Source organism: Coffea arabica, chromosome 2e (assembly GCF_036785885.1).
Source record: "Coffea arabica cultivar ET-39 chromosome 2e, Coffea Arabica ET-39 HiFi, whole genome shotgun sequence".
Classification (NCBI taxonomy): domain Eukaryota; kingdom Viridiplantae; phylum Streptophyta; class Magnoliopsida; order Gentianales; family Rubiaceae; genus Coffea; species Coffea arabica.
The window spans coordinates 28,672,113-28,744,201 of NC_092313.1; the positions used below are offsets into that span (position 1 = coordinate 28,672,113).

The window sequence follows — 72,089 nt, forward strand, 5'->3', positions numbered from 1 at the left end:
AGCAATTGAAACGATTGAAAATGGTCTTGCCTCAGGATTGGGAACAGAGCCTGAAGGAACAGGACTAGCTACATGAAATACGCCATCACAACCCCTGATGGCTGCAGAAATGGAGTTGTAATCCAGCAAATCAGCCTTAAAGAGTTTCAAATTCTCAGCTGCTTTGTCAAGTTTCTTCAGATGAACATATTTCTCATCCTCTACAAAACATACACAGCAATGCCCACATCATCAAATAGCGCAGCACACAATTCACAGCAGGTGCTTTTATATATTTCTTCAATTAAACATATTTCTCACCCTTCACAAAACATTTACAGCAATTCCCACTACATCAAATAGGAAACAGCCAATTGACAGCAGGTAAAAAATCAATTGTTGTATTAAAGGGAATGAAACAAATTATACAAGACCCAAAACCCAAAAAAAAAAAAAGAGCAGTAAATCAGGAAGGAAGGGGTATGAGGATGAAATACGTACCGGGGTTTCTGAGGGTGGCATGAACAGTATAGTGGCGGGAAAGGAGTAGCTTGACTAACCAAGATGCCAGGTATCCCCCTGCTCCTGTAACACACACTGTCCTGTCCTTCTCAGCCTCCCACGCTGCCATGTCTGATTGCTTACTAGTAGCAGTAGTGGGATTAGTATTTTAGCACCAAATTCACTATAGACTGATCAAGAAGGTGGGTGAAGTTCTATTCTTTTCTTTTTGTGAATATTAATTCTTTTTTGGTTGGACAAGGCAGAGATTTCGTCGATCCTTAAGGAGAGGGCGATTGGAGGAGGAAGAGGAGGAGGGGGAGGAGGTGGTGGTGGAATTTGAATGGATAAGTCCTGTATGTAGGAGCTAGCTGATTCCAGTAGTCTCTGTCAATACTAGTAGTGATCAGCAGCTAGCAGGCGTGGGGGCTTGTATATAGCAGCAGACCAAAGGTGCTGTTGTGATTTGCATGGCTCATAGATGACGTAGGGTTTCAAGGTTTCAGTGGGGTGTGGGGTGGTGGGGGGGGGGGGGGAACGGTAATAATGGTAAATGTATGTCAAATGAAATTTGAGTGTATTATTGAGAGATTTCTAGCAATCTGTTAACAAAATTTATTTTATCTAAAAAAGGAGTAAAAGAGCGTAATATTATTAAGTTATAATAAAATTTGATGCATATATCAATAAAATTAGATATTCTGTGCATTTGAATACAACAGTATACTATGATTGTACCATTGTCAGATGTTTAACAAATTTATTAATGGATATTAAAGTGTTAGATTTTATCTCATATTTTCCCAATTTATGACTCAGATTTTAAATTGATTAACTCATTAGAGAATAAAAAACTCATCCCGTTGCTAAACTGGACAAGTAACAAATACTCATGTCCATAATGGGGTTTTGCTTCTTATTGAAATTCTATAATGTGAACCAAACCCTAAATCCCTCCATCCTGAAATATAAACTAAACTACTCAATATTCAAAGCAAATTCCGCTCAGTAAAAGTTTGTTCGAATTTGATTTGCAAACTAATTTAATCAAGTTACAATAAAATTTTATGTTTAAAAAAATTTTAACTGCAGCTCGAGCATAGCTCGATAATCATAAAATTGGATTTTATAGATAAAAATTACTCGAATTCGACTCAATAAAAATTCTTTTGAACTTGCCTCAGTAAATAAACGAGTCAATCCTAAATACTATCTCAAAATTCTTTAAAATAAATAAACAAGATACTTGGTTTGATTAGACACATTCACAGCCCTATTTTTCATATGCTCGATAATAACATATTTCTGCACTGGACCAGATCAGGAATAGGTATCTAACTCGTTGAGTTTTGGGACATGTTTATCATTTTTTAAAATCTTTTTTTTATTTCTTGTTTTTTAGGAAAAAAACTAAAGGATGTGTTTGGATTAGAGACCAATGAACTTTTTTCCCCCCCGTGCCTAATTGCAGATTAAAAGGAAGAACTAGTTCTTAGATAACGTTTCTAAGTACAACTCTATTACTCAGAAAACTGGTCTACCTGACTGTGGGTTTTCCTTTAGTCATGCCATTTTGTCATTAGTGATGATTGCTTCTTCTAAACCTTAGCTCACTGCACACGCCAAGCGTATGAAAGCCAAACTTAAATTGAACTCGTCAAGTTGCAAAATAAGAAAATTTGGGTTACGTTTGGTATGAGTAGTAAGGGAAAATTTAATTCCTATATTTATGATTCTTGACTAATGTGATTGTAGAATTGTTGACTGAAAATAAAAGGAAACTGACAAAGAAATGTCATGTGATTGCATGTGCATGGTTAAAACAATACAAATTATAACCAATTTGATCCCTTGTTTTTAAGGTTTTGATCGTTTTGGTTCCTTAGTATCATGACAAGCCAATTTTGCCTCTTAACTTTAAAAATATGGTTAGGGAGGTCCTTTTGATAGAAATTTGAGTCGCTAATGAAGTGAAGAGACCCTTTAATGCCTTTCGTGTCACATCCGTCTCAACAGTATATTAAAGTTTCAAAAAATCTCAAATAAGTCATAAAACTCATAAAAATAAACCCAAAACTCTTTATCGTGAAGAAAATAAATTTTTGTAACTTTAAAATAAATCAAACACAAAACTTTAAACATAATTATGGATTTTGTGCCATTTCCGAGTTGAAATATCATGAAAAAGAGTACCTAAAGGTGAAAGAAAAAATGCATAAATTTATGTTTGACATAGTATAAAAAACTTTTATTTCATTATATTGAAGAGTTATGGGTGAGTTTATAGTTTTAGGCTTTTGTTTGAATGCTTGGTGTTTTCTGCAAGATGGTACGAAGTACCCTCTAAGGTCTCTTAACTCCGTTAACAACTCTAAATTAGCCTTGACCAAATTCTTAAAATTTAAGAAAAATTGGTTCGCCATAATACAAAGGGACTATATTGTTTGGAGATAAGATACCAAATTAATTAATTTTTATTCTTTGCGTAATTCAAGTGATTTCTCCGTTAGCTTCCCACAATTTTGCTGCATTAGTCTCTTTTGATGGAGATAGAGCACTAAATTTGTTGATATGACAGACCATATTGGCTGAGACTTCAAAGATAGATGACCAAAGCAACAACATTTCCTAAGTAGTTCATGAATCATTTTCATTGTATAGTTAGATATGATAGAGAAGATGTATCTTTTTTAAAAATGAAAGGAAATAATATTAAGTTATAGATGATTTCTTGAATAAAAGGGCAATAATATTATTGTACTCACTTTTTTCATTATTTTTAACTTAGACTAGTTTTCATGAGGGGTAAAATATACATATTTAATGTTAATGGGAGCAAAGTGTGATTATCCACTAAGTTTAGGGGACGCAAAGTGTTATTAACCCTTTTTATTCATAATATATAATTTTGTAGACTCTCTCTCTTCTTAGGATCCTCTCTATCTTCTCTCTTCTCGCCACTAGTGATCGTAAGGTTTCATGGCAGCCCTTCAGCCATCGGCTGAGGGGCAAGAATTTTCCCCTACAAAAAAAAAATCTTTTTCTCAGCTTTTCTCACAGCCGGCAACATCTCCAATCCAGATTCGGCAGGCTTCTGTTTACAAGGGTGAAGCGGCGGTTATATTTTCCAGAATAGAAGCGGACAAACTTGCAGCACCATTTAGATGGACTTTGGTTGGCAAATTCTCTCATGGACGACCTTCTCTGGAAGATATTCGAAAGTTTTTTGCCTCTTTAAATTTGAAAGACCAAGTCTCCATTGGATTACTGGACTATAGGCATGTCCTTATTAAATGTACAGCTGAAGCAGATTTCAATAGAATTTGGACAAGAGGAATTTGGCAGTTGGGTAAACATCCAATGCGTGTGTTTCGATGGACCAGGGAATTTCATGTGCATAGAGAATCATCTCTAGTACCGGTTTGGGTAAATCTTCCAGCTCTACCTATTCATTATTTTGACAAACATTCTTTGTTTTCCATACTGTCTCCAGTAGGAAGACCTTTGTTTCTAGATTCGGCAACGGCTGCTGGGATTCGTCCTAGTGTAGCCAGGGTGTGCGTAGAGATAGATGTTGCGAAGCTTGTTGTGCCAAGGGTGTGGGTTGCTGTCGAAGGGGAATCAGGTTTTTGGCAACGTATTGAGACAGAGAATCGTCCTCCGTATTGTTCTTTTTGTTCAAGATTAGGACATTCTCATGAGCACTGCAACAAGAATTTGAAAAAAGATGGGTCTCGGCTGCAACTGAACAACCAGCAAAACCCATACATAGATAGAAATCAGATGATTACTCATCAACCTGGGACTAATCAAACTGATTTGGAGAATAAAGAGGCAGCAAATATATCCAATGTTATTGCAAATGAAATGATAGTGAATGGAGTTGCTGCTACTGCGAATGAAACTGTGATAAACGAGTCTACTTCACAGGAAATTTCAACCACTGCTACGGTGAAAAATGGGATAAAAACTTTAGCAGCAAAGGCCATGGTTGCTGAACCTGCCGTGCTAGTCGTGCAAAAGGAAGTAAAAAATCTGCAACACTGCATTATTGATGATGATCCTGCTAATGAAGAAGGAGTAGTAACCCATTTAGAAATTTCAGATGTCAACGTAAACATGGAGACATGTAAGGTGATGAATACGGTTTTGCATGGGGAACATGTAGCAATGGAAAACCAGCTGGAGAAACATCATGGCAGTCAAAGTGAAGGGTCCCATGTCCTCAAAGAGAAGCCTTTGAGCACCGAACAACATCATCTGGATGAGAATGCTTTAACATTGGCACAACAGAATCTGAGCGACAAAGCTACAACATTTACACAAGCAAATCAGGCCCACAACAACGCAAGGAGTGACCATGAGCAATTGGCCGACAAAACCAATGTTGAACTGCAGCTGCTGGCCGACAATAATGTTTTGGAGAATCTCTATGTTGAATTGCGAGGGGTGGAGGATGAAGTTTCTACACAACAGTTGGTAGAAGCAAATCAAATGCCTACTAATGCTGGAAATCTGTCCCCCCGAATTGGTGTCCTACAAGAAAAATTGCTGGAATCATCAATGAATGGCCTAAACATTGATCAAATAGGTGAGGCTGGTGGTGACTTCCGACAACCGCACAGAAAGGGTATGCGGGCTCCAATCCCATCTGACAGACAGTTAAGGTCACAGACATCATCCAAAAATTCATTCCAGGTTCTTTCTTATGATTAATGGATTATTTTGGAATATTAGAGGGATAGCAAAAGCACCAAACCTAAGAAGATTGATTAAATTAGTTCGGATTTATCATGTTCATTTTGTTGTGATTTGTGAGCCAAAACTAGACGTATCTAAAATCGAACTCATTCGGTTACGTCTATCTTTTGATTATGTGTTTGTTAATTGCTCTAGCGATATTTGGGTTTTCTATAATAATCCTTTTGTTTGGTCGATCGTTGGTAGTTCGGATCAACATATTTCTCTAGATGTTCAAAATCCATTACTACCAAGTTCCATCATTATGTCTTTTGTTCATGCAAAGTGCACAGTGGATGAGCGTAAAGACTTATGGACATCATTATTACATGATAAGCCTACTTTACTTCCTTGGTGTATTGGAGGTGATTTCAACGTTATATTAGCAGCACATGAAAAGCGAGGGGGGCGTCCATTTGCTATAGCGGAAGGAATGGATTTTATGAATTTCATGGAGGAAGCTGAGGTCTTTGATGTCGGTTTTTCAGGATCTAAATTCACATGGTCTAATAATCGACGGAGTAGAGCTCAGATTTCAAAAAGGTTGGACAGATTTTTAGTCAATGGATCTTGTTTGGATTTTTCAAATGACATTTCGGTACTTCACTTGGCAAGACACCCCTCCGATCATGCACCATTGAAGGTTTCTTTTGCAACTCGGTCAGATAACAAACCTCGGCCGTTCCGATTTCTGAATGTTTGGACTTCCAAACCAGATCTCTTGGAAGTGATTCGCCATGTTTGGAAACAAGATGTGGGTGGGCCTCCGCTACGCGTATTGTGTTCTAAATTATTGGCAACAAGGAGAGCTATTCAATCATGGAACAAGCAACATTTTGGGAATATTTTTGACGTTGTCCGTTCTTCAGAAATGGCGGTTCAACGAGCTGAGGAGTTGCTAGACCACGATTATTCCGAAGAGTGTCAAATTGAGCTTAATAAGGCACAAGCAGAATTGCGGTATTCAATGTCAATTGAAGAACAGTATTGGAGACAGAAGGCCAGGGTCAAATGGCTTCGTCATGGAGATAGGAATACAAGATATTTTCATGCGGTAGTAAGGCAGAGAAGAGCTCAAGGAATGATACACCGCATCAAAAAGTCCAATGGTGCGTGGGTGGAAAAGGACGATGATATAGCAAGTGAGGCAACGGCATATTTCAATGATCTTTTCACGGGCTCTTTGGAATCATCTACTGATATGCTACATTTAATTCCGCACTTGGTTACGGAAGAGGATAATGGAAAACTGGAAGCATTACCTTCAATTGAGGAGGTATATGGAGTCATAAAGTTAATGGATGGAGAAAGTGCAGCTGGCCCAGACGGTTTTACAGGCAAATTTTTTACATTTGCTTGGGAAGTGATCGCTCAAGATGTTTACAATGCGGTACTGAGCTTCTTCTGTGGGGCGGAGCTACCACGATTCATCACTTCTACTTCAATTATACTAATTCCAAAGACGCCAAATCCTCAGGAATTCTCTCAATTCAGGCCTATCAGTCTATGCAATTTTTTCAATAAAGTGTTATCTCGGATTTTGACAGACAGGATGGCTTGTTTACTGCCAAAAATCATTTCCCCACATCAGACAGGTTTTGTGAAGGGCCGCAATATAACTGAAAATTTTCTACTAGCTCAAGAGATGGTATCAAGCATGGGGAAAAAGAATAGAGGTGGAAATGTTTTAATGAAACTAGACATGTCCAAGGCATATGACCGGATGTCATGGGGTCATATTATTAATATTCTAAGGAGGTTTGGATTCGGGGAAATATTTATTGACCTTATATGGCGGTTACTCTCTAATGTCTGGTTTTCTATCATTATAAATGGTTCCTCCTACGGTTTCTTCAAGTCTTCGAGAGGTCTTCGTCAGGGAGACCCATTATCTCCTGCATTATTCATTATAGGATTTGAGGTTTTATCTAGAGGACTGAATAACCTCACCATGCAATCGAGGTTCCTGGGTTTCAAAGTTCCATATCGGTGTCCGACTATTACTCACTTGGCATTTGCGGATGATGTTCTTATATTCACAAATGGATCCTCTTCTTCTCTTAAGGCAATCATGCAGGTGTTACAGGCATATCAAAGGTGTTCGGGGCAGCTCATAAATGTGCCAAAAAGCTGTTATTTGGTCCACCCATCGATGCCACCGGCGAGACGAAGGGTGATTGAACGTATCACTAGGTTTGCCTGGCAGTCATTTCCGATACGTTATTTGGGATTCCCTCTTTATTCTGGAAGATGCAAATCTTCATATTTTGGAGAAGTGTGTCAGTCTATTCTAGGGAGGATTTTGTCATGGAAATCAAGGCTGCTTTCCTTTGGAGGCAAAATAGTTCTAATCAAGCACGTGTTGGCTTCTATGCCAATGCATCTAATGTCAGCTGCTGTGATCCCGGCCAAGGTGTTCAAAATTATAGAAAGTTCGTGCTCGAACGTCCTGTGGAGATCATCAACCGACGACTCGAAATTCCACTGGATACGATGGTCTCACTTGTGTTACCCGGTTGAGGAAGGGGGAGTCGGGTTCCGGAGACTACGAGACGTATATCAAGCTTTTTCATGCAAGCTTTGGTGGAATTTCCGAACAGGATCATCCCTGTGGGCATCGTTCATGAAAGCAAAATATTGCGGAAGCCTTCATCCTTGTCAGATCGAACTCAGAACAACGGACTCGGCAATCTGGAGAAGGATGATCAACGTAAGTAGACAAGTGGAGCTCTCAATGTTATGGGATGGAGCTTGTCATTTTTGGTATGACAACTGGTTGGGAAGTGGTGCGTTATTTCTACATGCAAAAGTTATCCCAAATTTGTCATTCCAAAATTTTATCACCAATGGTCACTGGAATATAAATCTCTTACATTCGACGATGCCAAGCGAGAAACTTACTTCCATTTTGGCACACCCGGTACCAGAGGAAGGGAGGGAAGTTGAAGTCTTTTGGATGCCCACGATATCTGGTAAGTTCTCTCTCCAATCGGCTTTTGGGGACGTCAGGCAGACCCGACACAAGTCAATGGCTTTTACTTACATTTGGCATCTTCAGATTCCTTGGAAAGTCTCATTTTTCATGTTAAGATTGTTTCTGAGAAGACTACCATTACCAGATAGGTTAGGTAAGCTTGGCTTCCAACTTCCCTCAAAGTGTTTTTGCTGCTCCTCGGCATCTGTGGAGTCTATTGAGCACCTATTTGCCAACGGACATATTGCCTCGGTAGTTTGGAACTATTTTGGAGGCCTATGTGGATTCAGGTGTCCAGGATCTTTTTTGCGTCCTCGCATCGTAGGATGGTGGCTACGTTTACATGACTCTGAGACACGACGACTTATCGACCGCATTCTACCTAGTGTACTTTGCTGGCAGATTTGGAAAGCAAGAAATAAAGCAATGTTTGAGGGTGTCCAGATGCAATCGTCTGCTATTTGTAAGAACATTTTCTCAGAAATACAGTCTATGGTAGGGATTCATTTCAAACAAGAACTTCAATTGCAGTCCTTTCATCATTTGTATGATCGATCGCATGTATCTGTCGGTAGAATTGCATATAAATTGGTTCGCTGGGAAATAAAGGAGACAGGGAGATTGATACTCAACACGGATGGATGCTCTAAAGGTAATCCAGGAGTGGGTGGAGGTGGTGGAGTTCTCCGAGATTCATTTGGCGTACCAGTGATTGCTTTCTCGGCTTATCTTGGACAAACTACATCTCTCCGTGCAGAGACTTGGGCCCTCCTTATTGGTCTTCAAACATGTAAAAATAGGGGCTTCGAAAATATAAGGGTTCAATCAGATTCATTGCTTTTAGTTGAGATCATTCAGCAGCGTATTCAATGTCCATGGGAGATTCGAAGGGAAATCAGACAGATTTTGAAGCTCTTGGAAGATCCTGCTCATTTATCACACTGTTATCGAGAGGCTAACACAGTTGCTGACGCTTTATCCAATGTCGGAACATCTCATCCCCACCAACAAGTCAAGATTTATGACAGCTTCACTATGCTCCCAAGGGTAGCTCGTGGGGCAATTTTTCTAGACAAGTTGGGTTTGCCCTCAGTTCGGAAAATTAGACGTCTGTAAGGAAAAATATTGTGTATATCTCTTTCATTAATAAAATAAAAAAGTTCAAATAAAAAAAAAAAAAAACTTAACTTACGCTTTAACCGTTAGGATTTTCTTACATTCATTCGACAACTCAGTAACCATCCTATTGTATAATAACTATCCTACACCTCATCAAAGCCTGATAAGATGAAGAAAATTTCATTTCTGGCATCTTAATGCCTTACATCCAGTATTGAGGGAAAAAAATTAGTCGCATTACAGTCTGAGAATTTGAATCCAGTAATTTCATGGTCTGACGTAGTCACCCAAGTAGGTTCTCCTTAAAACAGGGTCTTGAGGCAAAATACACATCAAATAGGTCATCTGTCGATCTTTGATTATGTCTACACGTTCAAAAGATAGGCTTAATCATATTAGTGGAAATAACTCATAGTTCATCATATATTAATTTCCTATTCAATTTAGTTTGAATACATGATCAATGTTATCATATGCCAAAAAAGATTGAGGATACTTTTGACCTAGTTCTTTGCACTAACTTGAAATCTACCAATTGTTCTTTCTTTGATGCACTTGCAAAATCTCCTGCAAAAGTAAAATAACTCAGTTGGTGAATTTTGGCTAACTGAGAGGCCCTATCTTCTTTTTACTTCTTTAGCACAAGCGAAGAATGAATTTATGCATAATAACCGTGTGATTCTAATGAGATATGATTTTTTTGGTTTTGCATGCTGGTTAAACAATTGTTCAAGCTCTTATCTCGGTTTTTGATACTTCACCAGTATGTTGCTGCTTCATTAGAAGAATTTTCTATTTTATGACTGGCAAGTGATTTTGGTATCTTAGCAGTTCATCGATTTTGGTGCTTTGTTTACAATTTAATTGGCTTCAATGGTCCATACATATAGGAACTTGGAATTTACCCTTTTATTTCCTTTTGCATGAGCAAAGATTAGTAATTTTTAATCATAATTTTCGATTCCTCTATTCTGGCCATAGTGAAGAAATCTACCTTTTTGTACTTGTGTATTTGCACACCAAACATCATTGGGCTGTCTACTTTTGACATTATTCTTGAATTACTCAGTTTAGAATGTGTATTAGTTGCTGGAAGCAAATGCATCATCGTTGGCAATTACTAAACAGAAAATATGCATGCCATTACTATTTTCACTGAAATTAGCATCTAACTTATAGTGATCTAATTAAAGGTTAACTACATTGGTTTTGACTAGAACTAAGAGATCATTAGCCCTTTTATTTTTGGATTTGCATTAATCCAGTATCATCAAACTTCTTCAAATGGGCTCTTTAGCTACTAACCCCTTCAAAAATAATTTAGGCTTACGGTTCTGTTGATGTCGCAATTGCAGGAGGTTCAGAAGATAACGAAAGGCTCATCTAAGATTTCTTAAGGTGTTTGGCTTATATCGCTAGATTTACCTAATCTATTTTCATCCTTCTCCGATGTCATTATTGTTAAAGTTCAATTCATAAGTTGGTTGTGTTAGAAAATTGGCTTAATTTCTTTTTAGATAGGTTTTTGTTTTGTGCGAAAGTAACTAGTTTTCTAATTGGTTTTAGTTACTCGAAATAGTAGCCAAGAAATTTCTTATTTTGTTTAGAATTAGAAGTTATTTCTTATTTTGTACAAGTCTAGGAATTAAAATTAATTTCCTGTTGTTATTTGGATTTTTTGACCAAATAATGTTTTTATAAATATGTGGGTTGGCATGCTATAAAAGAAACACATAAGGGCACACAAGGACGACATGTAACCTTATACATAGGTGGTGAGAGAGAGTTCTTGGGAGATGAGAGATGGTATACAAAGGTTGGACTTGAGTTCGAGTTGTATTCTTGTATAAGGTTTTTCTCTCATAACAAAGAACAAGTTTCTCTCCGTGGACGTAGGTTCAATGGAGTCAAACTACGTTAAATATTGTGTGTTGTTTATCTTTCATACTTGTGGCTTGTTTCTCATTAAATTATTATGTACTTGATATCTTAATAGTTATTTATTCTGCATTTAGTTCCTAACAAATAGTATCAGAACTTGGTTGCGAGATTGGGCTGCTCACAAGCACTTGGATCCCAACAAACTGAACAGTTGGATCAAGAGTTTGGTTGTTCAAGGTTGGATCCTAGTTAACTATTGATATCAAGTAGGTTGGTGACTGTTACCAATTGAACAATTTAATGGGTGGTATCCTTATTTCAAGAGTTTGGCAAAAAGCATTGATGGTGAATGATGAAAAGTCGAAAAGCATAGAGATACTTGACGGTGAATCTAGGCAGGTGATTCAAGAGTCAAGGAAAAGGTGGAATCCAATGTCGATTTTGGACGTGAATTGGTGGAGATTTTCTCACAACTTCAATGGTTGATACTTCATCCCGATGGTTTTTAGATTTCACTTATGTTTTTTGAGTGGTACAGAACGTGTCCCAAAAAAACAAAGAGATTTAATTTCTATGCGCCTGAAGACTCTGACAGTTACGAGTCTTTTGTTACAGGTGGATTTTTGGAAACCACACGTGGCGAGATAGTCCTGAGAAAGGGAAGAAGTACGATGATTTTACCACTTGGTTGCCTCAATGATTAAGGTTAGAGTTCACAGAAGGAGATTTTGGGTTGCAAGTGGTGGTGAGAAAAAATCCTGTAAAGGGAAATGGTGAATTGAGGCATCTTCTCACAAATCAACTAGAGGTTGTACTGGGTGTAAATACACATATTCATTTGGCGATTAAATTAATTTGGTATCAGAATTGTATTGATTCGAGTGTGTAGTTCGGTACCATATTATTTGGTAGTTGAAGGTAAATAATTGTTAAAAGAAATTTTCGCCGAGATGGAGATTTGTTAGGAAATTGACTTAATTTCTTTTCAGACAGGTTTTTGTTTTGTGTGGAAGTAACTAGTTTCCTAATTGGTTTTAGTTACTTGAAATAGTAGCCAAGGAATTTCCTATTTTGTTTAGGATTAGAAATTATTTCCTATTCTGTACAAGTCTAGAAATTAGAATTGGTTTCCTATTATTATTTAATTTTTTGGCCAAATAATATTCTCTATAAATAGATGGGTTGGCATACTACAAAGAGACACACAAAAGCACACAAGAGACGACATGTAGCCTTATACATGGGTGGTGAGAGAAGATTTTTAGGAGATGAGAGATGGTATACAAAGGTTGAACTGGGGTTCAAGTTATGTTCTTATATAGGATTTTTCTCTTATAATAAAGAACGAGTTTCTCTCTGTGGATGTAGATTCAATGGTGGAGCCGAACCACATTAAAAAATAGTGTGTCATTTATCTTTCATGCATGTGGCTTGTTTCTCATTAAATTGTAGTGGACTTGATATCTCAATAGTTGTTTATTCCACGCTTGGATCCTAACAAACTGCTAAACCAAGATTGATGTAATTGCGTCCTGTACTTGAGATAATAGAAATAATGAAAACAAGAGAGTTTGCAATTCAATTGATTAAGGGAAGAACAGAGAAAATCCCTGAAAATGGGAATTAAAGGAAACAAAGGAAACCCTAAAACTAGTTTCCAAGAACAATTCTGTCGAAGACAGAAAACAAAGAAAATAGTATCAAAGGCTATATCGTTATTTAGAAAACAAGAAGCACTTGAAGGTGAATGTTGCAGAAAGTAGAAGATCCCACTACAATTTACTAGTTCAAGGAGCTATAATTAAGAAAGAAAGAAGAAACTCAGAGAATTAGAGATTGTTATTGATTGATGAATGAGTAGGAAGAATGTAGATGAAGATGATAATCAATTACAAGTAATGGAAATCGGAAATCCAAGAACTGCCTTCAACTTACCACTCTCCTCTCTTTTATTCGGCTACTACACTTGTCCAAGTCAGCTAATTCATTACAACCAACCGACATACAAGAATTATAAGGATTATTCATTAAGTCCCTATCATACTTGCTTTATTACAAAAAAAATAACCCTATCAATAAAACTAAGGTAACAAATACTTCCCCCTCAGAGAATCCTTGTCCTCAAGGATTAAATTCAGGAAATTGTTGTTTAAGGTCAAACCAGAATTCCCAGATAGCATCTTCAAGAAAAGAATTGCTTCACTGCACCAAAACTTTTGTAGCAAGAGAGTTACCACATTTCACCAATTTCTGATCAAGTATGGCTATAGGCTCCATTAATAATTATCCCTGTGTATTGATTGCAAAAGGAATGTGTGAGGTAACTAGTGAGTGCCCACTTTCTTCTTTAGAAGAGATACATAAAAAATAGAGTGTATTTTTGCCATATTAGGCAGCTAAAGCTGATATGCAACAGGGTGTACTCTTTTGATCGCTTGGAAAGGTCCAAAAAACTTAGAAGCTAACTTCTGACAAGAGTGTACCTTCAAAGAGTGTTGCCTCTATAGTTGTAGTTTCACATATACCCAATCTCTTGCCTAGTACTGTCTGTTAGACCTGTGTTGGTCAGCTTGTTGCTTCATCCTATTTTGTGCCTTGTGAAGGTTGTACTTTAAGTGATGCAAAACTATCTCCCTTGCTGCCAAGATTCTATCCACCACTTCCACTACTAAATTCCCAAGTAGACAAGGCATATGCAGAGATGGTGCATGACCATACACCACCTCAAATTGGATAACCTTAGTGGCAGCATGAAATTTGGTATTGTACCAATATTCAGCCAAGGGTAACTAGATAGACCACTGCTTTGGAAAATCTCCACACATTCACCTCAAATATTACTCCAAACACTTGTTTACCACCTCAGTTTGACCATCTGACTGAGGGTGGTAGGTAGAAGAGGTATTAATCTGCACTTTCAGTAACTTAAAAAGTGCTAATGAGGACCACATCCTTGTCACTAACAATGCTCTGAGACAACCCGTGAAGTCTATAGATCTGATCCAGGAATATGTGGAAATATAAATGCTGAATAAGCATGTGACAATGCCAAGAAGTGTGCATACTTACCTAACTTGTCAACCACCACCAAGATGGCTTGTTTACCATGTGCATTAGGTAAACCTTCCATAAAGTCCATGGAAATTCACTCCAAACCTTTTGAGGCACACGTAAAAGTCGTAATAAACCCAAATAAGCAGTATTGTCATATTTGTTGCACTGATAGACATCACATGCAGCCACATAGTTGACTATGTCTTGATACATTCTTCTCTAATAAACCACTGACTTCAACTTCTTTTAGGTAGCATAAACTCCTGAATGTCTCCAACAGCACTAGAATGCCACAAGTGAATTATATTATTCTTGAATTGACCGTCATTTTCTACCACTAGTCTCCCCATCCTTCTTAACTGCCAGTTGCTCCATGTGTAATAAGGTGCGACCTTAGAAAGATCAAATTGTAATTGAGTGATGAAGGTCTATAGCCTTATATCTCTTTGCCATCCCTTTTTAATCACTATCAAAAATCACTGTTAACAATGATGATGCAAGAGCTTCTCTTGGTTCTGCTAGTTTTCTAAAGAGAGTATCTCTCATCATATTATATGCTTCTTTCCTGTATTGAAGCTCATAATCAAATCTTACTAGCTTAGCCATCCATTTCTGCTGCATAAGAGTGTTCAATCTTTGTTCCATCATATATTCAATGCTCTAATGGTCATTTTTAATGATAACGTACCTTCCAAGTAGATAAGGTCTCCACTTCTATACAGCAGCAACTATGGCCAATATTTGCACTTTTCCAATATATTATTATATGCTATTCTCCCACACACCTAAATCTTACATTGTCCCCAATGTAAAATAAAGAATAAAAGAAAAGTAATGGGGATAACGAAACTTCCTTGATAACTGAGGGGGCCGTGGATAGCTACAGGTGAGGAGCAAATGATTGTGGAGCTCGACGTATGTTGATGGTTGGCGGCAGTGGAGTTCGGATGGAGAAGGATGGAAGAAAGAAAGAAAGAAGAAAGAAAAAGAAGAGAGAAAGAAAGAAAGAAAAAGAAAAGGAAAAAGAAAGGAAAAGGAAGAGAAAAGAAAAGGAAAATGCGAATGGGAATTGCTCCAATCCCAGCTGGTTTTTTGTACTACTACTTTGCTTCTTGTACGAAGCTTGAAGATGCAGCACGCGCGGGAATTTTTTTTTTTTTTTACATCTGATTTTGATTTTTTTTCTTTTTCCTTTTCTGTATTTCCTTTTCTTTTCTTTCTAATTTTTTTTGCAAAAACAATCAAATAAAAATCAAATGAGATGGAATGATTTTTTTTTTTTTAAAAAGGTAAAAATATAAATAGAGATAAATAAATAAAAATAAACAATAATAGATATTAACAAATCATAAAATGATTTATGAAATTTTTTTGGTGTCTACATATATACACATACTAATAATTTTTATATTTTTATATTTTTCCTATTTAATCTTACCTATAATTCTTCCTTATTTTATTTACTTTCTCCAATTAATTTTATATTTTAAAAAATATAACATCTAAAAATATATATTAACGAAGAGGGCATCTGTTAGACATGTCCTATTTTATGTAGCATATATGTACTACATGGAAAAAACTTTTTTAATAGGTATCTTATTTTTTGACATGAAAAATGCCTTTTGACTACATTCTGACTAGCGCCAAAAGCTATCTACTTTTGACATGTTGCCCATGTGGGGTCCTTGATGATTGGTGTCACAATTTTAACACATGGTCGTACTAGGTACAATGTGGTCAATATTGGATTAGGAGCACTAATTCAAAAAAATTGGTGTAATTGTACGGTTGTTATTTTTTTTATATAAAATTTGGCACATATTTATATAAATGTTTATATATTTTTATACATTTTCAAAAAATATTTTATATACTTTTTTAAAAATATATATATTTTTGTATATATATTTTAAAAATTTTGGTATTTATGAGCAAAATTCTTACATACAATAAAATAATAGCATGATATGAGATGAATAATAATTGAATAGTACTGCAGTTGCCCCATTTACCGGTGACGCTACTCGTAACTTGATGTTCAAAAAGTACCACCATAACTTTTGCTGAACTAAATTTGAAAAAGCATTTCATCAAATTTGAATGGTATCGAATATAAAATAATGTTCAAAGTTGATTTGACAAGTTGGTGAACCAAATCGAACGAGCTTTTACCAGACTGAACTTAATTCGAATATCAGTAGTTTGATTCATCTTTCAACCTTTATACCGACCAAAAAAAAAAAATCAATTACCAGTCAAGTATAATGTCTTATTTTTTTACCAAGTTTTTAAGGGTGTGCACACCATTGTTCTCCCTTTTCCTTTGACATGTAAGGCCAGTTTTCCTGCTTCATGTGTTGCCTAATTTAAGTTTCGTTTTATGTTGACTCCTAATTTAGCGTCTTCTTGAAAGCTCCGACTATTGCTCGGAAAAAAATATTGCTGTTGAAAACAGAGTTTTTTGCCAAAATAACACTCTTTCTAAAAAATATTCCCAATGTGATTCACTTTCAAATTTTATTCCCAAATCGATGTTATTGTTGCCACCTAATTACTCTGATTGCCATGTAGGATAACAAGAAAGGAAAGCTTTAATCTAGTTTATAGTTTCCAATAAAAACTAAAAATTTAAACTGTTTTATTATAGAGGCACAAGAAAATTGCATAACTTTGATAATTTCCTTATAATTATTTAAAATAAATTTTACCATTATTGACCTTGCTATTATTGCTCTCTACAATTTTTTTAAATGTATCAAACTTATTGCATATATTTTTTCAAAAATAAATTTGCAAAATACAAAAATTGCAATGAACATTATAAGCAATAATAAGAAAAAGTTAAAAAACTTCAAGGTTATCATATTTGTTCATGTTATGCTTTCTACTCCTTGAAAAGTACTTTTACAAAAAGTAATCAAACTATTGCAATTAAGATAATGCTAAAGTTTATCAAAAGTAACACAAGCCATTAATTGATGTTGAATAAATATGCAAAAATACTTCAAGTATACGAGATTATTTGATTATGTGATAGAGAGGCACTACAAATGAACATGCTTACATTGAGCATGAATTTATGTTGTTACGTAGTTTTCCTCTTAGATATTTTATCAAGCACACGGTGTGAGAAATCATTTGTTAAAACAATTAGTATTCAAAATTTTTTGAAGGCCATAAGAATGTTCCAAAAACTGCACAACAGAAAAGACGAGAATAATCTTCATTTACCTTGAAATTATTAATTCGAGGAGAATATTTTCATAATATCAGGAATGATAATGAAGTTTTAGATGTTGTTAATATAAATATTGACTTTTAACAATTACATTTGACAAGGAAAAATAACGAAAGGACAAAAAATAATAAAGGAAAAAAAAGTGGGTAGGTTCAGAGAGAGAATCAGGGAAGATATTAATTGGAAAAGAGAGATAGTACGTGTCTCTATCTCTATCCTACCACATATGCAACCTATGTGGAAAAAAAAGAATTATAAAGGTAATAAATTTTAAAATTAGGTTACTTTGGGTATATGTTTCAAAAGAAGAGTTATTTTGGCAATAAACTCGCTGAAAACATCATCACATATTTGGAAAGATTTACTTGTTGCTCTGGATTTTAGGTTTGATCTTTATTTCATAAAGCATTTTGTTAGATTTCAATGGCTTAAAAAAATGATGACTTTTGTTAGAATATTGAGCTCTCAGACATTCAGTGCAGGCCTAATATTTTTTTTTTAGTACTGAATTTGTTTTGGATACGTTAGTATTTCTTGAATTTTAGAAAATGCTTCTCTTTAATAAATGTAAGTTCATTTTAATCTTGATTCGCAAGCTTTTCTTGTAAATGGTTTGCCATTTCTTATTAGTTGTTACAGTAAATTTAGCAAGCATATATGCTTTTTGTCAAAATTCAATCATTTCAAAATCTAGAAGGGAACTTCTAAAATATCTGCATCCTCCTTTTCTTTTTTCTTTTTCCCCCTCTTGGCTTTGTATTCAGAATCAGATTGTGTTCAATTAGTTGGAATTTGCCTTTGGAGTTAAAAGGGATTTCCATTTTTTCCTAGGTATTCCACAGCTTGCATACCAAAAGCACAGAGGCGGAAGAAAACCTATGATTAAATCATACAACAGGATTGTAAGAAAATGCCCACTCTGAAAAAATGAAAAGTTGAATTTCCTATTTTCAAATTTACATGCAAAAAATGAAAAATGACATGCAAGAAATAGTCTACTATTTCGCAATTTTTGCTGTTATGAGAAATATATTACAAATAAATCCACATAAATGGTGGGAATAATAACTCAAATATGGTGGGACAAATAAACATATAGGGTGACCCCTGCCAGCTGAGATAACTAGCTGGTTTATTTAATTTAATAGTTTGAATACAATAGTAAATCAATGCCATAGCTCAGATACTGACTAAATTTTTCTCCCTGAAGAATTCAACAGCATCTTTTAGGCTGACCTCCAAAGGAGTGAATCGAACTCCCAACCTTTTTGCCTTCTCATTGGAGGCTCTGTAGTTTGGGCTGATAAGGTTGGTATTGTTTGACATTCTGCTGTATGCGGGACAATACACAATTATGGCAAACATAAATAAAGCTTAGGTAATGAAAATGCAAGTGTAAATTCAAATGCTTGAAAATCTACTGGACAATTGCCTCATATCTACTGTAAATTGTGCCTTTTTACGAAGTTTCAAAAGACCTTTTAAAAGATAGCTTTAGTTGTGATATGAATGAAATTTATTTTTTTAAAAAAAAAAAACCTAAAACGGAATTTCTATTTTGGAGGCAAAGCCAATTTGGTGCTATATCCTAGTCCAAAGAAGACCATCTTCTAGAAATCAACCTGAGAAAGAGCTCATTTTATGGAACATGAGACCAAAAGAAAAAAAAAAGAAGGCAGAAAATTTAGGATTTAATGTCCTTTAAAAGAGAGTATAAAAATATGTGATACATTTTGGACGTATACAAGGCCATCAGCAAAAGCCTGTAAAGACCTAAACAAGGAAAACAAGACTTACTTATCAGGAAATTGGTGAGTTGCGTAATGCTCATGCAAAATCTTGATGATCTGAGAGGCATTTGCACATCTTTCAACCAGACAATATCTTCCACTTGCAGAAGGGGTTTCAAGGGCAAGAACATGTGCATAGGCAACATCTCTAACATCAACCCAGCTACATGTTGCCTTAGGAAATGGTTCAACCCCTGCATTTGGCACCTAAGATCTTTAAACACATTTTTTTTGCAGGCTCTTCAGCGAACATAAGTGAAACTCTGCATACAATTAAATACAATGTTGTTTGCCATGAAAAGAGTCAAATTTAGAGGCCATGGCCTGCCTTCCAGAAGAAATGTGTGGTATGTACTACTTTGTTCTGTTTTAGTATCAGCAAAGCCACAGAGGGGAGGGAGATGTGAGGAATGAACTACTTGAGACAATTCAGATAATTGGTGAATAATAAGAAAGATTAATCCCAACAATCTTCTAGTTAATCTGTCGAGTTATTACCTGGAATTTCTCAGATTTAGAGTTAGGTTTCAAAGGATAGTTTATTTATTTATGTGAGGAATAAACAAGCTTTAGCAAGTCTGAACAACATAAACAGTGACTACTCCTAACAAATTTTTCCTCACAATTACCACCAAAAAATTTCTTTTCCTTCCTGTTAATCACATAGAACGTCAATGTTGTTGAAAGGAAGATGCACACAACGTGAATTTCAGATGAAAGATTGTACTGCAAACCTTTAAAACATCATAAGCTGGTCAGAGTTTATAGCTTGATATATCAGTTCACATTCTGATCTATGTCTGTCAATCATGTGATTAGCCAGCAGTGCCTTGAAATGTTATTAGTCATAAGTTTTTTGTTCTACTGTAACAAAGAAAGTTGTGGTGCATAATAAAGCTATAACTAACATAGATGGAAGAGTCAGTTAGACAATGATTACTAAGGTGATTCAATAAATTTTGAAACAAACCCTTTAATAGGTTGAGGAACAAAACGGCGCTCGAATTAATAGATGGCTGCAAGAGAGGACCAATGACCAATCCTGGATGAATTGTGATTGTGTGTCAATGCCATGCTCCTTTGCAAATTTCAATGCAGCATTCTCGGCCATGGTTTTTGAAAGTTCATACCAAGACTATCAACACCAAAAAATCAGTAAATGTTGGTAAGATGGTAGCAGAAAGTAATTAGATTTGTAAACTTTAAGAAGTAACATTATAAATTTATACAAATTTGACAAAACCAGTAGCTAACAACAGTTGGAACTATTATTGCTGTGGCTACAGACCACAGAGTGAAAGTATCCACATTTCCTAGGACAAGCTATGCTCTAAGTGAATAAGTAGATTTCTCAAGGATCCTAGCAATGGTGTAAACTTTTTATATTCAAGGAATGATGCAAAGCACCAGAGTGTCGACATATCCTGATCATCTGATCTCTTAATCCACAAGTTAACAGCAAAACTACAAGGGACCTTGACACTTGAACACATAGAGCCATATTCATGATATTATAGCAGAAGTTCCCTTTCAACCGACCAACCAAATATTGCTCATCTAGGTGTGTATTCTCAGACAATAATATAGAGTTTGATAATGCAAGAGATGCATAATTGAGTAGGAAAACTTTCATATTGCTCTTTCCTCGACTATTCCACACTACATTATTAATTTTTCGTTAAAGTTAAGTTGTTACTTAGATAGAAGGAAAGAAATGGACTGACCATTCTGGTTACAAAAATATCCTTCTTTTTGCCTATTAAAGTACCACCAAGTCATGAAGATCCTAACTTAATTATCTCCACAGCTGGGCTAACTCCTCATATGTGTTCCAATAACAAGTTAAAACTAAAGAATTCCAGCATTCCGTATTAGATTTTGCTGGAAGAAGACGGACAATATATGTACCTTTTGGTCCTCACAGTATGATGGATCGGAAAACCAACTTTCATCAACTACCACATCCTCCTTTAATTCTCTGTTTTTTGAAACTACAACCATAGAGGATGTTATAACTACTCTTTTGACAGAAGAAGAATTTGCACATGACCGCAGCACATTCAGTGTTCCGCTTACTGCAGGTTCCAGTAGTTCTGCTTATGAAATCAAACCAAGTTAAAAAGGAAGTCATTACCAGTCATAAGTAAGACTATGCTTTTAACCTGCAAAAAACTTATCATTCGGGTATTATGTTTGAGAATTTCACCACAAATGCTGTAAACCTACAGCTTTAGTTACTTAGCTAAAGGATGCATATAGTTGTCTTATCTCCTCTTGCTGCTAAAATAAGGTCTCAGGTCCTTTATTGTTGTTTTTTCCCGAATTTTTTGAGCTTTCACTGGGTGACAGGAACTTGAGACCAATAGAGGAACAACTGAAATAAGTCTCAGATGTGGTCACCAATTAAACCGTTTGCTACCAAATATCAGCCAATGAAATTCTGTTCTGGCTTGAACAGGACAGACAGAGAAAATAGAAAAGGAGTAGCTCCCATAAATCCTGCGAACAGATTTTAGCGTGAACACATAATGCATGTTGCAATTTCTTTTAGTGTCTGTGAGTCAACCTTGTTCATTGAAATGACTAAAATCAAAGTTCTACGAAGTTACTTAAATAAAAATCCATAAACACAATTAGAGAAACAGACAAGGATAGGTGTACTACGTAAAATTTTAAGGCACAATCATTAATAGAAGTTAATCAACTTACAAATGAAGATACATTTATTTTGCAGATGCTCGAACATATATTGTAGTTTCTATAGGCTTCTTATTCATGGTGATATCGGCACCCAAAAACTATGGCTCTATACTGACTGAATAATTAGTTGGTCAAAGCAGCGATTCATTTGCTCCAGGACAAGCTTGTAGCTTGCTCTATAACCTTACCCTGACTGACCCACCCCAATGTTTCGAAAACTGGATCGGATCGATCGGTTCGATCGATTCAATCGCGAACCGATCATGTCTCCGATCCGGTTCAATTACAAAGCTAAAGAATTAATTGAACTAGTCAAAACCGATCAAGAACTTAAAAAAATCGAAGGTTCAATCGATTTTTATTAAGTATTTATTTTCTAAAATAAATATTTTAGTTTTATTCAAAAATTTTAATACTAAAATGAATAAAAAATTATTAAAACTTTGAACCGGAGTTGAATCGGTTGAATCGATTGAACCGTGAACCGAAAGATTTTTCGGTTCACTCTCCGGTCCGGGTTTAAAAACATTGACTTACCCAGGAAAATAGTTAGTCGACCCAATCTACGGCCCAATTGTGGACCATTTGCTATGTTTATGGCTCTTAATGTTTTTATTCCATAACGTTGCACCCTTTGAATTGTTTCTCTGAAGTACCAACAGAGAAACATCATTTCCTAAGGCAAATGTTTTAAACATCATTTGATCATTTTATAGAAACATCATGTAAACTGATTAAAGAGAGACAAAAGCACATAACACACGACAGTCTTTTTGTGAATGACCTGCAGGAACAGAATAGTTTTGTATGTACCAAATGTAAAGAAATATTCTTCAGGTGTTAGACCTGCTTGCTTCATTAATCTCTTCCATTTGGTTAATATAAGAATAAGTAGAGCTGTAGAATTGGAAACATTTGATTCTAACTCTTTTTTATTTTACAGTTGTAACATTGTCATAAATCATATATAGAGGAATAGACTATAACCCAAAAAAGCCAGTAAAAATGCAACAGAGGAAGATACTAAAAGAAGTCGTACAATTATAAATCAGAAAATATGCTACGATTTTCAAACTTCACTAGATAAATAGCAGATTTTGTAGACAGTAGAGAATTTTCAATCTTGTAAAGCAAATGTACCTCTGGATTGCTAAATGAAAGTTTGATTGAAGATGCAGTATGGAAAACCCCTTCACATCCCTCGACTATTGGATCAAACGATCCCTCTTCTAGTAAGTTTGCCGAGTACAACTGAAGCCTTTCTTTAGCTCCATCAAGTGATGTCAAATGTTGTGTCCTTTCCGGATCATCTGTGTCATGACTGCATCAGTAGAATGTTCAGACAGCTATAATCAAAACCATGCCGCCAACAGGAGACCGCCTTGGTTTTCACTATGGTCAAAACTCAAGAAGAAATGGACTTAAGAGTAATAATAAACGAATCTCAAAGCAATGATAAATTTGACTAGCTAAAGGCAAGCGGGGAAAAGCGAAAAGAAATTGACGGGCAACATAATATGACCACAATAATATCATAGCCCTATGATTTCTGGTTTTGAGATGCGTACATTTGTAACTTTCTTGATAACAATTAATTCTTGAGATAATTATCAGAGGGACAATTGTATGCCATCTACCACTATTTTTATAACAAACTCAGTCCTTCAGAAGAAGGATATAGATTCGATAGGGTAAAGATTTTTTAGTATAACTTGATCTTTGTATCTGGAGCATGAAACATTACTGTTAAGGTATACATTATATAGTTTCAGCTACTCAAATATCAATTAGGTTGGTCCACATCAATTTTTTTTTTTTTTTTGCAAGTGATTTTTTTTTTTTGAGCAAACAGAACTTGGGGAGCATTTACTAGCAGTTGTTGCAAGAATATCATCTGGAGCTACAAAACAATTTCACACTGCAGAGTTGAATAAAAATGTTGGGCAAATTACATATAATGCTCCTGTGGCTTTGTTTGTTGCCACATGACCCTTCTAACATTTTAAAATATCCAATTCACCCACTATGATTTATGTAAAGCGGAAACTTGATGGAGAATATCCTATGTAATGTCGTTAATTGAAATACCATTAGCATTTTTACTTAAATGCTAAATCAATCGACGATTTAATTACCTTATATAAAAGTATAAGGGGATTATGTGGATAAATATAAAAATCACAGGAGGGATAAAGTAGGCATTTATACAAACTATAAGGGAATTACATTGAAATTAAGACTTTATCACACACGCTTTTAGAGCGTGTTTGGTATAAATGTCGTAACTAATTGTGCATTCCATCATTTTCCGCTTTACATATAACTATGGGGGGTTATGTGACTATTTTGAAATCTTAAGGGGACCATCTAGCATTATATAAAATCACCCTAAAATATTGTTATAAGTAATTTACCCTAAAATGTTAGATTCCAGGAGCAATTAAACAACAATCAGAACAGGGCATCAAAAACTGCACAAGCCACTTAGATAGTTGATCAAGAATAAAAACTGGACTAACTGGCATCTCGAACAGAACCTTTAACAGTATAACCGCGCTCGAGCAGCAGCTTCACCAGCCATGAAACTGTGTAACCCGAAGCTCCCGTCACACACACCATTTTCCCTTCTCCTGCTCCACTCATTTTGTTATAATATTTTTGTGTGTGAATCTGTCACCTGTTTGCCTTACTTCTGGACTAATAATAATGGAGGGAGGCCTATATGGTGTACATATAGCTATGGTGAAGAAGACGAAAGATTGGATATGAGATTACTGGGAGACTGGGGAGATCCATATCTATTCTTGCAATTTGCATGGATCATCGCTGACATACGTATGGTATAATCGCGTCACGTCCCATTTTATCAAGGTCAATTGATCAGTGTAAATAGAAATGAGCAATAAATACGAGGATAAATTACCTTTTACATCTTATGCTTTGATGTTTTATCACATAATCCCCTATGATTTAAAAATCTATATACGACTCTCTCATAGTTTGGATTATTGTATAAGTAAAAAGTCAAATTCAAACTTAACAAATTCACTGTTTCACTACTTTTTTTTTGTTTTTTTTTCTTGTTTTCCTTTTCTTTCTCTTTTTTTTTTGGAAAGAGTACAAATGATTTTGAAAACCTATATTTTGGCTTACAAAACCTTAATTTTTTACAAATACAAAAGAGACAGAAGGGAAATAAAAAATAAAATCAATAAGAAACGAAAAATATGGAAGGTAAAGATAAAACAAAAAAATAAGAAACAAAAAAATACCAAATCTTTTTTTACTATAAATATCATTATAAGCTTTTAAACCAAATCTTTTATGGTATTTTCTAGTTCTTATTTATCTATTTTTTATTCAATTTCTTCCTTTTTATGTTTGGAGGAAAAAAAGAAGTAATGAAGGGATAAATTTGTCAATTTATCAGTTTGACTTTTTAATATTGACTATTAGTTTTAATGAAAAAACTAATAATGACACATTAACCCAAATCATGAGAGGGTTATATATAGTTTTTAAACCATGGGGGTTTACGTGGTAAAACACCAAACTATAGAGGTTAAATGCAATTTAGCCTAAATCCAAAATCAGGCGGTTGCATATGAACAAATACCAAGGTTCTTGACTTTGTTCAATACAATCCCAAGGCTAGAGACACAAATTTTAAATTCACTACCAAGATAAACCATTCTCTTGTTTATTTTTCATTTTTTCGGGTCAAAAAGTACAAACTACTTGAACTAGAAACTAATCCCGACAAAGTTTGTGGGTTTTTTTGCAAGAGTTTTAGTTAAATATTGGTTACTTCGCCTAATTTGCACCTATTTTATCATGCAAATGCATGCACACTTTTAAAAAAATAATGCATGCACTTATATTATTGCCTTTCTTACATTTAAATACTTTTTTCAATTTAATTTTACTTTTCTGGCAAAACTAAATCTGAAGCCCATTTCAAGAAATATCCACCGAATACCAGGTAAACAAACCTCCTTCGTAATAAAGAATGAAAAGGACCAAAAAATTTTTTTGTCTTTAAGGATTAAATTTATAACCAGTCCTAAGATAACACGCAGCAGTCTTTTTGCATCTAACAAAGTTTTTGATTGACTAGAAATCCTTCTCTGATTGAGAAATGGGAATTGGCTTGATGATAGCTGTACGCGATAAAAGTTAAAGTTTTCAGAAACAAGAAATATACACGACAAATATGTGATATATAAATTTAAGAAAAATATGTGAGCACAATCTCTGAGGTTTTCTCGAACTCGTAGAGAGTTTCCCTCGATTCTCCTCCTTGAATGCCAATTCAAGGGCTTCGCAGTTTGTTCTTGGATCCACCACCGATTCCTTCAAATCTTGATATAGAAGATTTGAAGAATTTTAGAAGATATTTGAAGACTCAAGTCTTGATATATGGGAGACTTTGAGAGCTTGAAGATCCAGACCTTTGTAGCTTGGAGCTTCAATGCTTTGAGCGAATGAGATGCCTCTTGGTGTCTCTGTGTGTGACTTGGTAGAGAAACCCCTATTTATAGCTGTAGCAAAAGGTAGAGGCTGAAGACTTGTGTACCACTTTACTTGTCTTGCAAGACGTGCAGTCATATTAGGACTGTGCTAGTCAAATATTATCTCTTCATTTTATATTTATTAATAAAGAGATAAGTAATTCATCGATTGGCCAAACTCGTGGGGACACGTGACGTGGCGCCGTTTGACTGGCCAAGCTATTGCAGTATATAAGAAATATACTTGGATTAAACAACTCTAAATGTTATCCCTTTAATAAGAAATAAATATTTAGATATTTATCTAATAGACATGTGACATGATATGATTTGGTTGGTGGAGATATCCCTGCAATTTGAATTGATTCGGAATACCTCAACTTGACACGTGGCGAAATATAATTGGTCATTTAATAACTAATCTTTCCAGGTGTATATGCCATATGGCAATATTCAATTGGATAAAAATACTTTATAGACCAATGGTAATTTTTGGAATTTAATTAAAATTTCATTGTCTACAAATGCCCCCTCAAAACCTGTTTGCGAAGAGTACAACTTAAACGGACAAGTTTTGACTTTCTTTAATTCGCTTAAGAGCCTTTCTTGCCAAATTGGACTTCGAAACTTTGTGAATCAAGTCACCTAAGTAGGAAGCCAGCCGCACAAAGACTTCAATGACCAAATAGGCACATAAGTGATTAATCAAACTTCATGGAATTCAATCTCGTAAGTGATTGATCAAGCACTAGTGCACCAGTGCACCTTACATGCAAAACACCTTTTCATTGGCCTAGGAAGTTACCAACTCCAATTATAAGACAAGTGCATTGTTCCTTGATCAATCATGAATTCCACCGCTTCACAAGATTCAAGGTTTGAACCAGTCGGCTTCTTGGCGAAATTCTAAGATTTGTATCCTTGATGAACTTAAACATTTGAGTTCCTTTTTGTTTTCCTTCTTTTTGTGATAAAGCCGAAGCTTGAAGAGTAACCCAACACAATTCTTCAAGGAATTAATCAGCCTATAGAAGTTGGTTGTGAAAATAATTCCTTCCAAGGCCAACATGAATTGAAGCTTTGTCCTTTATAATCCTATGGAAGAGCAAGCCCCCGAAACCAGCTTAGAATTCACTTTCTTTTAGATGTTCAGCCTGCCAACCGATTTAATTGCTAGGAACCTCCAGAGCGAAGGTATTCCCTAGACAATTTAGGTGAACTAGGAAGCCAATTACACTTGAACTCACCTTCCTCTCCGAATTTGTAGTAGAAATCCTTTCTATAAATCCCCAAGTCCAAAGCCGTTAATGTATGAAGCTCCTTGAAACTAGTCGTGGCTCTTAATTGATAACATAGAATGATGATAGCATGTACTAGTGCTCTCAATTTCCCGAGGCCGGATCATCTTACGTAGTAGCTTCATGTTTGCTATTTCAGACCAATTCTATTCTTTGTGGTATTCCATTTCTTGAAGCCAGGATTTGCATCATTGTTGACTAATCAATTAACTTCTCCACTGAACATATTTGAAACTCAAGGAGCCGTCTGACACCAATGTTGAGACCCAACTCGCAGAGGAAGTCGATTGCGAGAACAATTCTTCTCCAAAACCATCTTGAGTCAGAGCTCCATGTCTCTTTCTTCCCTCTTCGTCCCACTATACTAAACAGGAGGAAACCAACTTCTTTCGCTAGTCAACTTCCTCGGCTTGACAAATTAACCCGCTAAGCCACAAATAATGAACCCTTTGTCATCTCAAGCTGAAACACCTTTGACCAGAATCCTTCTTGAATATGGAACGCATATCTGCTATATATACTCGAAGGTTTGAGGCATTAGTTTTCCCACAATCCAAAGGCAAACTCTCCCTCGTTTTTTTTCGCTAATGTTATCGAACTGCCGCTACGTCTTTATTTGCTAGTGCCGTTGTTTATTATTTGCTGGTTTGCTTGGCTTTGCTAGCCTTTTCGACTAATAGAATCAACTTGAAGTCGGTCATCACTGCTGCCGAGCTATTATTTCAAGGTACGCACTACTTTTCCCAAGCTATGGATGAATTTCTTCCTTGCTAGAGTTCAAAACCCTTTTTTTTTCTTTTTTATCTATGTATAACTAACCCGCGGGCTCTCAAATTATCCCACCCGAAATAACTTTCATGCAGTGATCTAATATGCCTCTTGAGTTTACAGTAGAACCCATACGGATTAACCGATGAATGACTTGACGCTCTCATTACCACCCTGCTTGTGTTTCTTTTTTTTTCTTTTTACTACCTTGCATGGAACAATTGCTGATTTTTGTAGTCTGTGCACAGATAGATTCAGGGACAATATTTTCTTTGCCGATGTTGCCAGAACACCTGACCCAATGTGCTTTACATTTATTTCCCATGCAAGATGCTAAGTACCTTATGAATTATTGTCTTTGTTGGCCTCGCATGAAACTTCCCATCATGAATTGGTTAGAACATTATGTCCGCCAATCATGCTTTAAGATGAAAAGTTGATGCACTATGAGCGGTCATATAGAAATATTTGACGGTTGCTTCAACCAAATTGGTGCCACCCGCTATCCACATCCTGTCGATGCCATTTTTTATGCCATTTTTTTCGTGTTTATGACAAATTGGCACCTAGGATTTTGCTTTCCCGTACTTAATTGCTAAACGGAACTTCAGCAATAGACTTTGCGTGTTTATTTTGATGCATCCTTGATGTCTCGGATGTGATTAGCACTTGAAATTCGTATGCCTACTTGTCTTGTGTTTTAAACTTGTAGAATTGCATCCGCATGTGTCATAAGATGGCCTTAATTTTCACACAGGTCCATATCAATATCTCAACCTTACTAACTTGCTCTCTTGTAGATAACCAACCTCGTGCTTGAAAAGAAGCTTGAAACAATTTCGGGGATTTGAAAAAAGCAACCAATTAGGTAATTTAGTTACCAAACTTTTGTAAGAAGTTCCCTTCATCATCTAATACTTTCTTTTACAAAATTCTAGCAAACATACAAATTAAGGACTACGCCACGCCATTACCACATATTTCATTGACGGACGAACGGGGTGGACCTCAATCAAAGAGCTTGTCACTACATATTCATAAACCCGCAATCAGCCCGTTCGCTGAATCTTTCATACCCCTTGAAGAATGCCTTCATCTCGAAAATTGGACTAGCAAGTGGGCTAAGGAAGTGGTGGCACCCTCGACTTTCTCCACTACATCGAGGGAAGAAGAAGTGGTCGTATTAAATTCGTCACTTCACAACAGAGATCCAGAAATAGCCAAATTCACGCTTCTGTTCGTGGGATTCAATATTGACAAAACTACATGGAAGATCCTTTCGTCCTTCTTTGGCGAGGCGTGCTTCACTTCTCATTATTGGGAATGGGTTGAGGACATCCTCGGAAGGTATAAAGAGGTACTCATACGTACTGGCATATTTGAAGCTGTCTACGCGTCGAGCTACTCCTACGATCGCTATGAAAATTCTTGCGAGCCTTCTTCAAATATTGGTGTCCCTCGACAAATACACTTCATACACCCGTTGGGGAGTTGTCCATCACACTTTGGGACCTTTATCGACTTGGTGGCCTTTCGATCGATGGCTCGTTCTTTGATGAAGTTATTATTTCGGCGCAGGAGCTTCTCACTCGTGACAAAGAAGGGAAGCCACTTCTCCCTGAAAGTTGCAGGCACATCTTTTCCGTTTACTACCACCTTTGGACTAATGACCAAGGGATATGGATGAAAGACTGGATTCGCTTCTGGTTCAAAGAAGAGGCTAGGTATAGGGTTCCTCCAAATAGAGCGAATAGAAGAAAGACCACATCTAAACCGAAAATGACTTACAGCCTTTCTAGAAGCTTAGAGCCACACGACCTTGCTGATACGAAGGACTTCAACATCCCTTTCGACACACTGGATATCCCAGGGTCTTTAAGAAAGGAAACCTATATTGCGGCATTCATAACTTGCTGGATTTACAAGTTCCTTTTGCCAAGCAAAAAGGTCGATCGTGTTCGCCCAAGTGCCTTCAAGGTTGCATGCTTAATGGCCACAGGGAAAAGATTTTGCCTTGCAATTCTCGTTCTTACGAGCATATATCATGGGTTGAGGGAGATATTCCACACCCCTAACCTTGGAGAATATGGGGTAATTTTTCCAATCTATTACGTCTATGCTTAGATTGGCCAATACTTCGATGTATATTATGAAAACAATCAAGTGAGTAGCCACCACGCGCGCATGACAAGATTTAGTTGTGAGAAAATGACAATATTTTATGGCCGATCAGAAGTTGAGAAAATCTTCAAAGAAGTGAATCCTTTGATGCTTCCCAAATTGTGTTGGACTGAAAATGAAGAAAAGGTGTTGATCGACAATGGATCCTTATCATCAAGACTTATGAGCTACTTCATTAGTCAACGCTCTTGCCATTTAACTCTACGTAAGGACAATACTTTCATTGTTGAAAAATATAATCCTTGCAGGTTTAGCAGACAATTCGGCTTCTGTCAAGAGACCCCCAACAACTTGAAAGAGATCACTCATACTTATACTTTGGGTGAGACTATTCAACTATGGGATTCCTCAGTTCGCACGCAGACGCGATCTCGAATGACTATACCCATGCACAAGAAGCATCCATTGATCACAAAAGACTATGACGCCTGGTGGTCGACTCGGTCAAACAGTGTCTCTTCAATTTCCTTTAAATTCACCGTTAAGATCCCTCAGCAATCATCGAAGAAGGGTAAGGTTACTTCCGCCAACGAGTCAGTGTATCATAATGGAGCTATAGAGATTGTAACGGGTCTTACCTCATCCACCTTGTGGAAGAACAAAATTACTAGCAGTCCCTCGAAAAATATTGTCACAAAAAATAAGTCTTCCAAGGACTCTCGACAGGTCATCAAAGAGGCGCAACCAGTGATTCCAGCACAGAAGACACCGCCCAAAGTTTTAAAATCCTTATCGGTGACTCACACAGAAGAAGATGTCGAAATCGAAACGGTGGACGATCGTGATTCTATCGAAGCTATAGAAAAGGAAGGGATTCAAGTTCAGGGCATCGGATCTACCCAAGGAGGAGCCCATTCATTGGCGAGTGGTAGTAGTAGTCAAGACCGTCACTGGAACCGATCAAAGAAGAGGACATCTTCTGATTTGGAGGAGGTTTCCTTTACACCACCATCGATTGGAGTGTCGCCACTTAAGGTAATCATCTCGCTATTTTTTTTTTTTTAATAATTTTTTTTGGTAACTTTTTTTCTTTTCAGCCCCCATTTTTTGAATTCCGTCAAGAAGATGTTGGTAACAATTCACAACCCAAACTGATGATGTAATTTCAAATAACAAAAGCGACAAAGTAGCTATCAGTACTCCAAAATAATTTGCCCACAGTTGAGGTACCTTGCCAATGCGTAAGAAGGAGTTAATTGGTTTGCACGAGATCCGAAAGAAATCTAAACCAGCACTGATTTCAGAATTTTGCGAGAAAAAATTGATCCAAGCGCATCGAAGGAGATACTTGCAGAGTTTGTGGATGGATTTTACCGAGCAAATTCTTAACACTCCTATTGAACAGATCTCTTCTTTAAAAGAGTGCGCAGAGGAAATCATTACGGAAATCACAAGAACGGATCCTACCAATGGTCTCCCTTTAAAGGACTTCTTGATAGAATTGTTTGCCAAGGCGGAGGCATATGATATTTTGGCATTTTCATCATGAAAAAAGATAAGTAAAAAAACACATGCAGAACTCCTTTCCAAAGTGACCGTCCAACTCGGGAGAACTAAGACGAATGAAGAAGAACTAACTCGTCATCTGCAAAGTCTTGAAGAAAAGTTGCAGTCTATTGAAGACAGGAAGGAAGTTCTGTAACAGAAACTTATCAATTTGGGAAAAAAAGATCTAGAAATCAGGTCAACTATCAATCAAAAGTATGAAACTTTCAAAGAGATCCAGACTGAAATAACCTGGGCACATGATGAGCTCTCTTCTATTGAAAGTACCAGCATCTTGACTGATGACGCAGTGAAAGAAATTGAAGACATGAAGTCTACACTTGAATCATGCAAGATAGCCGTAGTGGACTACAAATTTGGCATTTAGACTTTTCACCATGTCTTTTTTCTGAATCTGTTTCATTTTTTTTTCTTTTTCCATGTAATGAATTTTTTCCCATTTTTTTATGAATAATAAAATGCTTTCTGTTCCTTATCTCTTGTTTTTTTTTTAAGATACAAGAACTCAAATGGAGTATTTTATTTATTTCATATATTTTTTTTGGAAAGAGAAGATTCTTTTTTTTTTTTGCAAGGAACAAGGATTTGATTTGGAGTGGTGTGACTGAACCTAGAAGTTGCCCTCCAAACTGCTTACGTATTCCAAAAAGGGAATCAAGTCACACGTAGTTCCTGCTGTTCACATTTTAAGTTCATGCGGGCCAAGAGTATCTATTTGTTTACCACCTTAGACTTGGTGGAGTGTTTCACCAGTTTAACCACATACTACACTATTGGTGATTGCCATCCACAGTTTTAGCTTATACGGGACAGGAGTATCTATTTGTTTACCACCTTGAATTTGGTGGAGTGTTTTAGCAGTTTAACCACATACTACACTATTGGTGGTTGCCATCCACAGCTTTAACTCATGCGGGCCAGGAGCATCGCGTGGTTCCGATTACGCATAGTACCTTTTTAAGTACTTGCCATTGATGGGACCAACCCTTAATCCATTCTCAGCAACTAACTTGTATGAGCCATTTGTATACACTTCTCGAACAACATATGGACCATCCCATTTAGGAGTAAACTTTCTTTGTCCGCCATGAGTGAAAATGATCGGTCTCCGAATAGCGAGTACTAACTCTCCAATCTGGAAAGAGCGTGGCCGGATATGCTTATTAAATGCTTTTGAAAGGCGTGCTTGATAGCACTCAATTCGTTGTTGAGTTTCCAATCTCTTTCGTCGAGTGCTTCTAACTCTTCGAGGCGAAGACAAATATTATCTTCTTCACTGAACCCTTCTTGAATCGCAATTCTTAGCGAAGGTATTTGACATTCAAGTGGAAGAACAGTTTCAACACCGTAAACAAGCGCATATGGGGTCGCTTGCGTGGGAGTTCGAAAAGTAGTTCGGTATGCCCAAAGTGCTTCTCCAATTCGAAGATGCCAATCCCTTTTCGATTTATCCGCGATTTTTTTCAACAGATTACATAAGGTCTTGTTAAATGCTTCAACGAGTCCATTTGCGGCAGCGTAGTACATGGACGAATTGCATTGTTTGAAATGAAACTTTTCACAAAATTTGTTCATTGCTACATTGCAAAAAGGCTTACCATTATCGGTGAGATATAATGCGGGACCTCATATCGATAAATGATGTGCGAGCAAATGAAATCTACTACATTCTCCTTTTTGACCTCTCTTAGAGGAACCGTTTCGACCCACTTTGAGAAATAATCCGTTGCCGCCAAAATAAAAATGTGTCCTCCAGAAGATTTTGGGAGCTGTCCAACTATATTCAAACCCCAAGTATCGAACGGTCAAGAAGCCACAGTTGGATGCAATGGTTCGGGAGGTTGACGGATGAAATTGCCATGAAATTGACAAGCTTGACATCTTCTAACAAAATCGCTATAGTCTTTTACCATCGTTGGTCAGTAGTATCCCATTCTCTTAATGGGAAAGTGTAATTTCGGACCAAATTAGTGAGCACCACATATCCCAGAGTGAGCCTCCTCCATTGCTTGCATGGCCTCATCTTCTCCAAGACATCGTAGAGACACCCCATCGAATGATTTTCGGTAAAGCGTCCCTTTATAGTAAATGAAATGTGGCGTTCGACGACGTACATCAACCCTTTTCCTGAGATCTTCATGTAATTTCCCATGATTAAGGTAATCAATGATGAGGTGACGCCAATCCTTCTTTTCAATCTCATGGACAAAAATATGATAAGTTTTTTCTTCTCCACCATCATCTTCTTCATCGAACATCGGAGGTATGACCCAATTTTGACATATTAAAATTTGATTTTGATGAGAAGGTAGAGTGATCATGGACGCCACCCTTGCCAAAGAGTCAGCTTGTTGGTTAAAATTTCTAGAGATATATTCTATAGTGATATTATCTAAATATCCCATTAGTTGTCTTGCATACTTATAATATGATATCAATTCAGGTTTCTTGACATCATAAATATCAAGAAGTTGATTTATCACTAATTTTGAATCACCATAGATTCTAAGATACAACTACTTCATGTCTATAGCCGTTTCAAGACCGAGAATTAACGCCTGATATTCGGTCACATTGTTTGAACACCGGCGTGTTAAAATGAAAGAGTACTGCAATATATCTGCTTTAGGAGTATAAAAGACAACTCCCACACTAGCTCCATCACGGTGAGCAACCCCATCGAAATACATCGACCACGAGGATTCGACCATAAACACTTCTTCATTGGGGAGTTCATCAGTCAATTCCTACTAGGCAGGTATGGGATGATCGGCTAAAAAGTCTGCCAATATTTGTCCTTTGACAGCCTTTGCAGGTACATAAATAATTTAGAATTGTTGAAACTGGAAGTACCATCTCGCGAGCCAATCAGATAGTACAGGTTTCGCCATGACATATTTAATGGGATTAGACTTAGATATGAGTCGAATAGTGTGTGCTTGAAAATAATGTTTCAACTTCTGAATGACAAATATAAGTACCAAATACAATTTCTCAATGGGTAAGTAATTCAGCTCATTAGATGTCATCATCCGACTCAAGTAATACAGCGCATTCTCTTTACCTTCATCATTTTCTTGAGCAAGTAAGGCCCCAACCGACCGTTCTTGAGCGAAAATATAGAGAATCAATAATTTTCCTGGAATGGGCGCAGCCAACACTGAGGGATTCATGAGGTACATTTTGATGCTTGTAAAAGCATTTCTACACGATTCATCCCACTCGAATGGCATCCTTTCTTCATCAGTCGACTGAAGGGTTGGCATCGTCCGACCAAATTAGAAATAAACCTCTGAATATATGCCAACTTCCCTTGAAGGTTCTTCAATTCATGAATATTTCGCGGTTCAGGCATGTTCACAATGGTATCAATTTTAGATCGATCGACCTCTATTCCCATTGATGAACGATGAAACCGAGAAACTTGTCAGAAGTGACTCCGAATGCACACTTCAAAGGATTCATCTTCAGTTGGTATCTCCGAAAGCGTTGAAAAACTCTTCGAAGGTCTTGAATATGATCCTCTCGCTTCTTTGATTTCATCACAAGGTCATCAACGTAGCATTCCACATTCCTATGGAGCATATCATCAAAAATTCTTTGCATTGCCCTTTGATATGTCGCTCCAGTGTTTTTCAAGCCAAACAGCATCACTTTATAGCAATAAATTCTCTTGGGGGTGCGGAAGGCAGTGACCTCCTCATCCTCGGGCACCATGCATATTTGATTGTAGCCAGGCGATCCATTGAGAAAAGATAGTGCTTCATGCCCGGTTGTAGCATCTACCGTCAATTCTGTGATGGGGAGCGAAAAATCATCTTTGGGGCAAGTCTCATTTAAATCTCGAAAATCAACACAAATTCGAATTTGCCCATTCTTCTTCCTCACAGGAACAATGCTTGAAATCCATGTTGGATATTTCACTTCCCGTATGAACCCAACTTCAATCAATCTATTTATCTCATTTTCTATCAGAGAAATCAATTTGGGCCGAAAGCGCCTTTGAGTTTGCTTGACAGGTTTTGTTCCTCGCTTGATAGACAAATTATGAACGGCGATCCTTGGATCTAAACCAGGCATTTTTGAGTAATTCCAGGCAAAGACGTCCCTGAACTCGAGCAGCAAATCAACATACTCTTTCTCTTCTTCAGAAGTCATATAAGAGCTTATGTAAATTGGGCGAGAATCGTCGCTTGTGTCAAGGTTAATCTCCTTTAGCATATCGACTGTATTTTTTACCCCTTGTTCAAGTTCAGTGGGAGCGTTATCCGCATCTTCTTCTTCTTCTTCGGGATCACTGATCGTAATATGATGACAGGAAACCATATTTTCTTGACATTGTTCTTAAAAAATGGTTTCAATTCTTATATTGAATAAGTCTCCATAGTGCATGAAGAAACTGGAGACTCGCTTTCTTAGTCCGTTCTTTTTTATTGGAGTAAGAGTTTCTTCTTTGTCAACTTGGTACTCTTACTTTTTACTGCCTAATCTTTCATAGACGGGCGGTTTCAAAATTTTCGGCTGTGAGCCAAATCTGTCAAACACAAAAGTACGCTTTGACTTATTTCCCAACCTATCGAACACAGATCTGTTTCGGCTTGTGACCTCCATTTCTTCGTTCACGTAGTTATAACTTGCCCTTTTGATCATTATACGCACTGGAGAAGGCGATTGATAACCAAGACCCATCGATGAACTTTCAACATTATAGCCTTTTTCTTTCAATATTTTCTGCGTAGGTGTTAATCCATGAGTCTTCTCTCCAGTTACCTCAGGAGGGAGTTTGCCCAATGCATGCTTCTCATTTGGGTTATAACCGGCCTTAGCAAGAAGTCTATATGCGTTTGGATCAAAACCTTCTTGAGTCCGATTAATTGGTAGTAAATAGTATTCTACTGTCGGTTCTTCTTTGGAACGAACACATCCTGGCAAGCTCGCTTTCTCACCTTTAACAGGTTCTATTTTGGTGAGCGGAACATTTAATGTATCATTCCTGATAAAAGAAGACGACCTTCTTCTCTCTTTGATCTTGGAATATACCGCAAAATGGGTACTTTGAAATCTTGACTTTCTTCCTTTACTGATTCTTTTCTTTTTACTTTTTTCTGAAGGTAAAATTTGGCATCGACAAAGTGAGCCTCGGCCTCAGTGAAAGGTTTATCATTGAGAACAACCTTCTTAACTATACCGTCTCGATACTATTTGAAATATTGATGCAGAGTAAACGGTATAATTTCATTCTCGTAAATCCAGGGTCATCCCAAGAGCATATTATAAGAGGTTTTGGTTTCAATGATATGAAATAACGCACTTGAAGACAACTCATCAATGAGCAATTCAAGCCTTATAAGACCAATTATTTTTTGCCCCCATGATTAAATTCTTGGATCATGAGGCGGCTTTGGGAGAGTTCATCGTTTGAGATTTCTAATTCTTTCATAGCGCGTACAGACATAATATTGACAGCAGATCCCCCATCAATGAGTATCCGAGTCATCTTCTGTTCTCGGACATACGCACTAACAAACAAAGGTCGATTGTAGGTCTTGAACTCAACAGTTAAATCGTCATCATAAAAAATAATAGTCGTTGCACAATCCACTGGTGGTTATCATCGATTTTGAGTTTTTTCTCAAATTTAGTGCTAATTTGTGTGATTTGAGGATTTTCAACTTTGACGACATTACAAGAAATGGAATTATCAGCATCGTCACTTAAATACCCCTTGGGTATAAATCTCTCAGTGTCACGGGCTGTCGAATCTCTTGAAGGAGCTGAAAATCTGAAGGAATTGGCATTGTGGCCACTCCTTTTTATTTCTTTGTTGCATTTCATTGTTTCATTGTCATTTTAGGCTTTGTCGAATGAATGCTTTTCGAAAAGATGTACTTCTTTATTTTTGGCTTGCAAGTTCTCTTTCGAGTGACTAAAGTCCATCTTTCGTTGTCATCTTCAATAACGTATTCAATTGAAAATTTTTCAAACTCCTTAGACAAAGCATTGCTTGATGTGGATAAAACTTCTATCGGACAACACATAGACCCAAACATTATTGTTGTTTGGTTTGTCGATACTTTATCTTCTTCGAGAAGGATTTTTTCTTGACGGGCCAATTCCATAATTTTGTCCTTAAAGACAAAACATTTTGTGAGAGGGTGGCCTATCAGGCGATGATAACAGCAATAATTTGGATCAGTGACTCAATCGGCTTCCTCTGGGCGTTTCATTTCGGGAAGTTCAAGGAGTTTCTCCTTGAAAAGATCATCAAACATCCCTTGTAAATCAGATTCAAGGAATAGGTTTCTTTTTCTTGCATCTCTTTCAAAGTGGGTCTTCTTACCTACCTATTTTGAGGGGAGTCTACCTTTTCGGTGACCTTTCGGCTCACCTTAGTAGCAATTTTCATGGGAGCTGTGTTTATTGCCATAGATTCCTTATTATTGAATCTTGAAAGAGGCTTGTCCCCTTTTTTATTTTCTTGTCTTTCATTGCTTTGACGAGGCGGCTGCACTCGTGGAGCTTGAATAGGAAGCCCATCAGTTGCATTGGCCATGATGCTTAACTCTATATCATGAGCACGAGTAGCTAATTTTTCCAATGTGTTTGGACGTATACCCTGTAGAATATAGCTTAGGCTCCAATGCATTCCTCGGATGCACATTTCTATGGCAGAGGGTTCAGACAGTCTGTCCTTGCAGTTAAGACTCAGACTTCTCCACCTATCAATGTAATTGATCATAGGTTCATCCTTCCATTGACGAGTATTAATCAACTCCAGCATACTGACGGTTCTTCTAGTGCTGTAGAAGCGATTCAAGAACTCTTTTCCCAACTGTTCCCAACTATCGATGGATCCCGGAGTGAGATCAGTATACCAATCAAACGCGTTGCCCTTCAAGGATCGGACAAACTGTTTGACTAGCAGGTCACCATAGGTTCCAGCGTTATTGCAGGTTTCGACAAAATGGGTCACATATTGTTTTGGACTACCTTTCCCATCGAACTGTTGAAATTTAGGTTGTTGATATCCAACAGGCATTGCTAGGTTGTCAATTCTAGCAGTGCAAGGCTTGCAGTAGGTAAAACTTGACTTTGAACCACCCTCCTTTTTATCTTTGATCACGCCTTCAACAAGTTCCTTTAGTTGTTCAACAGGGATAGTTTCATCGGCAGTCACATATATTTTCTTCACCTTGTCTTTACCTTTAGATGAGGAAATTTCAAACTCTTGGTGCTCCTTAGGGTTCGCATGGCTTCTTTCAAGAGCGTGATCTTTTTAGGTGAGTAGTTGAGCGATAAGAGCATCTTGGTCCTTGATGTGTTTCGTCATGGTCTCCATCATTTTGGACATGTTCAAAACTTGTTCTTCGAGACTTAAAGTATTTGTTATCATAGCAGGCATTGCAGCAGAAGAAGCAGCAAAATCTTCAATAGAAAATCTTGATTGAAGAGTTTCATGTGAAGAGGCTGATCCAGTGCTTGATGAATCATCATCATGCTTAGAAAATTTGGATTCGGATCCAAATTCGAGAATAGCAAGAGCCTTCTCAATCGAGGCAGGAACGTCTTGGATTCCCATCGTGAAGGAATAGCTCATTGGTGATGTTGAACTGAAGACAGGAGTTGGTGCCGATGAAGCTTCCATGCTACTTTGGGTGGAAGTTCTCGTCATGCTCCTTGTCACAAGACCAATAACGCGAGTATTGGTGGCAACATGTGCAGTTTCCTGAACAGGTTTGACATTAGCAGCGTTGGAACGAGCAGTCATGGACTTGTTGTTCTTTGGTGCCATTGGTGATATACGTAGTTGATATACTTGCAGTATATAAGAAATATATTTGGATTAAATAACTCTAAATATTATCCCTTTAATAAGAAATAAATATTTAGATATTTATCCAATAGACATGTGACATCATATGATATGGTTGGTGGAGATATCCCTGCAATTTGAATTGATTCGGAACACCTCAACTTGACACGTGGCGAAATATAATTGGCCATTTAATAACCAATCTTTCCAGGTGTACATGCCATATGGCAATATTCAATTGGATAAAAATAAGTTATAAAAATATTTTATAGACCAATGGTAATTTTTGGAATTTAATTAAAATTTCATTGTCTACAATAGCAACTCCATTTAGAAAACTGGTCCACACCCTTGAATGTGGTTTAAATTTAATAACACCATTTCATCATTTCTGACGACTGCTTTTTCCACACCCTTGGGTGACAACTGCACAAGAATATTTTAACTTTACTTGGTATGTTGAGTTTCTACAAGCGGAGCCAAATATCATCCACAGAACTATTACTCCTACTAGAAAAGCTCTTGAAGTAAATCATATTTCCATTTCCTGCTATTTTCATCAATTAAACAATCTATAGTGGAGTCTTCCAGTAGCACATCAAAATGAGATATAATTTTGAAAGTAGAAGGACGTGGAATCTATCTATCTTTCCAAATTTTGATATGATTTCCGTTTCCAACTCGCCATCAACTACCAAAAACACCTTTGACTGATAATTAAATAGTTAAAAAAAAACTATATCTACCTAATTTGTTTACTCAATATTTATGTGCACTTAAACATAAAAAGAAAAGGTCAATCCATATATTAGTGTTATATTTGTAATATTAGTTCCCTATATAGTAGGTTGCTGAGTTGGATGTATTTATATTCTACTGAGTAAATGCCCAATCTTTTCAAAACGTGGCAAAAAAATTGTGTTTGTTTTTTTGGAAGATTTCATTCTTTTTCTTTTTTGGTAACAATTAATTTACTCTTCCTTTTCAATTCATTATTTATAGTAAATTTCAATCAATCATCAATTACTTACCTTATATGCATTTCTATTAATTATACCTCTATTTTTTTTCAATCAACTCATAGCTTTCCTTTTTAATCAGGCACTCGTTAATATATATCTTAGGTGTTAAATTATTAGAAATATAAGATTAATTAGGGAATTATTTAGAAAAAATATATAAATACAAGAGAAAGTAGTAATTGTTGTATATATACATAGTAGGTTGGGTGAAATGTAAGTGTGTTAACGATTGCCCATAGGGCACCTATTAGAAAAACTCATCAAAATTTGGATGAATTTTTATTTTGCCTATCATTGCAATCATTACTACCATTTTTCCTATCATTTATTACTATACCTTCATGTTTTCTAAATTCCAATCAATGTATTACTCTCTTATTTTTTATATGATTGTGCTAATTACAGCTTTCCTTTTACTTAATCAATTAGTCAATCAATCAATCAACCCATGATTTTAATTTTCTTTTTCAATCACAAGATTCTTTCTTTTATCCATCATTAGGGAGATTTACAATTAGTCACATTTTTTCTATTTTGTACTTCCATTACTTGACCTGATTATTAATTCAATCCACATATCTTGTAATGTGTACAAGAATATGCAATCATAAGCACAAATAAATGCAATTCTAATAATTTTGCATATATGCTTTCATATTGTATTGCAACACATTTAATAATTCATTATATGGTTACAAAAGAAAAAAAAATCTAGTATTACCTAGACCTTAGCTAGTTCCCAATGTATACGCTGATACTATACGAAAAGATTTAAAATCTGCTAATGTATATACTGATTGCATATGAAGATTCATCCCTAGTTTAGACCTCTTAGATAGTTTCCAAGCATTATATTCCCTTTTTTCAATTTCTTATTTAGTTTAATTCCTAAAGTTAATGAAATGGTTTTTAAATCTCCCCTATAAGTGTACCTTATTACCATTTATGATTTTTTTTTTAAATTTAAGCAACATCTTCCAATATTTTATCACCATTTTAAATTAGTTCATTTTTAGGAGATAGTAGTATAAGTGTGGCATTTTGTCCAAATAACTTTGAATATGCATAGACAACCCAAAAATAAAATGTGTTTATCTTTGTTCGTACCTTTTGATGATTACAAAACAAGTGGATAAAACTAATATTTTCCAAGTTTGTTTTTGGTCAGAAAATGGAGCAAGATAGGTTCAAAGGCCAAGCATCTGCTAAAACATCTGTCGGACGCACAAATACATCCTATCGGCCGTCCGATAACCATTGTGTGAGAGCCCGTAAATTTTCTTATTTTCTAGGCTTTACTTTATTTAATTGCACGCCTTTTATGCATTTTCTTTATTAGGAAAATTTTCCAGATAATTTTTATGAGCAAATAGAGTTTTCAAGTTATTTTTCTAGTATAAATGAGTTCATGAGAATTTTGGAGCGTATACCGGACGTGCGACCCGCTAGTGTGGAGAAAGTTCGGTAAAATTCGGCCAATTGGGTTAAGTTTTGTATACAGGGTTTAATTTACTAGGTGCTAAGAGATAATTAGAGGATACCATATGGATGAGAGTTGAGGAAACAAAGGGATATTCATGCATTAAATAGGGTGACAAGTGTCACCATATGATTAAATCTTGCATTTTGACCACTATTCATTACCTTTACTAAATACCAAAATTTGACCACAAATCATCTTCAATTTCTTGTGTCTTGGCCGAACCTTGGAGGGAAGAAAGAAGAAAAAAAAAACTTCATCTTGCACCATTCTTTCTTGCTTCAATCTTGGATTCCAACCATAAATCTTGCAAACCTCTCCATATAAGTTGCTCTTTGGGTTAGATTAAAGATTGTGGTGGAGTGATTTTTGGAGAAGAAAACCTAAGCTATCATCTTTCCTCAAGTTTCAAGGTATATTCCCTAGAACTTTCCTTTTACTCTTGATAATTGTCGATTAATGGATTGGAAAGGTTAAAGGTGTAGTTTTGTGGATAAGTTTATGGTTTTAAGTAGGGTTATGGTGAATTTCAGTTTTTATAGTAAAATTTCTGTCCTCATATGATGATTAATGTTTGGGCATGATTTGGTAGTTGTTATGAGCAATTTTGAGCTTGAGAATGCTAGTTTTGCTTGCCTTCAAAGAATTTCAGCTTGTATAGAAAAATTTCTAGATTAGGATTTATAATTTTCCCCATTCTGGCTGGCACTGTTTCTCCTATTTAGAGGCCGAATTAGCCTTGGGTTAAAACATGAAAGTTGTAGAGAATGATGTTTTATAGTTTCCTTCAAAGTTTTAGCTCAATCGGAGCAACGTAGCTTGTGAAAAAGACCGAAATACCCTTGCTGCCCTGTTTCTATCCGAACATGCTAATCAGCTTCTGTAATTGGTTGTTTTGACCAGGAATACTACTGATTTGGTTGCCAATGTCTTTTTAACATTTATACCCTTGTATCTTAGCTTTCAAAGGGCTTTGGAATCACTTGAATTGGAGTTGTGTATGATGAGATATGACTGAATGAATCAGAACTGCCACAGTAAACTTCGAATTGGAAAATCTGGGGTTATTTTGATAACTTTTACCTAGATACATTGCAAACTGGACTGAGTGGCCTTCTTCAACATTGTAGCCTTTTCTCTTAGCTTCGAAACGGCGTAAATTTCACCCCAATTCGATAAGTGTAGCTCCAGTTGTGTCCATTCCGTTAAATGACGTCAAAACTGTCTTTTGGTTTTAAGGTTTATAATTGGGGCTTTTCTAGGGTTCCTTTGTTGAGCTACCATTTGGTTGTTTTGAAAGGTATTGTGGCTCTAATTAAAGGTATTTGATAGTTCGTGATTGGGTGTTGATGCTTGGTTGGAAAAGTAAAGAAAGACAAGGGGAAGTGCTGTCCAAATGTTTGCAGGAGCTTCGGTGCAATCTCGGGAGATTTGCTATATCTTGATGTAGAAATGTCGGAATTGAGTTCTGTTTATTGTATTTTAAACTAGATTCATAGGGTTATAAACCGTGTAAATTTTAGATCCTGTTTCTATCTGTCCAATTTATGGTGATTTTTCAAATTTGACAGAAATCTTGTACCTGTTCTGTCCTCCACTGGATAAAGCAGCAACTTACGACTTGAATTCGACTGACTTACGTTCTGAATCTTACAATAGTGTTTTCTGGAAAGTTATAGCCCTTTGAATGTATTTTCCAACGGTATAACTTTTATTAATTTTGGACTTACAAAACTTGAGATATGATTTTTCATATAAGGTCGCGCGGAACTAGAAAAATTCTATTTTCCTAGTATTGATCTTGCTTTCATTATCTACTTCAAATTTGGAATTGGTCAGTCATTGTAGGAAGGGTTTTGAGGTTGTTCATGCTTTTAAGACTGCTTGTTACCTTTTCACTCCGAAGTCACCTCTTTGCTTTGCATTAATGGTTCTTTTGACTAGGCATATGGCTCGTAACCGAGTCTCACTTGCGAATTCCATATTCGGTCTTGGAGTCGAGTCTTAAGTGTTTGCCTTGATTGTTCTGGGAGGTAACGACGAGTAAAGCCACACTTGGGAAGGAAACTTTTGACATTATCCTTGTTTGATCAGGTGAGTGCACCACTCCCCTGAGTTATTGTTAAACTGGTTTTCTGTACTTGCAACATGCTATTTGAATATCTTTCCTGACTGTTTATCTTGTATGAGACGAGGGTGTAGTTTATCACACTCGTTCTCTTGCCTGTACTGAACAAACTGGAATCTATTACTTGTACTTGTTATGTATTTGAACTTGTTACTTGCACTTGTTATGCGATCGTTTGAAAGTGTGTCCACGATCGTCCTGTTAAACCTGAGCTCAACCTCATGGGGAGTTAATTAAATCGAGCCATGCAAGGGCTTGGTCGAGAAAATTGACAATCCGTGGGTGCCTGTTTTTATGGAATCTTTGAGTATTGAGACTCTTGATTCCGGTATACTCGAGTATTACCATTCCTGTTTCTATTTGGCGTTCGGACCCGGTAAGGGGGTATGAATGGTGAACGGGATTCGGCGTTAAAGCGGTGTTCTACTGGACTGGTTTTCTTTAGTTGAAAGTTGACGGAGGGTCAACGTAGTCGGATGAAGTACTGTAACGGGAAATTGGCTCCTGAGAGCCATCTGTATCCTTTCTATCTAAGTTGTTTACATATCTCCTTATTTGGTACACTTATGTGATTAATTGAGCATGAAGTTCCTTGGTCCTTGACTGTTATTATTTTTGGTACCTCATTGAGCTTATAGCTCACCCCGTTTTGTTATCATTGTTTTCCTTACAGGAAAATCTTTTGGGAACAATGATGTTTGGAAGCATGAGTTGAGCTAGATATATATTCTTTTGTATAGCTCCTCAATAGATAGAAACCTTGAATGTATTTCGATCCAACAACTCCCTTTTGATTTGTAAATTTGCAATCATATATTTATATAATATATAAAAGTGTTTAATCATGTACATGTGTTACCCCGCTCGAATGTGTTCATTCTTTATGGCTACGTGGAGTTTAATGAAATTACTGAGGTTTCGGACGAGTATAGTATCCAAGTGTGAAAAGGAAAAAAAAAATCGGCAGGGATTTCGACAATATTATGGGTTGGCAAGTTACATTTAACTTGGAGGTTTCCCAATCGTTCGTTTTCTTTGGTTTCTATCACGCGTGCTATAGAGTTGGGAGTGATTTGACCCCGTAGTCCCGGCGAGAGTTGGGCAGGCGGTCCACCGAACCCTTTGGTTCGCCTTAGGGGGAGGTGGGGCTGTCACAGGTGGTATCAGAGCTGCTTCGCGTGGTCTCTGCGCGGAGTGAGTTTGACCAAGTGGTGTTATGGTCCCTATTCCGTGAATGTGTACGAATGTTTAAGTGCTCTTTTGAGCATAACCTTTGGATCATGAAATGTTATAGGTTTTAAACCTTTATCATGGTACTTGGAGACAATAGATCTGTAGGTCTGGTAAGAATCTCGATTGTAGATGAATTACTCTTGGGACTGGCCAGCCCGAGTTGTGAATTATCTTATTTTGGGATTCTTGTGCCCGACTACTAAATAAATGACTTGGGCGGACTAGAAATTCGATTCTATGGAACGTCATGTGATGTGTTAGGGTTTCATTACGAATGATTAACCATGACTAAGATATAAATTCTATATAACCGTTTTTAGTTGGTTACTCTTGTACCATTGGCTTAGTTAGTATCACGAAGGATGTTTCCTTTTGCTTGTATCTAATTGACTGCTACTGTGTGATCTGTTTGTGTTAGATGTGTTATATGTATATTGCCTACTTTTATCACTTGCACCTGCATACTTTGGTTTTAATACCGTATTCGTGGTCCAACCCTAGATTGGTTAAGCCATATGGAAGGCACCCGTAGTGGACGTGGTCGTGATCGCTGAATTAGGCAACCCACGACTGAAGGAGATATTAGGGGAACTACGTCTGAACCAAACTCTGAACCTAGGGTTGATCCGAACGTACAAGTGGCCGCAGCCATTCAACGAATGACCGACCTTTTGGCTCACATAGTAGAACATCAAGGTCAACATCCTATTCATCAGCCGAAAAATCCTGGTAATCATACCGAGGGTGAGGATAGAGCCCTCGAACGATTTCAGAAGTTCTCCCCACCGCAATTTCTTGGAGGACCAGACCCCGACGTGGGCGAGAGGTGGTTAGAGAAGTTGATTGATATCTTTGCTGCGCTACACTGCACTGAGGAGCGACAGGTGACATTTGTCGTCTTCCAACTGGAGGGAGCGGCCCGATCTTGGTGGAACATCATAAGACTGAAATGGGAAAGAGAACAAACCCCAAGGACGTGGGTGAATTTCATGAGAGAATTCAACACGAAGTATATTCCACCCCTGATCCAGGAAAAGAAGGAAGATGAGTTTATTCGATTTCGCCAGGGAACTCAAACCGTTGCCGAATATGAAAACCAGTTCACCAGGTTGTCCAAGTTCGCTCCCGAGCTAATCGTGACTGAGCAAAGGAGGATAAGGCGTTTCGTCCAAAGATTAAACGTTGAGATTCAGAAGGACTTGGCCGTGGCCCAACTTAATACTTTTAGTGATGCGGTGGAGAAAGCTCAACGAGTTGAAAGTGCGAGGTTACAAGTTAAGAATTTTCAAGTCAAGAAAAGGGGATTTCCTGGAAGCCATTCGGAGCAAGGAGATAAAAGTACGCCTCCTAAGATTGGAAGGGGAAATGGAGGAGTACAACTACCTGGGATGTCAAGTGGTGCCTCACAAAAAGGCTCAGTCTCCGCTTCCCGTAGTCCATGCGGGTACTGTGGGAAGCCAAATCACACGGAGGATGTCTGCTGGAAGAAAGGAAGAAAATGTCTGCGTTGTGGGAGCGCAGATCATCAAATTGCAAATTGCTCAGGCCAAACTCGAGAAGGGAGTAGGAGGCAACAGCCAACCACGACCAACCCTGACCAGTCGAAGGAGGAAAAGAATGGATCGAAAGTGTCAGTTCGGGTGTACTCCTTAGAACAACATCAAGTTTCTGACCCATTTGAGGACGTGGAAGATAAGATTCTGGTATTCCACCGTTTGCTCACTGTTTGCAATTTGGGAAGGAAGAATTCAATGAACATGAAGGGATACTGATTGCGATTGGTTAGCTAAGTATGATACTCAATTTGACTGCGAGAAGGAAGTAGTAAATTTTTGTATCCCGAATAAGGCAATGAGAAGGAATTTCGAGGACGAAATTCTTTTAAGAGGGAGAGAGTGTGAGAGCCCGTAAATTTTCTTATTTTCTAGGCTTTACTTTATTTAATTGCACGCCTTTTATGCATTTTCTTTATTAGAAAAATTTTTCAGATAATTTTTATGAGCAAATAGAGTTTTCAAGTTATTTTTCTAGTATAAATGAGTTCATGAGAATTTTGGAGCGTATACCGGACGTGGGACCCGCTAGTTTGGAAAGTTCGGTAAAAATTCGGCCAATTGGGTTAAGTTTTGTATACAGGGTTTAATTTACTAGGTGTTAAGAGATAATTAGAGGATACCATATGGATGAGAGTTGAGGAAACAAAGGGATATTCATGCATTAAATAGGGTGACAAGTGTCACCATATGATTAAATCTTGCATTTTGACCACTATTCATTACCTTTACTAAATACCAAAATTTGACCACAAATCATCTTCAATTTCTTGTGTCTTGGCCGAACCTTGGAAGGAAGAAAGAAGAAAAAAAAAAACTTCATCTTGCACCATTCTTTCTTGCTTCAATCTTGGATTCCAACCATAAATCTTGCAAACCTCTCCATATAAGTTGCTCTTTGGGGTAGATTCAAGATTGTGGTGGAGTGATTTTTGGAGAAGAAAACCTAAGTTATCATCTTTCCTCAAGTTTCAAGGTAAATTCCCTAAAACTTTCCTTTTACTCTTGATAATTGTCAATTAATGGATTGGAAAGGTTAAAGGTGTAGTTTTGTGGATAAGTTTATGGTTTTAAGTAGGGTTATGGTGAATTTCAGTTTTTATAGTAAAATTTCTGTCCTCGTATGATGATTAACGTTTGGGCATGATTTGGTAGTTGTTATGAGCAATTTTGAGCTTGAGAATGCTAGTTTTGCTTGCCTTCAAAGAATTTCAGCTTGTATAGAAAAATTTCTAGATTAGGATTTACAATTTTCTCCATTCTAGCTGGCACTGTTTCTCATATTTAGAGGCCGAATTAGCCTTGGGTTAAAACATGAAAGTTGTAGAGAATGATGTTTTATAGTTTCCTTCAAAGTTTTAGCTCAATCGGAGCAACGTAGCTTGTGAAAAAGACCAAAATACCCTTGCTGCCCTGTTTCTATCCGAACATGCTAATCAGCTTCTGTAATTGGTTGTTTTGACCAGGAATACTACTGATTTGGTTGCCAATGTCTTTTTAACATTTATACCCTTGTATCTTAGCTTTCAAAGGGCTTTGGAATCACTTGAATTGGAGTTGTGTATGATGAGATATGACTGAATGAATCAGAACTGCCACAGTAAACTTCGAATTGGAAAATCTGGGGTTATTTTGATAACGTTTACCTAGATACATTGCAAACTGGACTGAGTGGCCTTCTTCAACATTGTAGCCTTTTCTCTTAGCTTCGAAATGGTGTAAATTTCACCCCAATCCGATAAGTGTAGCTCCAGTTTTGTCCATTCCGTTAAATGACGTCAAAACTGTCTTTTGGTTTTAAGGTTTATAATTGGGGCTTTTCTAGGGTTCCTTTGTTGAGCTACCATTTGGTTGTTTTGAAAGGTATTGTGGCTCTAATTAAAGGTATTTGATAGTTCGTGATTGGGTGTTGATGCTTGGTTGGAAAAGTAAAGAAAGACAAGGGGAAGTGCTGTCCAAATGTTTGCAGGAGCTTCGGTGCAATCTCGGGAGATTTGCTATATCTTGATGTAGAAATGTCGGAATTGAGTTCTGTTTATTGCATTTTAAACTAGATTCATAGGGTTATAAACCATGTAAATTTTAGATCCTGTTTCTGTCTGTCCAATTTATGGTGATTTTTCAAATTTGACAGAAATCTTGTACCTGTTCTGTCCTCCACTGGATAAAGCAGCAACTTGCGACTTGAATTCGACTGACTTACGTTCTGAATCTTACAATAGTGTTTTCTGGAAATTTATAGCCCTTTGAATGTATTTTCCAACGGTATAACTTTTATTACTTTTGGACTTACAAAACTTGAGATATGATTTTTCATATAAGGTCGCGCGGAACTGGAAAAATTCTGTTTTCCTAGTATTGATCTTGCTTTCATTATCTACTTCAAATTTGGAATTGGTCAGTCATTGTAGGAAGGGCTTTGAGGTTGTTCATGCTTTTAAGACTACTTGTTACCTTTTCACTCCGAAGTCACCTCTTTGCTTTGCATTAATGATTCTTTTGACTAGGCATATGGCTCGTAACCGAGTCTCACTTGCGAATTCCATACTCGGTCTTGGAGTCGAGTTTTAAGTGTTTGCCTTGATTGTTCTAGGAGGTAACGACGAGTAAAGCCACACTTGGGAAGGAAACTTTTGACATTATCCTTGTTTGATCAGGTGAGTGCACCACTCCCCTGAGTTACTGCTAAACTGGTTTTCTGTACTTGCAACATGCTATTTGAATATCTTTCCTGACTGTTTATCTTGTATGAGACGAGAGTGTAGTTTATCACACTCGTTCTCTTGCCTGTACTGAACAAACTAGAATCTATTATTTGTACTTGTTATGTACTTGAACTTGTTACTTGCACTTGTTATGGGATCGTTTGGAAGTGTGTACACGATCGTCCTGTTAAACTTGATCGTCCTGTTAAACCTGAGCTCAACCTCATGGGGAGTTAATTAAATCGAGCCATGCAAGGGTTTGGTCGAGAAAATTGATAATCCGTGGGTGCCTGTTTTTATGGAATCTTTGAGTATTGAGACTCTTGATTCCGGTATACTCGAGTATTACCATTCCTGTTTCTATTTGGTGTTCGGGTCCGGTAAGGGGGTATGAATGGTGAACGGGATTCGGCGTTAAAGCGGTGTTCTACTGGACTGGTTTTCTTTAGTTGAAAGTTGACGGAGGGTCAACGTAGTCGGATCAAGTACTGCAACGGGAAATTGGCTCTTGAGAGCCATCTGTATCCTTTCTATCTAAGTTGTTTACATATCTCCTTATTTGGTACACTTATGTGATTAATTGAGCATGAAGTTCCTTGGTCCTTGACTGTTATTATTTTTGGTATCTCATTGAGCTTATAACTCACCCCGTTTTGTTATCATTGTTTTCCTTACAGGAAAATCTTTTGGGAACAATGATGTTTGGAAGCATGAGTTGAGCTAGATATATATTCTTTTGTATAGCTCCTCAATAGATAGAAACCTTGAATGTATTTCGATCCAACAACTCCCTTTTGATTTGTAAATTTGCAATCATGTATTTATATATATATATATATAAAAGTGTTTAATCATGTACATGTGTTACCCCGCTCGAATGTGTTCATTCTTTATGGCTACGTGGAGTTTAATGAAATTCTGAGGTTTCGGACGAGTATAGTATCCAAGTGTGAAAAGAAAAAAAAAATCGGCAGGGATTTCGACAATATTTTGGGTTGGCAAGTTACATTTAACTTGGAGGTTTCCCAATCGTTCATTTTCTTTGGTTTCTATCACGCGTGCTATAGAGTTGGGAGTGATTTGACCCCGTAGTCCCGGCGAGAGTTGGGCAGGCGATCCGCCGAACCCTTTGGTTCGCCTTAGGGGGAGGTGGGGCTGTCACACGTTGAGTATCTTCGGACGCGCAAAAAACCTATCCTCGGACGTCCGACACTGATAAGTCAGTACTTCTAAGATCTCTAACCTCGATCGGAAGCACAATACCTGAGCACCGGACGTCCAACAATCGTTGCAACACTTCGGACGACAAGCATTAGAAGCACCGGACGTCCGAAAGAATTAATGAAGGATTCCAAGTTTTACATCATATGGTCGGACGCATATTCTGATGCTGCCGGACGTCTTAAAGATTTCAAGAAAATTTCTTGAACTCACTACCTGCGTTCGGACGCACAAAACCAGCCTACCGGACGTTTTTACACTTCTAACGGCTAGTTGACTCTTCAGCTGCCTTGTGTCCGTTTGTGGCATTAATTGAAGATGTTTTTGGTCTATTATAAATAAGATAAAAGTCAACCGCCAAAAGTATTGATACACATTAAGTCTACATCAGATCTTGAGTGATTCAAGCATAAGAATACTCCAAAAAGAAGATTTGTACTCTTAGTTGTGTGATCTTCATTTAACTTTTCAAGTGTGATTCAATTTTTTCAATAGTGTAACTTTGTGAGGGTTATTCGAGTGATTGTAAAACTTCCTTGCTTGATCAAGTGTATCTTGAGGCAAGGAGGAAGTGATCCTTCCCGTGTACACAAGAGATTGGTTGTATGTTGAATTAACTTGAAGGAGCTTACAATATAAAGGGATATTCAAACTCTAGTCGAGTTTGAGATTTGGTTTGCTATTCCATCTTTTTATTCACTGTTTTCCAACATTAACTGTTTATCTCTTCTGTTCTAAATTACTTTCACTTTATCATAAATTGTTCCTTGGTCTCGTTCTTTAGAAAAATAGGGCTAGTTCAGAAAAAAAGTGATTTATATTTTGGCTAGCTTTTAAATCACCTAATTCACCCCCCTCTTAGGTTGTTTTCGATCCTTATAATTGATATCAGAGCTTGGTTTCCTTAAGATTAAGCTCAATCGGCTTAGGAGTAAATATGACAACCAACAATGCCATGTTCTTTGAGGGACAATCAGTAACTAGACCTCCTATGTTCAATGGTTCAAACTATGTGAGTTGGAAGGAAATGATGATTATTTTCTTACAATCTATTGATATTGAGCTATGGTTTATTGTCAATGAAAGTCCGTTTGATGCCTCTACTATTGATGCAAATACAAACAGGCCGAGACCAAAAACAAGAAGGAAACTAATTGCTGAAGATAGAACTCATCTCACTCTGAATGCCAAGGCGATGAATGTACTGTACAGTGCTTTAGACTCAAACAAATCTGTTAGAGTCAAGGGTTGCAAATCTGCAAAAGAAATCTGGGATAAATTTTGAGAAATACACGAAAGAAGTGAAAATATGAGAGAACAGAAGAAGTCCATTCTGGTCACGAAGTATGAATCCTTTAAGATGGAACCTCACGAAAACATCGATAAGATGTATTGCAGATTCAATGATCTTATTAAGGATCTACAAGTTCTTGAGAAAGATTACTCTCTAGGTGAGAAAAACAGAAAAATTCTGAATGCTCTATCAAAGGATTGAGAGAGTAAAGTGACTGCCATTGAGGAAGCCAAAGATCTGAACACTTTATCTATTGAATCCCTTATAAATTCACTAACCTCTTATGAGCTAAAACTCAAGTCTAAGGTGCAGGAAGAAGAAAACACAAGAGTTAGAAAGAGCATTGCTCTGAAAACTTCACAAGAAGAAGATGATACAATCTCTCTGGATGGAGATGACATGGAAGGTGATGATAGTGACATTGCACTCATCACATGAGGCTTCAAAAGAATACTCAACAAGAGAAGATTCAGAAAAGGAGGACATAGCAATTCCTTTCCAAATCAGTCCAACAACTTCAGAAATAAAGGAAAGCTGGAATTCAACAAAAAGCAAACTGATAAGTGCTTTGAATGCTGCCAACTTGGTCATTATGCAAATGAATGTCCAATGAAGAAAAAGAAGGAGAACAAGAGTGAACGAAAACCAAAATTCAACAATTTCCAAATCACCTGGAATGACTGTCGCGCCCCACTTTTCGATTGAATTGCGTGAGTGATGTGTTGTGTGTGTGAGTAGTGGAATGTGAACGTGTGTAAATGAAAAGTAAAAGGCCATGGGACTTTGGAAAGTGACGATTTGGCCAAATGAAATTTAAAAAGGGTTTTTAAATATAAAAACGGAGTCGCCACTTGGTATAGATTTGGGGTGTACCAAGTCACCCAAAAAGTGTTTTTTAAAGACAAAGTAGTAAAACCCTTTTTAAAACGACTCCTAGTCCACGTAAGCCAAAGAAAAAGGTTCGGGGGTCACGTTTGACAAAGGGGAAGGTAAGGATAGAATCCAAGGCACCCCTTTGACCTAGCCAAGGCTAGTTGCGCGACTTAACCCTACCTTTCCTAATTTTCTACCCAATATATGTTCGCACGTTGGATATGACTATATGAATGCAAAACGGAAAGAAAAATGCAATCCTAAGTTCTACGATGTCTCTCGTGAGGCTTTTGGTCCCAAACCACATGAATTGTGGCGGCCAACAAAGGAAAACCCATAGAGGTCGATTAATGCAAATGAGACTCAAGTGTGCAAGTGTGAAAGTGTATGAAAGAAATTAAAAATCCAAGTGTTTGTGTGCAAGTGTATGAAAAGGTGCACGTGTGCAATTGTATGAAAATTCCAAGTGTTCGTGTGCAAGTGTATGAAATATAGTGATAAGTGCATATAGGTGTGAGTGAATGCAATTTTGTGAAGTAGAAAAAAAAATGAACAATAAGGAAAGGAAAATGTGAATTGAAAAGAATGAGTGAGTGATAAATGAGAATGAATGAACCTAAGGGAATGCATCAGGTCGGGTATGGGAATGACTCCTAACTTGTCGACTTCGATTTTCCCTTTGATTAGAAGGCAAAACTAGCGTGCTAAGGCTATCGAGTAGCCACACTCGCTCGTTTCCCTTATCAGAAGGGGACCCTCAAGCAAATGGACCCTACAACTATCATGATATGCAAAAATCCTAAAATGAAGGGAAAGGGGGTTCGAGGAGCATGCCAAGTGATAAAACTAAGAAAAATGCATGATATGTGGTGAACAAGCAAAAGATATGCTAATGAGGGGAAATCCCTAAGGGTCTAGCGTTGGACTAGCCCATTCTATGAATTCCGACTAGCGTTGGACTAGCGGAAACGTACATTCATCCATTCCATTCATTCATGGCTATGAAAGCAAGTAGACATGCCAAAATATTCGTAAACACATAGCACATAGCATTTAGCATGCTCGACTAGATGCAAGAGCCTAATAAAGCAATTAAACATGTAGCAACAAAAACAAGCAACCAGGGGGAAGGGGAAATGGACCAGATGCTCTCCGAGCACTATCTATTACAAGCCAAGAGGTGTACACATACCCCATAAAAGCATAAAAGGGAAAGGGTGAATGGACCAGATGCTCTCCGAGCACTATCTATTACAAGCCAAGAGGTGTACACATACCCCATAAAAACTTAAATAAAAGTAAAAAGCAAGTAAATGCACGCAGGGAGGTAAGGAAAGCGAAGTAGACATGCATATTCACATAACACGTAGGAGCACGTAGGGTCAAATGAAGTGCAAATGAGGGATAGAGTGTACCTCCCTTGAAGCGACGCCCTAACGTAGTGAAATTACTAATTTACCCTCCAAAATAATAAACAGGTCAAGGTACCACTTAAATTATCGAATAATCACACGAAACAACCATTAAACACAAACAAATGGAAATTGAGCATGAAACGAAAATTAAATATGGAATAGACCATGCATGTGCAAGCAAAACTCGGTCTCAAATAAAAAGCCTCAAGAATCTAAAATGGAGTGCTAAATTGAAATGCTGTGAGTGGAATCTATCGCCATCAAGTGCAAAAAATCACGAAAGGAAGAAATGGAAAATTATTAAAGTTTTAGAAACAAGATTAACTAAGCAGAATTTAAATCAAACAAAATCAAGACCACCAATGCTTCCAAGCTACCAAACTTTCATGATTTGATCCTAGAATTCTATTAACATTGTCCACAATTCACATGAAAAAACATATCAAGGCATAATTACACAAAAGAGATCCAATTGCGAAAATTAATCAACCATGCAAGCCCAATCAAAATGTTCAAGGAATTTTAAAAGGTCAAATAGCAAAGAAAAAGTCAAGCCATGGTTCCAATTGCAACTATCCTAGGATCTAATTGCAAGAAATTTGAATGTAATTGGGCCTTAGTAGACCAAGAGGAGATTTGGGGGATCAAAGTCCAATTTGTAGAAATTACTTCATGCATAAGCATGCAATCACGTTGCTTTCTTTTTAAACAATGCTTCTGCAATTCTCTTCGCTAATCTTTGCAATCTGCTATGCCTTATTACCAAAACGTTACCAACAAAAACAGCCACACTTTTGAGTCAAATGATCATAGTCATCCCCCCATTCATCAACCAAACCACATACCATGCTTTTATGACAGAATCAAGGCAGAAAAAACTGGAATGATAGCTGCCAAAAACCAAAGAGATAACAGCAAAAAGAAAGAAACAAAGTGCAGCAAGAGTCTTCAGCCACCTTAAGGTTCGCTAGCAGCCTGGAGAACTTACGATGGACTCCAGAAAACCACCCTAACATCATGAATTAAACATGCAAGCCAATAACCTATTCAAAGTTCATTCCAGATTCATTCGAGATTCCCTACTGCAATCTTCTGGTTTCATTATGCAAGCCAAATCAGCAAGTTACCAAGGTTTCAACTACTTGTTGCGGGTTTGAAGCCAAGCATCTAAGTTAACCCAACAGCAAACGAAAGGGAAGAAATGCAGCAAGGAACGCCAGAGGTTTCATGCAAACGAAACTGATCATCAACGATATAAGCAAACAGCAAAACAGCAATAGAGGAAAAGGAAAAATGTGTCGCGAGTTTCTGCAATTTTTTTTAGCCGCGGCTTTCCTTCCCTTTCATCATGCAAGTGAGTTCAACTTCCAAAATTTTAACTACTGACTAAATGAAACGCAGACCCTTGTTGCAGAATTGAAACCAAACATTTAAATGGCCCAATAGCAAAAGAAAAAGGAATTTTTCATGCAAGTTTCATGCAAAGAATGAGCTTCCTGCAACCGAGAGATGCTGCAATTTTTATTCTGTTAAACCACTATTCCATCAGCAAATTACACTCAATTCAAAACTCCACCTTGACCTTAACAACAAAATCACCAAACTCAAAGTCCAAATAAACTAAACGACTTAGCAAGAGGATAGGCAATTCCAGAAATTTCTGCTATCGCTGTCATGAACAACAAAGCATCATTTTTTGATCACAAATGCAAACACAACCCATTTAAACATGGTAGAATGTGCACTAGACATTCAATGAAAGAACATCAGCCACAAATGGCCAACTACATTATCTGAATATGCGCTTGCAAACATAAAAGACAGCCAAAGCAACGTGAGGATTTACAGCAATGTACTTCGCTAGGAGCTAAGTGCAAAGAAACAACCAAAGCTGTAAACTTTCTGCAATTTTTCCTTTCGGCTAAGACACAGTCACGCAAGACACCAATTCATTAACCAAACTTCAGAATTTTCATTACCCAAATAAGAACCATCAATCATATTGAATCCAAAACAGAACCAGTAAACAGCAGAGGAATGCAAACAACCGACTAAAGCAAGCAGCTTTCAACTATAAAAAGGTGAATACAATACCTTGACCAAAGAATGGAACGTGTGATGACCAAGAAAAGGCTCAAATGATTCTTTTGGATGCTCGAAAGAAATGTCAGACGATGCTGAATGGAAGCCCAGTCGATTCCTTCCTGCAACTTCCAGCCGAGGATCCTTCTTGCTCCTTCCCAGTTTTCTCTTTCTTTTCCCGTAAGATTTTTCTATCCCAGCCGAAGATCCCTCTTGCTTTCTCTACATAGCTTTCTTGTTCTGTTCTCCTTCTATTCTCCTTCTACCTAGCCCAGCCGCCAACTCTATTCCCCCTCCACAACTTTCCAGCCGTCCGAAACCTCCATCTCTCTCGCTTCAGTTCTTCTTTCACCTCCTCCGAGAGCCTCTCCCTTTTTTCCCTTTAATCAGCCGCCCCCTCACTCTTCTGTATGCCCCCTCTCTTTCAGTCTTTCTTTCACTCCTTCTCAACCTCTCCAAACCCCTAGCCGTTTCTTTTCTGGTTCCTTTCTACCTCTTAAGCCGCCGCCAACTTTCCCTTGGTAGGTTTCTTTTCTTTTGCTTGTGTTTCTCTCTTCCGAATCTCCCCTGTTTGCGGCTGCCAATCCCTTCTATTTATATCAAGCACTCAACCCTAAAAACCTCAGCCACTTCCTCTGAAATTTGCAGCTAAGGAGCTCCCCAAAGTTCACTTGCAAGCTGCGGCAAAAACGCAGCCTTCATGCTGCGCGTTTTCACTTTTCCTTTTTTTTTTTTAACTTTCAACTTAATAAATACAGAAATGATAAAATATAAATAATAATAAAAACAAATTGACAAAAACCAAGTAATAATAATAATAATAATAATGAAAATAATTTAAAAAACTAAACAACTAAAAACAACAAAAATGGCCATTTTTCCATCTTTTTTGTTTCATTTTTCATTTTTTCATTTTTTCCAAGAAAGCATTGAATTTAAATTACAAACGACTAAATCATATTTTTTGAATGCTTTTTCTTTTCCCTTTTCAACAAATTCTATGATAAAACTTAAAAATAAAAAATAAAACTGGAAACTAAAAACTAAAAAATGAACACGACAAATAAAAAACTAAAAAATGAAATTACACCAAAAATTTGGTGTCTACAGTTTGCCCCTCTTTGTCCGAGTTTTGAAAAAACTTGAGACAAAGAAGTAGACACCAAAACTTACCTGTGTTATTCGGCTGCGAATTACTCAAATGATGGGGACTGTCCCCTGATGGGAAATTTTAAAAGCGGGACTGACCCGAGATAGAAATTTAAATGGGACTGACCAGAACAGGAATTTAAATGGGATAGACCCGGACCGAAAAGTAAATGGGATAGACCCACGGGATAGACCCGGACTGAAATGTAAAATTGGGATAGACCCACGGGATAGACCCGGACAGAAATTTAAAATTGGGATAGACCCACGGGATAGACCCGGACAGAAATTTTAAAATTGGGATAGACCCACGGGATAGACCCGGACTGAAATTTAAAATTGGGATAGACCCACGGGATAGACCCGGACAGAAATGTAAAATTGGGATAGACCCACGGGATAGACCCGGACAGAAATTTTAAAATTGGGATAGACCCACGGGATAGACCCACGGGATAGACCCGGACAGAAATGTAAAATTGGGATAGACCCACGGGATAGACCCGGACAGAAATTTTAAAATTGGGATAGACCCACGGGATAGACCCGGACAGAAATGTAAAATTGGGATAGACCCACGGGATAGACCCGGACAGAAATGTAAAATTGGGATAGACCCAGACAGAAATTTAAAATTGGGATAGACCCACGGGATAGACTCGAACAAAATGTAAAATCGGGATAGACCCACGGGATAGACCCGGACAGAAATTTTAAAATTGGGATAGACCCACGGGATAGACCCGGACAGAAATTTAAATTTGATGAATTGAAGTGAGATGGAGTGTTGGTGGGATGGAAACACGCACATTAGTGAGATAGGCTCGATGCTAACGGCGGTAGGATGAAAACGCGCACGTTAGTGAGATAGACTCGATGCTAACGGCGGTAGGAATGAAAACACGCACGTTAGTGAGATAGACTCGATGCTAACGGCGGTAGGAATGAAAACACGCACGTTAGTGAGATAGACTCGATGCTAACGGCGGTAGAAATGAAAACACGCACGTTAGTGAGATAGACTCGATGCTAACGGCGGTTGAAGTGACAAACAATCCCAACATGACTTTTGTGAAGTTGGCGGCATAAAATCCAGGCCCAACGTGGTAAAGTGACGTTGGCGGCACCAAGTCCAGGCCCAACTTGATATTGTCAAGCTGGCGGCACGAAACTCAGGCCCAACTTGATTTTTGGAAGGTTGGCGGCACGAAATCCAGGCCCAACGTGATAAAGTGATGTTGGCGGCACCAAGTCCAGGCCGAACGTGACATTTGTGAGGTTGGCGGCACGAAACTCAGGCCCAACTTGATTTTTGGAAGGTTGGCGGCACGAAATCCAGGCCCAACGTGATAAAGTGATGTTGGCGGCATGAAATCCAGGCCCAACTTGATCTTTGGAATGTTGGCGGCACGAAATCCAGGCCCAACATGATAAAGTGCATGGTCAGCGGGATAAGACCCAGTCCTACCATCCAATTGGTCAAGAACTTGAATTTGATTTGTCAGGAATCAAGAAATTTGATTTTCCAAGTAACAAAAATTTGAATTTGATTTTTGATTCTTGACTTTTGAATTTTTCGGATTTTTTTTTTTTTTTGAGAGAATCTTTTTCAAAATAATTTGCCCCAGTGTAGGGCACTTTTCCCTTTTTCCTTCTTGCTTCTCTTTGCAGTATCGGCCTTCCGCCTCACTGGATGCTTTTCGTCATTTTGAACCATGAATACCTGCACAGGGGGCTTAACAAAGCATGACATGCACTTGAATGTCAAAATATTACAACTACTATTCATAGAAAGAGCAGTGCGATTGATTTGAAAGTATATTACTTGGCTCTTTGACGAAATCCTCAAATGGACTATAAAACTTTGCCCCAGTGTGGGCTTATTTTACGAAATCTTGCCAATAAAAATTTTGCCCCAGCATGGGCCCATTTGAATGCAAAAATTGGTTTGGATGTCTCTCCATTTATTTGAACCAAGAGAAATCACACCTTCCAAAACTTAGAAAAGAATCATATATTCAACGTGAAGAAATTTGCATGTTGAGTTCATGCAGAAATATCATGATGAATCACTCAGAATATCACCAAATTACAGAAGATTTCTTCCTCACTTTAGCATCGATGCTTTGGGTGATGGGTCACCATTTCTGGTTGGTTCACCTTTCAGGACCAATCAAGCGACTTTATTTTTGAAATGGCTAAGGAAATGGGAGGTCAGAATTTGTCTCATTTGTGTACCCCAGTTGTATGTATCCATTCAATGTCACATCTTAGTGAAAGCAAAGAGTTTGTCACCCCTATTTCTTAAGAAAACTTAGTCAACGTATAAGCTTCATGGGCTTGCAAAATTTTGGGTAGAAATGATAGCTAAACATGTGAAATCTGGTTATACCCTTATGATCATGAGTGATCGATGGATTTTTATGAGCATAATCCTCACTTTGGATTGTCATGAAGGAATAAGTCAACGATGGACTTTATTAGCTTGTAATTTGGCTTGAAAACGATAGCTAAAGAAACAATTTTGAAAGGACATTGCACCGAAAAACGTATTTTTCAACATTGCCCTCATCTGAACTCCAGATTCTTGGACTTTGCTTGACTTTTATCATCACCCAACAGGGTCTTTCAACATCAAATCTTTTTGCATCTTTCTTTTGCATTCATTTCGCTCGTTTTTCTTTTCTTTTTCCCCCCTTCGCGGGGTTTCACATGAAAAGCAGTGTCAACCTCACACCTAATCAATTCAGAATACAGCAAAAATTTTCCGGCATCAGAAATTTTCTTGACAGGGCCATTGCAAAGAATAGAAGTCAGGGCTTTCGGCTTTTGTAATGGGGTCAGGTGGGGTGTTTAGAAAAGTTAAGGCTTGAAGGCAGATTTCAAGAGTGGTTTGAAGAATCTGAGATCGCATTGTTGCGTCAAGCCTATTTTAGGGTTAAATCAGAATTTGCCCCAGTTTATGCTCAATTGAGGCTTTTTCTCTTTCATTTTCTTTCTTTTTTCGATTTTTCGGCCTTCGGCCATTTTTGAACTTTCACAAAATTTGCCCCAGTTTATTTTTGAACCGAGGTTCACTTTTCTTCCTTTGTTTTTGATTTTGTTGCTTTTCACTTTTCCGCTTCTTGAAATTTTCCTTTTTCAACCCAACTTGCCCCCAGTGTGGGGTTTGCGATTCTCAGGGGTTGCCAAACGAAATAATTTATTCTGATGGCTCAAAAGGGATAACTAGGGATAGAATGTTCGATTGGAAAAGAAGATAGCCTGACTTGTATTCTGTTCCTTACAATAACTCTGAAAGGAAACTTTCGTTAATGCGAAATTTTTTGCGTGTATCTGAATTAATTGACTGAGGAAGACCCTTACTCATCCATATTTGTGAAACAAAGGCGATTCACATGGACAAAACCCCTTCTTTTCTTTTTCCCAAAAATCGAAACCCAGATAGATTCAAATTTCTCCAATTTGTGATTCCCTCTTTTTTCCCTTTTGGCATTTTTGCTTTTCTCTTTTCTCCCTTTTTCAAAATTTCCCAATCTCCTTCCCCAATGTGGGGTGCGATCATATGTGCACTCGAAAAGAACCACCAATTTAGCTCAAACGAGGATGCAAGGGATGATCAGTGTTTAGATTGTAGAAATGACGGCCAAAGTATCATTCTTATACCTCATGACAACCGAAGTAGCGAAATGGTCATTGAAAATCCATTCTTCTTTTGATATTTGAAAATTTTTCAATGAAGGGTAGTGATCATTAAGACCCTTATTTGAAACGAAATTATTCTTTTAAAAGCTCAAATGGGAGAGCAAATGATAAAAATCTGTATAGGTAATGAAACGAATGCTTGAAGTATCATTCCAAATTTTCCAAACAAATAAGAATAATGCACATTTTTGCTTTCACTTAGATGTGAATTGAATCTGGTTAAACCAATGGGCATTTTCAAGCAAAGATGGCCCCAATTTGCAATTTATCAATCAATGTGACTGATTTTATTTTGGAATTAAGTGAAGGAGAAAGGTATCTCATAGGGCCTTTTGAGTGACCGTTCACTCTCTTTCTTTCTGAGCACTCTTATTGTACAGGTTGGAACACCAATCGAGTGTAAGGATTTTAGGAAGCATACACTTGTGAAATTCAGGCTATAGGTTGAAAAATCTCAAATTGGGTCTTATTTCTCAAAAATCATCATGAAATCTCCAATGAATAAGAATAAAGAATGAAATGTACATAAATATACACAAAACAAAAATTATCCAAAAAAAATTTATTGTTGAAAAAGTTTGAAACAAAATTTCTCAATCAATTATGATACAAATGAGAAGAGAGAAACTCGTAAAGAGCTCAACACATACACTTTTTGTCTCCTTTTCTTTTGGAACAAAATGTATCAAATCAAATAAATAGAATTTCCCCTTTATGCTTTCGCGGCAATGTCTGCCCAAGAATCAAGCAATACTTGTAATCGTCAAGCTTTATTGGATCAAAATTATCAGATATAGAAGAATATTCTCGCCTTATTGAAACATTTTTATAAATGCAGGGGGAGGGGAAAACAAAAAGAAAAATACCCAGAGTCAGTAAGTAAGAATAAAAAATCGGTATGCATGTCCTATGGGGGAACCCTTTTTGTGCCAAGGGTAGGCCTAGAATGAGGATGCAATCCTCTGAAGTAGGCACTATACCATACCTGATGGATCCAATCAGCTCATGGAGTGAAAAAAATAATTTTGAAAGAATTTGGTCAATTGGAATGAGAAGGGACGTTTGTCAAAATAAGGACCTCGTCCGCAAGGATTGATCACTTTTGATCGGTACAAGATTTTGCAAAAACGCACGGGTTTGACCTTGACGAACTTCCTATCAAAGAGATTGGAATTCGTTGATAAAATTTCTCAGTGAATTACGGGTCAAAACCCTAATTGATCAAGTGATTGGGTGCAATGGACGGTTTTCTTCAAAATTGACTAGATTTCCCAATTTGGAATTTCGACATTGAAATCCTAATTGGTCAAATGGGTTGAATGAAATTGACAATTTATTTAAAATCGACCAAATTACCCTAAAAGGGAAACAGGTCAAATGAATTCAAAGGAATTTATCCAAAATTAATCAAATCACCCTAACAAGGGTAAATCGATCAAATAGATTAACGAAACTTGATCTATTCAAAAATCGGCTCGGTTACCCTAAAAATGGGTAAATTGGCCAAATGAATGATTGATTCAAAAATCAGCCGAATGACCCTAAAAAGGGTAAATTAGTCAAATGAATTGACGATTTATTCAAAATTGACCGGATGACCCAAAAAAGGGTAAATTGGTCAAATGACCCTAAAAAGGGTGAATTGGTCAAATGACCCTAAAAAAGGGTAAATTGATCAAATGACTTGTCGATTTATTCAAAAACGACCGGATGACCCTAAAAAGGGTAAATTGGTCAAATGATTTGATAATTTATTCAAAATCGACCGAATGACCCTAAAAAGGGTAAATTGGTCAAATGAATTGGATGAAATGAATTTATTCAAAAATGATTAAATTGTACTAAAATTGAATGAATTGAAAAAAAATGGATTGGATAAGATGGATGATTTGTTCAAAAATCGATTGAATTATTCGCCCACTGGGTGGTTTCAAGAAATCTTTACAATGCCTTGGTCTATGAGCCTCTAAAATCAAAATTTGGCCTCTATATTTATCGTCTCAACAATGAGGAATCATTTGTGAATATTCTTCGAATATATCCTTTTATGCAAGGGAATTTTACCAATTTTGAGAAAATGGCCAAAAAGTGATTACTAGATGCTCATATTCCAAAAATTGCTTCATGAAAATGATCGGACCTTTACCTTACCTTGTGCACTACCCCTTCGGATGGTACGAGAAAGGTAAACGTGCAAGTCTCATTTGGATTATATATCCGAGACATGGGGTGGTTCATTCCTAACACGGGATCCCCTAAATGGCATTCCCTTTCTATGGTTTATGCGTGATGCCAGTTTATTAAAGCTATGTAAATATGTGACAAACACGAAATGTGAGCTAAAGGACATAAATAATGCAACGGGGGGAAAAGGTCTAAACATGAAATGTATTTATTGAAAAGTAAGTGCAAAGACTGAAATTTAGACATGTGAGCTATCTAGTGGGTGAGTCACTAAAAGAGTGCCAAAGAGGCCTCTTATTGCTAAGGCACATGAATGCAGGCCAAGAAAACAAAGAAATGGTTAGTGCAATTGATAGTACACATAACACATTGGGAGCAATTAAGAAAAGAAATACAATAAAAGCAAGTAAAAGGGGTGGAACCCCCTCCCTCGTGCCTAATGTGCTTAAAAGGGTGAGGCTGACTCTACCTAGGCAAATGCTAACATGGATGCATGAGGTTTGGTTCATTAATGCCTAGACTCGATAAAGCTTCGGCTCCCAAGCCTTCAGACCTAAAGGCGAAGGGTCATCACTCCCAGGGCCTTTGGTCGGTGGCTCGAGTGATCCCTTAGGTAGCGCTATGGGCGCAGAGCACACCATCCGCCTACCCAAGGCAATCGGTCCTAGTCCTACAAGGCGGTGTGGGATGGCGCCCACGAAAATAAAAATAAAATGGGATAAAGCAAGTAAACATGCACGTATGAAGTGTTCCCCTATTTTGAGGGAAGGGGTGAGAACCACGCGAGGCTCTAAAGGTGACACACCCCCCCAAATGCAATGCAAGCGCGAGATAAACAAGTAAACATACATCCAATCAACCAATCACACGTATGTGAGTGAGGGAAAAGTTGGATACGCGCGCGAGGCAAAAGGCCCTAAAAATGAAAAATGCAACCCTAATATCCAAATGCAATGCATAAAAAGGGTAGAAAAAGGAAACGAATGGCCAAGTCAAATGCTTGGACCCACTTAGGAAGTCCCCAGTGGAGTCGCCAACTGTCGCGCCCCACTTTTCGATTGAATTGCGTGAGTGATGTGTTGTGTGTGTGAGTAGTGGAATGTGAACGTGTGTAAATGAAAAGTAAAAGGCCATGGGACTTTGGAAAGCGACGATTTGGCCAAATGAAATTTAAAAAGGGTTTTTAAATATAAAAACGGAGTCGCCACTTGGTATAGATTTGGGGTGTACCAAGTCACCCAAAAAGTGTTTTTTAAAGACAAAGTAGTAAAACCCTTTTTAAAACGACTCCTAGTCCACGTAAGCCAAAGAAAAAGGTTCGGGGGTCACGTTTGACAAAGGGGAAGGCAAGGATAGAATCCAAGGCACCCCTTTGACCTAGCCAAGGCTAGTTGCGCGACTTAACCCTACCTTTCCTAATTTTCTACCCAATATATGTTCGCACGTTGGATATGACTATATGAATGCAAAACGGAAAGAAAAATGTAATCCTAAGTTCTACGATGTCTCTCGTGAGGCTTTTGGTCCCAAACCACATGAATTGTGGCGGCCAACAAAGGAAAACCCCATAGAGGTCGATTAATGCAAATGAGACTCAAGTGTGCAAGTGTGAAAGTGTATGAAAGAAATTAAAAATCCAAGTGTTTGTGTGCAAGTGTATGAAAAGGTGCACGTGTGCAATTGTATGAAAATTCCAAGTGTTCGTGTGCAAGTGTATGAAATATAGTGATAAGTGCATATAGGTGTGAGTGAATGCAATTTTGTGAAGTAGAAAAAAAAATGAACAATAAGGAAAGGAAAATGTGAATTGAAAAGAATGAGTGAGTGATAAATGAGAATGAATGAACCTAAGGGAATGCATCAGGTCGGATATGGGAATGACTCCTAACTTGTCGACTTCGATTTTCCCTTTGATTAGAAGGCAAAACTAGCGTGCTAAGGCTATCGAGTAGCCACACTCGCTCGTTTCCCTTATCAGAAGGGGACCCTCAAGCAAATGGACCCTACAACTATCATGATATGCAAAAATCCTAAAATGAAGGGAAAGGGGGTTCGAGGAGCATGCCAAGTGATAAAACTAAGAAAAATGCATGATATGTGGTGAACAAGCAAAAGATATGCTAATGAGGGGAAATCCCTAAGGGTCTAGCGTTGGACTAGCCCATTCTATGAATTCCGACTAGCGTTGGACTAGCGGAAACGTACATTCATCCATTCCATTCATTCATGGCTATGAAAGCAAGTAGACATGCCAAAATATTCGTAAACACATAGCACATAGCATTTAGCATGCTCGACTAGATGCAAGAGCCTAATAAAGCAATTAAACATGTAGCAACAAAAACAAGCAACCAGGGGGAAGGGGAAATGGACCAGATGCTCTCCGAGCACTATCTATTACAAGCCAAGAGGTGTACACATACCCCATAAAAGCATAAAAGGGAAAGGGTGAATGGACCAGATGCTCTCCGAGCACTATCTATTACAAGCCAAGAGGTGTACACATACCCCATAAAAACTTAAATAAAAGTAAAAAGCAAGTAAATGCACGCAGGGAGGTAAGGAAAGCGAAGTAGACATGCATATTCACATAACACGTAGGAGCACGTAGGGTCAAATGAAGTGCAAATGAGGGATAGAGTGTACCTCCCTTGAAGCGACGCCCTAACGTAGTGAAATTACTAATTTACCCTCCAAAATAATAAACAGGTCAAGGTACCACTTAAATTATCGAATAATCACACGAAACAACCATTAAACACAAACAAATGGAAATTGAGCATGAAACGAAAATTAAATATGGAATAGACCATGCATGTGCAAGCAAAACTCGGTCTCAAATAAAAAGCCTCAAGAATCTAAAATGGAGTGCTAAATTGAAATGCTGTGAGTGGAATCTATCGCCATCAAGTGCAAAAAATCACGAAAGGAAGAAATGGAAAATTATTAAAGTTTTAGAAACAAGATTAACTAAGCAGAATTTAAATCAAACAAAATCAAGACCACCAATGCTTCCAAGCTACCAAACTTTCATGATTTGATCCTAGAATTCTATTAACATTGTCCACAATTCACATGAAAAAACATATCAAGGCATAATTACACAAAAGAGATCCAATTGCGAAAATTAATCAACCATGCAAGCCCAATCAAAATGTTCAAGGAATTTTAAAAGGTCAAATAGCAAAGAAAAAGTCAAGCCATGGTTCCAATTGCAACTATCCTAGGATCTAATTGCAAGAAATTTGAATGTAATTGGGCCTTAGTAGACCAAGAGGAGATTTGGGGGATCAAAGTCCAATTTGTAGAAATTACTTCATGCATAAGCATGCAATCACGTTGCTTTCTTTTTAAACAATGCTTCTGCAATTCTCTTCGCTAATCTTTGCAATCTGCTATGCCTTATTACCAAAACGTTACCAACAAAAACAGCCACACTTTTGAGTCAAATGATCATAGTCATCCCCCCATTCATCAACCAAACCACATACCATGCTTTTATGACAGAATCAAGGCAGAAAAAACTGGAATGATAGCTGCCAAAAACCAAAGAGATAACAGCAAAAAGAAAGAAACAAAGTGCAGCAAGAGTCTTCAGCCACCTTAAGGTTCGCTAGCAGCCTGGAGAACTTACGATGGACTCCAGAAAACCACCCTAACATCATGAATTAAACATGCAAGCCAATAACCTATTCAAAGTTCATTCCAGATTCATTCGAGATTCCCTACTGCAATCTTCTGGTTTCATTATGCAAGCCAAATCAGCAAGTTACCAAGGTTTCAACTACTTGTTGCGGGTTTGAAGCCAAGCATCTAAGTTAACCCAACAGCAAACGAAAGGGAAGAAATGCAGCAAGGAACGCCAGAGGTTTCATGCAAACGAAACTGATCATCAACGATATAAGCAAACAGCAAAACAGCAATAGAGGAAAAGGAAAAATGTGTCGCGAGTTTCTGCAATTTTTTTTAGCCGCGGCTTTCCTTCCCTTTCATCATGCAAGTGAGTTCAACTTCCAAAATTTTAACTACTGACTAAATGAAACGCAGACCCTTGTTGCAGAATTGAAACCAAACATTTAAATGGCCCAATAGCAAAAGAAAAAGGAATTTTTCATGCAAGTTTCATGCAAAGAATGAGCTTCCTGCAACCGAGAGATGCTGCAATTTTTATTCTGTTAAACCACTATTCCATCAGCAAATTACACTCAATTCAAAACTCCACCTTGACCTTAACAACAAAATCACCAAACTCAAAGTCCAAATAAACTAAACGACTTAGCAAGAGGATAGGCAATTCCAGAAATTTCTGCTATCGCTGTCATGAACAACAAAGCATCATTTTTTGATCACAAATGCAAACACAACCCATTTAAACATGGTAGAATGTGCACTAGACATTCAATGAAAGAACATCAGCCACAAATGGCCAACTACATTATCTGAATATGCGCTTGCAAACATAAAAGACAGCCAAAGCAACGTGAGGATTTACAGCAATGTACTTCGCTAGGAGCTAAGTGCAAAGAAACAACCAAAGCTGTAAACTTTCTGCAATTTTTCCTTTCGGCTAAGACACAGTCACGCAAGACACCAATTCATTAACCAAACTTCAGAATTTTCATTACCCAAATAAGAACCATCAATCATATTGAATCCAAAACAGAACCAGTAAACAGCAGAGGAATGCAAACAACCGACTAAAGCAAGCAGCTTTCAACTATAAAAAGGTGAATACAATACCTTGACCAAAGAATGGAACGTGTGATGACCAAGAAAAGGCTCAAATGATTCTTTTGGATGCTCGAAAGAAATGTCAGACGATGCTGAATGGAAGCCCAGTCGATTCCTTCCTGCAACTTCCAGCCGAGGATCCTTCTTGCTCCTTCCCAGTTTTCTCTTTCTTTTCCCGTAAGATTTTTCTATCCCAGCCGAAGATCCCTCTTGCTTTCTCTACATAGCTTTCTTGTTCTGTTCTCCTTCTATTCTCCTTCTACCTAGCCCAGCCGCCAACTCTATTCCCCCTCCACAACTTTCCAGCCGTCCGAAACCTCCCTCTCTCTCGCTTCAGTTCTTCTTTCACCTCCTCCGAGAGCCTCTCCCTTTTTTCCCTTTAATCAGCCGCCCCCTCACTCTTCTGTATGCCCCCTCTCTTTCAGTCTTTCTTTCACTCCTTCTCAACCTCTCCAAACCCCTAGCCGTTTCTTTTCTGGTTCCTTTCTACCTCTTAAGCCGCCGCCAACTTTCCCTTGGTAGGTTTCTTTTCTTTTGCTTGTGTTTCTCTCTTCCGAATCTCCCCTGTTTGCGGCTGCCAATCCCTTCTATTTATATCAAGCACTCAACCCTAAAAACCTCAGCCACTTCCTCTGAAATTTGCAGCTAAGGAGCTCCCCAAAGTTCACTTGCAAGCTGCGGCAAAAACGCAGCCTTCATGCTGCGCGTTTTCACTTTTCCTTTTTTTTTTTTAACTTTCAACTTAATAAATACAGAAATGATAAAATATAAATAATAATAAAAACAAATTGACAAAAACCAAGTAATAATAATAATAATAATAATGAAAATAATTTAAAAAACTAAACAACTAAAAACAACAAAAATGGCCATTTTTCCATCTTTTTTGTTTCATTTTTCATTTTTTCATTTTTTCCAAGAAAGCATTGAATTTAAATTACAAACGACTAAATCATATTTTTTGAATGCTTTTTCTTTTCCCTTTTCAACAAATTCTATGATAAAACTTAAAAATAAAAAATAAAACTGGAAACTAAAAACTAAAAAATGAACACGACAAATAAAAAACTAAAAAATGAAATTACACCAAAAATTTGGTGTCTACAATGACTGCAATTCAGAAGGAGAAGTAGAGGAAGAAGAGGAATCCGCCCAAGTGGCTTTCATGGGCATTGAAGATGAAGAGGTAACCCAATGTAACTCTCAAACTGATAGTGATAGTGAGTATGATGTTGATATTAATTCTTTCCTAAAAAAAATGCATAACAGCTTAAAAGAATTCTATGTTAGAAACAAGGAATTAAAACAGAAAATTAGTTTTCTAATACAAGATAATGCAAATCTTTTTCGACAAAACAAGTGTCTTACGCATGAAAATGAGAACCTGAAAAGGATTGAAACTGATGTGCTTGCTGAACTTAACAAAAAGACAAATCTCTGTGACATGCTCAGAAGTGAACAATGCAGCCTAAAAAAAAGGATGGATGATTTATGTCAATTGTTACAACATATGAAACAGAACCGCCTTCAAAAGAATGACACTGAACCTCACCTTAACACTCATCGAAAAGATTGAATTATAGTAAAAATGAGTTTACTGTCTACAAGAGAAGGCAAGTCAGATTCATTAAACCTGTTCATTTGATTGATCCAATGACTGTATGCAACTTTTATTGTCAATTTGGTCACATGAATAGCAACTGTTATGTTAAGAAAAACATGAGAAATGGAATGAGATGCATGTGGGTTGTTAGACATAATGCTAACCATGAAGGACCCAAAAAGTAATGGGTACCAAACATTATATTGTGGACTACTGTGTAGGTGAACCTGGTGAACATTGTTAAAGAATCAAAATGGTTCATAGATAGTGGATGCTCAAGACATATGACTGGTGATGCATCACAGTTCATCAAGCTCAAGCCAAAAACAAGTGGAAAGGTTACTTTTGGAGATGATAATAAAGCCAAAACTGTTGGAATTGGTGATGTTGGTAAGAATGGTCAAACTTTTGTTCATAATGTTCTTTTAGTCGACAACCTGAGTTACAATTTGTTGAGTGTTAGTCAATTATGTGATAGGAACCTGCTCGTGTTATTTAAGAAACATCAATGCCTTGTTCTTGACTCAAAGTTTAACATTATTTTCAAAGGAAAAAGAGTTAATGATATTTATGTGGTGATTCTTGAAAAAGTTGATGCTTCCAGCCTTAGTTGTCTCAAAGTAGCAAATGAGGATCCCTGGTTATGGCACAGAAGGCTTTGTCACTTCAATATGGATTTGCTAAAAGAGGTTTCCAAAAAGGACCTGGTTAGAGGGATTCCAAAACTCAATTTTTGTAAAGATCGCATCTGTGATGCTTGCCAATTTGAAAAACAAGTCAAGGTATCTTTTAAACCAAAAAAATGTGTTTCTATCTCAAAACCCTTAGAACTCCTACATCTTAATCTTTTTGGTCCAACTCAAACCACAAGCCTTGGTGGCAAGAGATTCTGTTTTGTTGTTGTTGATGACTATTCTAGATACACTTGGGTGATGTTTCTTGCACATAAAGATGATGATTTCAAAAACTTTGTTTCCCTATTTGCCAAGGTTCAAAATCTGATTGGTTTGAAAATCATAAAAATAAGAAGTGACAATGGCACAAAATTTCATTTTTGTGAATTTCCAGAATTTTGTGACAACAATGGCATTACACATGAGTTTTCTATTGCTAGAGTACTTCAGCAAAATGGAGTGGTTGAGAGGAAAAATAGAACTCTTCAAGAAGCTGCTAAAACCATGCTTAGTGAATGCAATTTACCAAAGTACTTTTGGGCTGAAACTATAAACACTGCATGCTATACCATGAATAGAGTTCTCTTAAGACCAATCTTGAACAAGACTTCATATGAGCTGTTTTTGGTTGCAAATGCTTCATTCTGAACATCAAGGAGCATCTTGGTAAGTTTGATAAAAAATCTGATGAGGGGATCTTCTTGGGATATTGTGAAAATAAGAGAGGCTTTAGAGTTTATAATCGTAGAACTCTGGTTATAGAAGAAGCTATACATATCACTTTTGATGAATCTAATGGTGACACTTCCATGAGTTGTGGTGAAGATGATGATGCAGGTGTTCGAGAAGAATTAAAGAAGCTAACAATTAGCAATCAAGGCACAGCTCCATCAGAAAATGATTCAAAGGAAGATGAAAATCAAGACAGTCCTACTAGAGAAGACAATGACAGTGACACTGCGATTCCTAATGATCTTCCAA

At 37.3% G+C, this 72,089-nt stretch overlaps 2 protein-coding genes and 1 pseudogene across 2 annotated transcripts in view; all 3 read right to left on the reverse strand.

Annotated features, from left to right (window-relative positions):
• The window catches only part of LOC113732298 (cinnamoyl-CoA reductase 1-like), a 3,558-nt gene extending 2,668 nt beyond the window's left edge, over positions 1 to 890 (reverse strand). The window contains exons 1-2 of the mRNA XM_027257992.2: positions 481 to 890; positions 31 to 200 (exon numbers count right to left, since the gene is read on the reverse strand). Of these exons, the coding sequence (XP_027113793.2) occupies positions 31 to 200; positions 481 to 610 (300 nt within the window). The 5' untranslated portion in view covers positions 611 to 890. The remainder of the gene's footprint in view (positions 1 to 30; positions 201 to 480) is intronic.
• Positions 891 to 18,411: 17,521 nt separating this feature from the next.
• On the reverse strand, positions 18,412 to 24,622 carry LOC113732303 (phenylacetaldehyde reductase-like; annotated as a pseudogene).
• Positions 24,623 to 34,210: 9,588 nt separating this feature from the next.
• LOC140036201 (uncharacterized) lies at positions 34,211 to 35,509 on the reverse strand. Its single transcript, XM_072077510.1, has 3 exons — positions 35,225 to 35,509; positions 34,764 to 34,990; positions 34,211 to 34,607 (listed from the first exon to the last, which is right to left on the reverse strand). Exons 1-3 carry the CDS (start codon positions 35,507 to 35,509, stop codon positions 34,211 to 34,213), a joined length of 909 nt encoding a protein of 302 aa, XP_071933611.1.
• Positions 35,510 to 72,089: the final 36,580 nt, after the last annotated feature.

What these genes read in the sequence shown, in the direction of transcription:
- LOC140036201 (XM_072077510.1), bottom strand. Translation starts at nt 35,509, where the DNA reads ATGCCAACCCTTCAGTCGACTGATGAAGAAAGGATGCCATTCGAGTGG. An exon ending in CCATTGAGAAATTGTATTTG is followed by an intron (nt 34,991 to 35,224) that starts GTACTTATATTT and finishes CCTGCCTAGTAG; the next exon opens with GAATTGACTGATGAACTCCC. An exon ending in GAAACGGCTATAGACATGAA is followed by an intron (nt 34,608 to 34,763) that starts GTAGTTGTATCT and finishes ATATATCTCTAG; the next exon opens with AAATTTTAACCAACAAGCTG.